The sequence below is a fragment of the Pongo abelii genome, chromosome Y, assembly GCF_028885655.2.
Source record: "Pongo abelii isolate AG06213 chromosome Y, NHGRI_mPonAbe1-v2.0_pri, whole genome shotgun sequence".
NCBI lineage: Eukaryota > Metazoa > Chordata > Mammalia > Primates > Hominidae > Pongo > Pongo abelii.
In genome coordinates this window covers 49,321,779-49,393,867 of record NC_072009.2, presented here as the reverse complement: position 1 = coordinate 49,393,867, position 72,089 = coordinate 49,321,779, and the positions used below count along the sequence as shown (strand labels likewise).

At 37.6% G+C, this 72,089-nt stretch overlaps 1 protein-coding gene and 1 pseudogene across 1 annotated transcript; both read left to right on the top strand.

Annotated features, from left to right (window-relative positions):
- Positions 1-1,098: 1,098 nt before the first annotated feature.
- On the top strand, positions 1,099-2,223 carry LOC129053490 (actin, cytoplasmic 2-like; annotated as a pseudogene).
- A 14,998-nt stretch (positions 2,224-17,221) lies between these two features.
- Positions 17,222-57,416, top strand: LOC129053299 (glutamate dehydrogenase 1, mitochondrial-like). The gene is given in 3 exon segments (XM_054545370.1): positions 17,222-17,267; positions 29,392-29,755; positions 55,763-57,416. Coding segments are annotated over 3 exon segments (2,064 nt in total).
- Positions 57,417-72,089: the final 14,673 nt, after the last annotated feature.

Below are 72,089 nucleotides of genomic sequence, written 5' to 3'. Positions count from 1 at the left end.
GCTTAAGGCACCATCTACTGCCAAAACAGAGGCACTGACCTAGCCAAAATCAAGCAAACAATACCCCACAATACTTATGTCTTAAAGAAAACTCAAAATGCAAAATAAGACAGAGAAAACAATAAAGTAAATAACTACTCCTTCAATAAAGAGATATAGATGTACAACTACAAGAAATAATACCAAACAGGAAATTGTAACCTCCCTAAATGGACAAAACATAAACCATTGACCAATGCTAATTAATGAGATGGCTATCAGTGTTTATTGGATCAAGAATTCAAGATATCAGTTTTCAGGAAACTCAGATATCTAAAACAACACAGAAAAGGAACTGATACACTTCTGAAAGAAATTTTTAGAAATGGACTGAAATTATTTAAAAATAAAAAGAGTCCCAGAACTGAGAAATATACGGGTTGAAGTTTAAAATTCAGAAAGCTTTCAACAGCAGAATAGATCAAACAGAATAAAGAAACAGTGAGCTGTAAAATGAGTTATTAGGGCCAGGTGTGCCGGCTCAGGCCTGTAATCACAGCACTTTGGGAGGCTGAAATGGGTTGATCACTTGAGGTTAGCAGTTCAAGACCAGTGTGGACATCATGGTGAAACCCTGATTTTTCAGGGAGTCAATGTGGTGTCATTGAACTCCAGCCTGGGCAACACAGAGAGGCTTTGTCTAAAAAAAAAAAAAAGAAAAAAAAGCAAAAGAAAAAAGAAAAGAAAAGTAAATTAACAGAGGTTATTAAGAAATTCACAAAGAACAAAACAGAAAAACAATCAAAAAGAATGAAGAACATTTACCAGATATACAGAATTACCTTAAATAAGAAAATCTAAGATTTAGCAATATTCATGAAAGAGTTCAGCAAAAGGAAGTTATATACAGCATATTCAAATGAATAGTAACAACTTTCAAAAATTTGAGAGAAATATAAATATATAGGTTCAGAAAGATCGGAAACTACAAAAAAGATTAACACTGCATAAAACTATCCCACAACAAACAAGAATCAAACTCTCACTCCCAGTCACCACTGCCAGCTCGCTCACCTTGTTCTTCTGCGGCTCCACTATCCCACTCCTCCGCCCATTGCAATAGAAGAAGTGATCGCCATGCTGGTCATTGACAATGGCTCTGGCATGTGCAAAACTGGCTTTGCTAGGGACAGCATTCCCCGAGCCATGTTTCGCTCCATTGTGGGTTGCCCCTGACACCAGAGCGTGATGGTGGACATGGGCCAGAAGGAGTCCTAAGTGGGCAACGAAGCCCAGAGCAAGCGCAGCATCCTGACCCTGAAGTGCTCCATCAAGCATGACATCCTCACCAACTGGGACAACATGGAGAAGATCTGGCACCACTTCTACAATGAGCTGCATGGGGCCCCAGAGGAGCAGCCAATGCTGCTAACCAAGGAACCCCTGAATCCCAAGGCGAACAGAGAGAAGATGACTCAGATTATGTTTCAGGCCTTCAACACCCCAGCCATGTATGCGGCCATCCGAGATGTGCTGTCCCTCTATGACTTTGGATGTATCACTGGCATTTTCATGGACTCTGGACACAGGGTCACCAACACAGTGCCCTTCTGGGAGATCTAATCCCTTCCCCATGCCATCCTGCATCTGGATCTAGTTGGCTGGGACTTGACTGAGAACTTCATGAAGATCCTCAACAAGCTAGGCTACAGCTTCACCACCACACCCAAATGGGAAATCATGCACGACATCAAGGAGAAGCTATGCTAGATCTCCCTGAACTTCAAGCAGGAGATGGCCACTGCCACATTCTCCTCTTCTCTGGAGAAAAGCTATGAACTGCTCAATGGTCAGTTCATCACCATTGACAACGAGTGTTTCCAGTGTCCAGAGGTGCCGTTCCAGCCTTCCTTTCTGGGCATGGAATCTTGCAACATCTGCGAGACCACCTTCAACTCCATCATGAAGTGTGACGTGGACCTCTGCAAAGACCTGTATGCCAACATGGTACTATCTGGCAGCACCACCGTGTACCCAGGCATTGCTGACAGAATGCAGAAGGAGATCACTGCCCTGGTGTCCAGCAATATGAGGATTAAGATCATTGCACCACCAGAGCACAAGTACTCAGTTTGGATTGGTGGCTCCATCCTGGCCTCACTGTACACCTTCCAGCAGATGTGGATTAGCAAGCAGGAGTATGATGAGTTGGGACCCTCCATCGTCCACCAAAAATGCTTCTAAATGGACTGAGCAGATGTGTAGCATTTGCTGCATAGGTTAATACAGAAGAAGTATAAATTTGCCCTTGGCAAATGCATACACCTCATGCTAGCCTCATGAAACTGGAATAAGCCTTTGAGAAGAAATTGTCTTTGAAGCTTGTATCTGATATCATCAGCACTGGATCATAGAACTTGTTGCTGATTTTGACCTTGTATTCAAGTTAGTTGTTCCCCTTGGTATTTGTTTAATACTGTGTACATATCTTTGAGCTCAAACTTTAGTGCATGTGGCTTGGTCACTTCATGACTGAGGTAAGAACGTGCTTGTGGAAGACAAGCCTGTGGCTTGGTGAGTCTGCATGGCCAGCAATCTCTGATCTGTGCAGGGTATTAATGTATCAGGGCTGAGTGTTCTGGGATTTCTCTAGAGGCTGGCAAGGACTCCTGACTTAGTTGCTTCTGTCCTGCCTCTCTGTCACGGTTGAAAAGTCCAAGCCATAGGACCCAGTTTCCTTTCTTAGCTGATGTTTTTTTGCCAGAACACCATGGGCTGTCACTTGCCTTGAGTTGAAAGCAGTTTGCATTTACACCTGTAAATGTATTCATCCTTTTAATTTATGTAAGTTTTTTTGTATGATATTCTAGATTCTTTAAAGACATGATAACAAATTTTTGTTTCTACTGTTATATGAGAACGTTAGGACTCAGCAACACATCACTGTGTAAGAAAAAATAAAAGTGCTGCCAAAAAAAGAATCAAACTCTCAAAGGTTGAGAAATAAAGAAAATTCTAAAAGCACTAAGGGAAAATAAACAAAAAAAGGAGGAGCTTGAAATCATTCAGCAAAAGACTTGTCACCAATAGGATTTTAAGGAAGACACTGTATTAAAAGACATAAATTGTGACATCAAAAACATAATTGGAACAGAGGGTAAATGTCTACAGTTTTTATATGACAAAAGTTGTCAGCTTAAGCTAGTTGATAATTAAGTATAAGATGTTTTCTCTGAGCCTTTGAAGACCATCAAAAACTACAGCAGCAACACTAATGATAAAAACAAAGCAATCAAAGCTTATCACTACTGAAATTATTTAAATGCTAAACATTTAAAAGCAGACATGGGAGGAAGAAAGGAAAAAATGATGTATGACTCAATCAGAAACAACTAACAAGATAACAGTAGTAAGAACTTACTTATCAATAATTATCTTGAATGCAAATGAATTAAATTATGCAATTAAAAGTTGTGGAGTGACCAAATGGATTTTAAAAATGGAATTCAACAACATGTTACCTATGAGACCCACTTAATCTTTAAGGACAAACATGGGCTGAAAGTGAAGGAATTGAAGAAGATACTGCTATGCAAATGGTAATAAAAAATTTGGAGTGGCTATACTCCTATCTATAAAAGAGATTTCAATTCAAAACCTGTCATAAGACCAAGAAGGTCATCATTTAATAATAAAGCAACCAATTCATCAAAAGGTTATAACAGTTATATATATAAATCTGCACTCAACATTGGAGCACCTAAATATTTAAAGCAAATAGAAATAGAAATGAAGAGAAAAATGGCAATAAAATAGTTGTAGGAAATTTCAGTACCTCAATTAAAACAAGGAACAGACAAACTCGGCAGAAAATTAATAAGAAAATGCCAGACTTGAATTGTAGTTTTAGCTAAATGAACCCACAGACATATACAGAACTTTTCATCGTGTAGAAGCCGAATATATATTTTGCTGTAACACGCCTGGAGGATTCTGTAAGATAGACCATATGCAAGGCCATAAAACAAGTCTTAACAAAGTAAGATGGCTAAAAATATAGTGAGTATTTTTTCAGACCGTCATGGTAGCAAACCAAAAATCAGTAAGAAGAGAAATCTTAAAAAAAAAAGTCTCAAATAATGAACATTTTTTTTTTTTTGAGACAGAGTCTCGCTTTGTTGCCCAGGATGCAGTGCAGTGGCACAATCTAGGCTCATCGCAAGCTCTGCCTCCCAGGTTCACGCCATAGTCCTTCTCCAGTCTCCCAAGTAGCTAGCACAAAAGGCACCTGCCACCACACCCAGCTAATTTTTCATATTTTTAGTAGAGATTGAATTTCACCATGTTAGTCAGGGTGGTCTCGATCTCCTGACCTCATGATCTGCCCAACTCGGCCTCCCAAAGTGCTGAGATTACAGGCATGACCCACCACCCCCCAGCCTACATGGCATTTTTAAAACATTGTCCTGAATAATGAATTGATGAAATGAAAAATGAAAAGAAAAATTCATAAATATCTTGAGGCAAATAATAGTGGAAACTCAACATACCTATACCTATGGTGTGCAGTGAAGCAGAATTATGATGGAAAATTACAACAATAAATGCATACATTAAAAAAAAAACATACCAAATAAGCAACATCTCATTGTATCTAAGAAACTAGAAGGAAAAACATCTAAATTCAAAATTAGCACAATTAATAAAATAATAATTAAAACAGAAACAAATCAAATAGGGAACATAAACATCTGATGAGAAAAAAATAAAGGCAGCCAAATTATAAAGAAATAAGTAAAGTTGTCTCTCTTTGCAGATGACAAGCTCCTATATGTAAAGACGGTTCAAATATTCTATTTAAGAATCTGTTAGAACCAATGAACGAATTTGGTAACATCATTGTATAAATAATTACCTAACTGAAAAAGAATTCAAGACACTCATCTGACTTATAAGCATATCAAAGAAATTAAATACTTAAAAAAAGGTAACCAGAAAGTAAAAGATCTCTCCATTGAAAACTATGAGACATTGTTAAAAGCAATTTAAGAAGACAAAAATAAATGGAAAGATTGTCTATGCTTATGGATTGGGAGAGTTAATATTGTTAAAATATTTATAGCATCAAAAGCAATATACAGATTCAATGCGATCCAACAAAATTTCAATGGCATTCTTCACAGAAATAGAAAACAAAATATAAAACTTGTATAGCTATATAGAGAGCCATAAATTGTGAAAACAATTCTTGAGAAACAAAAAAGAAGTAGGAAGAATCACATGAACTTATTTGAAATTGGCATGAACACAGAATCATGACCAAAGGAACAGAACAGAACATCCAAGCATATTTAGTCAATTAGTTTTTGAAATCTACAGCAAAATCATAAAATGAGAAGAGGGATCATGTTTTCTATGAGTAGTGCTGGGAAAACTAGATTTCCACATGCAAAAGAAAAAAATTGGATCCACATTTTACATCATACACAAAAATCAAATGAAGATGAGTTGAAAAATCCTAAATGTAAGACTGCAACCTCTAAAACACCTAGAAGAGAACACAGAAAAAAGCTCATGAATGATGGCCTTGATAATAATTATTTTGAATACCATATTAAAAACTCAGTCCACATAAACAAAAACAAATAAGCAAGACTACATCAAATGAAAAAGGAATCAATCGACCAAATACAATAGCCTAAATATTGGGGAAAATATTTTCAAGCTATATATCTGATGATGGGTTAAGATCTAAAGTTTATGAAAAAATTGTATGTGGGAAAGAAAGTTTCTGGGGTGCCAGTTGATTTGATCTCCCCTATGTGAGACACCCATGGGGAGCCATGGGTGGCTTCTGAGGAGAAAAATCTCCTTACTGCCTTCATGTCTTTTTCCCTGAGAGCACAACCGCACAGCACATTCCACTGGTTGCTCAGGGAGATAACACTCCCTTGAAGCAGTGGAGTATAATCAAACGTCTTGGCTCTTCCTGAAACCTGTTCCCACCCATTTCAGTTCTGATAAGTTAAAGATCTTAAGTAGTTTAGCCACCCGCCTTTGCTCAAGGGAATTCACAGAAATCACCAGTGCTATACATCTTACTCAATGACTGAGGAGTTCTCCTTCACTGATTAATCATTTTCCTCATTCCTTCCTCCCCCTCCCATCTACCCTAAGAACAAAGAACTTGTAAACCACTAAATTAGGTGGAGCCTGACAACTTTGGGCCGTGAGCAAGCCTCCAATGCTCAGGCCCCCTGGACCAGCATTTTAAATGCTTATTCTCTCTCTTTCTATCTCCTTTGTCTCCCCCAGACTCAAGGTACCTGTGGGGTGTTGTGAGACTGTTTTCCCTGACATTGTACAACTCAACAGTAGCAAAACAAATAAATATATTAAAAGCTGAGCAAAAGCTCAGAATTGACATTTCTCCAAGGAACATGTAAAAATGGGCAACAGGTATTTAAAAACTTTTCAACATCATTAATCATCAGAAAAAAATTAAATCAAAGATACTTTGAGACGTTACATAACTCACATCAGGATAGCTATTATTAAAAACTCAAAAGATCACAAAGATTGGCTAGGATGTATTGAAAATGAAACTCATGTACAGTGTTGTTGGTAATGTGTAGCAATTATAAAAATCGGTATGGAGGTTTCCAGAAAATTAAAAATAAAGCTACTTATGCCTCAACAACTCTTCCTTTAGACATATAACCAAAGGAAATCCCTACCTCATAGAGATATTTGCACTCTCATGTTCATTGCAGCATTATTAACAATAGCTAAATATGGAAACAACCTTATTGTCCAGTACAAAGAAATATTATTTAGCCCTAAGCAAGAATGAGATCTTGCCATTTGCCCCACCATGGAGGAGCTTGGGGGTAACTATGCTAAGTGAAATAAACCAGACACAGAAAGAGAAATATTTATAGTCACATATATGCAACAGAAGGGAGGGCGGTGCCAGGCTTTTTTTTCTTAATGAGTTCTCAAAGGCTAATAAAAAAAGATCTCGCTCCTTATCACAAGAATGACACTAAACTCTTCAAAAAGTATCCACCCCCAAGACCTGAGCATCTCCCACTCAACCTTTCCTCCAACACTGGGGATCAAATTTCAGCATAAAGTTTGTAAAAGCAAATATCCAAACTATAGGAGTAACTATGTGAGATTAGAAATATGTTAATTTGCTCTAGTATGGTAGCCTTTGAAATAGCAATATGTATCCCATAGTATATGTCGTACACATGAAATGAACATAATAGGATGCATTTTTATTTATTTATTTATTTTTAAATTTTTATTATACTTTAATTTCTAGGGTACATGTCTACAGTGTGAAGGTTTGATACATAGGTATTCGTGTGCCATGTTGGTTTGCTGCAACCATCAACACATCATTTACATTAGGTATTTCTCCTAATGCTATCCCTCCCCCAAATCGCTACCCCCCCCATTTCTTGACAGGCCCTGGTGTGTGATTTTCCTTGCCCTGTGTCCAGCTGATCTCATTATTCCATTCCCACCTATGAGTGAGAACATGTGGTGTTTGGTTTTATGTCCTTGTGAAAGTTTACTGAGAATGATGGTTTCTAGCTTATCCATGTCCCTGCAAAGGACAAAAACTCATCTTTTTTAATGGCTGCTTAGTATTCAGTGGTGTATATGTGCCACATTTTCTTAATCCAGTCTATCATTGATGGACATTTGTGTTGTTTCCAAGCCTTTGCTATTGTAAATAGTGCCACAATAAACAAATGTATGCATGTTTCTTTATAGCAGCATGATTTATAATCCTTTGGTTGTATATCCAGTAATAGGATTGTGGGGTCAAATGGTAATTCTAGTTTTAGATCCTTGAGGAATCACCACACTGTCTTCCACAGTGGTTGAACTAATTTACTCCCAGCAACAGTGTAAAAGTATTCCAATTTCTCCACATCTACTCCAGCATCTGACTTTTTAATGATCGCCATTCTAAGAGGCATGAGATGGTATCTCATTTTGGTTTTCATTTGCATTTCCCTGATGACCAATGACGATGAGCATTTTTCCCTGCACGTGTTGGCTGCATAGATGTCCTCTTTTGAGAAGTGTCAGTTCTTATCCTTTGCCCACCTTTTGATGACTTTTTTTCATATAAATTTGTTTGTGTTCTTTGTTGATTCTGGATATTAGTTCTTTGTTGGATGGGTAGATTGCCAAATTTTCTCTCATTCTGTAGGTTTCCTGTTTACTCTGATGGTAGTTTCTTTCACTGTGCAGAAGCTCTCTAGTTTCATTAGATCCTATTTGTCTATTTTCACTTTTATTGCCATTGCTTTTGGTGTTTCAGTCATGAAGTGCTTGCCCATGCCTATGTTCTGAATGGTATTGCCTAAGTTTTCTTCTAGGGTTTGTATGGTTTTAGGTTTAACATTTAAGTATTTAATCCATTTTGAATTAATTTTTATGTAAGGTGTAAGGAAGGGATCCAGTTTCAGCTTTCTAAAAATGGCTAGCCACTTTTCCCAGCACCATTTGCTAAATAAGGAATCCTTTCCCCATTTCTTCTTTTTGTCAGATGTGTCAAAAATGAGATCATTGCAGATGTGTGGTGTTATTTCTGAGGCCTGTCTTCTGTTCCATTGGTCAATATATCTGTTTTGGTACCAGTACCATGCTGTATGGTACCAGTATCATAGGCTTGTAGTATAGTTTCCAGTCAGGTAGCATGATGCCTCCAGCTTTGTTGTTTTTGCTTAGGATTGTGTTGGCAATGTGGCTTCTTTTTCGGTTCCATATAAACTTTAAAGTAGTTTTTTTTTCCAGTTCTCTGAAGAAAGTCTTCGGTAGCTTGATCAGAATGGCTTTGCATGTATAAATTACTTTGGGCACTACAGCCATTTTCAAGCTATTGATTCTTCCTATCTATGATCATAGAATATTCTCCCATTTGTTTGTGCCCTTTTTTATTTTGTTAAGCAGTGTTTTGTAGTTCTCCCTGAAGACGTCCCTCACATCCCTTGTCAGTTGGATTCCTAGGTATATTACTCTCTTTGAAGCAATTTCGAATGGGAATTCACTCATGATTTGGCTCTGTGTTATTGGTGTATAGGAATGCTTGTGATTTTTGCACACTGATTTCATATCCTGAGACTTTGCTGAAGTTGCTTATCAGCTTAAGTAGATTTTGGGCTGAGACAATGGAGTTTTCTCAATATACAATCATGTCATCAGAAAACAGGGACAATTTGATTTCCTCATTTCCTAATTGAATACTCTTTATTTCTTTCTTTTACCTGATTGCCCTGAGCAGAACTTCCAACACTATGTTGAATAGGAGTGGTGAGAGAGGACATCTTTGTTTTGTGCTGGTTTTCAAAGGGAATTCTTCCAGTATTTGCCCACTCAGTATGATATTGGCTGTGGGTTTTTGATAAGTAGCTTTCATTATTTTGAGATACGTTCCATGAATACCTAGTTTATTGAGAGTTTTCTAGCATGAAGGACTACTGAATTTTGTCAGAGGCCTTTTTTGTATCTGTTGAGATAATCATGTGGCTTTTGTCGTTGGTTCTGTTTATGTGATAGATTACATTTATTGAATTGCATAAGTTCAACCATATTTACATTTCAGGGATGAAGATGACATGATAGTTGTGGATAAGCTTTTTGATGTGCTGCTGGATTCAGTTTACTGGTATTGCACTCAGGATTTTCACATCAATGCTCATCATGGCTATTGGTCTAAAATTAACTTTTATTGTTGTGTCTCTGCCGGGCCTTAGTATCAGGATGACGGTGACCTTATAAAATGAGTTAGGGAGGATTACTTCTTTTTTTATTGATTGGAATATTTTCAGAAGGAATGCTACCAGCTCCTCTTTGTACCTCCAGTAGAATTCAGCTGTGAATCCATCTGGTCCTGGACTTTTTTTGTTTGAAAGGCTATTAATTATTGCCTCAATTTCAGAGTCTGTTTTTGGTCTATTCAGAGATTCAACTCCTTCCTGGTTTAGTTTTTGTAGGGTGTATGTGTCCAGGAATTTATCCATTTAGTCTAGATTTGCTAATTTATTTGCATAGAGGTGTTTATGGTTTTCTCTGATAGTAGTTTGTGTGTCTGAGGGACTGTTTGTGATATCCCCTTTATCATTTTTATTGCTTCTGTTTGATTCTTCTATCTTTTCTTCCTTATTAGTCTTGCTAGGGATCTATCAATTTTGTTTATCTTTAAAAAAAGCAGTTCCTAGATTCATTGATTTTTTGAAAGGTTTTTTGTATTTCTATCTCTCTCAATTCTGCTCTGATCTTCCTTATCTTTTGCCTTCTGCTAGCTTTTGAATTTGTTTACTCTTGCTTCTCTATTTCTTTTGATTGTGATGTTAGAGTGTCAATTTTAGATCTTTTCTGCTTTCTCTTGTGGGCTTTTAGTGCCATAAATTTCTCTCTACACACTGTTTTAAATGTGTCCAGAGATTATGGTACGTTGTGTCTTTGTTCGCGTTGGCTTCAAAGAACATCTGTTTTTCTGCCTTCATTTCGTTATTTACCCAGCAGTCATTCGGGAACAAGTTGTTCAGTTTACATGTAGTTCTGTAGTTTTGAGTGAATTTCTTAATGCTGGGTTGTAATTTGATTGCAGTGTGGTCTGGCAGACAGTTTGTTGTGATTTCTATTGTTTTACATTTGCTTAGTAGTGCTTTATTTCCTATTATGTGGTCAATTTTAGAATAAGTGTGATGTGGTGCTGAGAAGAATGCATATGATTTCGGGTGGAGAGTTCCATAGATGTCTATTAGGCCTGTTTGTTGCAGAGCTGAGTTCAGGTCCTGGATATCCTTGTTAACTTTCTGCTTCGTTGATCTGTCTAATATTGACAGTGTGGTGTTAAAGTCTCCCACTATTATTCTGTGGTAGTGTAAGTCCCTTTGTAGGTCTATAAGGACTTGCTTTATGAATCTGGGTGCTCCTGTATTGGGTGCATATATATTTAGGATGCCTAGCTCTTCTTCATGAATTGATCCCTTTACCATATGTAATGGCCTTCTTTGTCTCCTTTGATCTTTGTTAGTTTAAAATCTGTTTTATCAGAGACTAGGATTGCAAACCCTGCTTTTTTTTTTTTTTCTTTCCATTTGCATGGTAAGTCTTCTTCTATCCCTTTATTTTGAGCCTATGTGAGTCTTTGAATGAGACATGGGTCTCCTGAATACAAAACACTGATAGGTCTCAACTCTTTATCAAATTTGCCAGTCTGTGTCCTTTAATTGGGGCATTTAGCCCATTTACATTTAAGGTTAATATTGTTATGTGTGAATGTGATCCTGTCATTATGATGTTTGCTGGATAGTTTGCCCGTTAATTGATACAGTCTCTTCATAGCATTGAAGGTCTTTACAATTTGTCATGTTTTTGCAGTGGTTGGTACTGGTTGTTTCTTTCCATGTATAGTGCTTCCTTCCGGAGCCCTTTTAAGGCAGGCCTGGTGGTGACAAAATCTCTCAGCATTTGCTTGGCTGTAAAGGATTTTACTTCTCCTTCACTTACAAAGCTTTGTTTGGCAAGATATGAAATTCTGCATTGAAATTCTTTAAGAATCTTGAATATTGGCCTCACTCTCTTCTGGCTTGTATGGTTTCTGTTAAGAGATCCACTGTTGGTCTGTCAGGCTTCCCTTTGTGAGTAATTCAACCTTTTTCACTGGCTGCCCTTAACACTTTTTCTGCATTTCAACCTTGGTGAACCTGACAGCTATGTGTCTTTGGGTTGTACCTCTCAAGGAGTATCTTTGCGATGTTATCAATATTTCCTGAATTTGAATGTTGGCCTGCCTTGCTAAGTTGGGGAAGTTATCCTGGTTATTATATTGAAGAATATTTTCCAACTTAGTTCCATTCTTTCCCTCACTTTCAGGTACACTAGTCAAATGAAGATTTGGTCTTTTCACTTAGTCCCATATTTCTTAGAAGATTTGATTGTATCTTTTTACTCTTTTTTTTTTTCTAACCCTGTCTTCTCATTTTATTTTATTGATATGATCTTCAGTCACAGACACCCTTTGTTCCACTTGATCATACTGGCTATTGAAGCTTGTGCATGTGTCACGAAGTTCTCGTGCCATGGTTTTCAGATCCATCAGGTCATTTAAGGTCTTCTCTACACTGTTTCTTCTAGTTAGCCATTCATTTAATCACTTTTTGAGGTTTTTAGCTTCCATGTGATGGGTTCAAACATGTAACTTTAGGTCAAGGAGATTTGTTATCACCAACCTTCTGAAGCCTACCTCTGGAAACTCATCAAAGTCATTCTCCATCCAGTTTTGTTCCACTGCTTGTGAGGAGCTCTGCTCCTTTGAAGGAGAAGATGTGCTCTAATTTTTAGAATTTTCATCTTTTCTACTCAGGTTTCTCCCCACCTTTGTGCATTTATCAACCTTGGGTCTTTGAGCTTCTTGACCTATATGTAGGGTTTTGTTGTAAATGAACTTTTTTTTTTTGATGTTGAAGCTATTTCTTTCCATTTGTCAGTTTTCCTTCCAACTACAAGGTCCCTCAGCTGCAGGTCTTTTGTAATTTGGAGAAGTTCCACTCCAGATTCTGTCTGCCTGGTTTTCATGAGCAGAGGATGCAGAAGAGCAAATATTACAGAATGGCAAATATTGCTGTCTCATTCTCCCTCTGGAAGCTTTGTCCCAGAGGGTCAACTGCCTATATGAGGTCAGCTCCTACTGGAAGGTTCCTCCCAGATAGGCTACAGAAGGGTCAGGGACCCATGTGAGGAGGCAGTCTGTCTATTCTCAGAGCTCAAATGGCATTCTAGTATAACCACTGCTCTCTTCAGAGCTGTCAGACAGGGATGTTTCAGTCTCCCAAAGTTGTCTGCTGCCTTTTTTTAGCTATGCCTGGCCCACAGTTGCAAAGTCTAGAGGCAATAGGCCTTGTTGAGCTGTGGTGGGCTCTGCCCAGTTCAAGTTTTCTGCATGCTTTGTTTACCTACTCAAGCCTTAGCAATGGTGGATGCCCATCTACCAGTCAGGCTGCCACCTTCGGGGTTGATCTCAAACTGCTGCATTAGCAGTGAGCAAGGCTCTGTGGGCATGGGACCCACCAAGCCAGGCATCGAGAGAATCACTTGTTCTTCCAGATGTGGTGACCTTGGAAATGTGCAGTATTTGCACAGGAGTACCCTTTTTTTTCCAGGTAGTCTGTCATGTCTTCCCTTGGCTAGGAAAGGGAAATCACCCAACCCCTTGCACTTCCCAGTAGAGGTGTCACCCCGCCTTACTTCAGCTCACTCTCTGTGGGCTGCACCCACCTCCATGGGCTGCACCACTGTCCAACCATTCCCAGTGAGATGAACCAAGTACCTCTGTGGGAAATGCCGAAATCACTGATCTGCATTGATCATTCTGGGAGCTGCAGATGGGAGCTGTTCCTATTTGGTGATCTCGGAAAACCCCCAGGAAAAAATAGGATGCATTTTTAAAGGTAATTTTTTTTTAAGATGGAATCTCATTCTGTCACCCAGGCTGGAGTTCAGTGGTGTGGAGAGTGCTTCCTCCACACATTCCCTGTCCCTGTCAATCAGCTGGCTGTGAGATCATTGAAACCAGTGATCTGAGGCTCAGGACAGGCCCAGGCAGTGTTGTGGCTGCCTGCCTGCATTTCAAGGTCACTGTATGATAGGGTCAGTTCTTTGGCTACAGAAAAGGCTATCGTGTCACCAGAGGAGGGCTTTTTGAGTTGATTTGAGAGACAATACAATCAACAAGATTTGGAATGTACCAGCTTAGTGTTGGGGAAACCAACCCCACAACATTCAGTTGGTACCCTGACTCTGGAGAAGACAAAGGAATTAGAAAGAGATAGAATAAACATTTAAAAAGTAGGTCCAGGGGACCAGAGCATTGAAGGCTTGCTCATGGCCCATTGCTCTTGGGCTTCACCCTATTTATTGGTTTACAAGCTCTTTGTTCTCAGGGCATCTGGGAGGGGGAGTAAGGGATGAGGAAAATGATTAATCAGCGAAGGAGAACTCGTGAGTCATTCAATAAGATGTTTGGCACTGGCAGTTTCCATGAATTTCCTTGAGCAAAGGTGTGTGTCTAACCTACTTAAGTTCTGTAACTTATTGGGCCTGAAACAGGTGGGAGTTGGTTTCAGGAGGAGCAAAAATGTTTGATTATACTCCACTGCTTCAAGGGAGTGTTATCTACCTGAACAACCTGTGGAGTGCTGCTGAGCAGTTATGCACTTGGTGCATAAATAAGGGAAGGCAATAAGGAGACTTTTCTCCTCAGAGGCTCCCCATTGCTCCCCATGAATTTCTCACACAGGGGAGACCAACACAACTGGCACCCCAGAAACACGCTTTTCCACAGTTAGTAATTATGGGTTTTTCGTTTGGACCAAAGAGAGGACAAGAGATAAACAAAAATATTGGGGTGGCCCTGTGGTGACAGCATTTTCCAGCCAGCAGGCCTTCTTTACCTTCTGGGAAGAAGGCTGGGCCTCAGAGTCCCACAAACTTCTTCTTCCATCTGATCCCTTCTAGAGGGACATGAATAAAATGGGCCTCCACAGTCCCAAGAAAGCACTCAAGGACTTGGGCTTGGACTTTCCTGGAGACAAGACAATTTGAATGCCACTGACTACCAGGTACAGTCGTCCCATGGGCCACAAGACCATTTCACCTGTTCAGTTCCTCTCTACATTTTATTGGGGACTAAGGCATGGAATGGGTGTAGGGATGACAGATGACAGGGCCCTGTCTGTGGGATAAGGACAGACCCCAGGGAAGGGGAAGCCTCCAGCCAGGAGTCCAGGTCGGGGGCCAGGTGTGGGCAGCAGTTTCCTCTGACCTCACGCTTACTCCTGCAGCCTGACTCATCACCTGAATTTATGTCTATTTTGGAGAATGGAGAAAACAGACTTAGAAAAAGACACTTGCAGTCCTGTCATCTAAAGACAAACCCAGTTGTAATTCTGGAGTGTTTATTGTTAGTATTTTGTCTGTTTCTCTTTTCTCATGTTTCTGCTACATGTCAGTGCTTTTTTGAGCAAACTACCTGCACTCCGTGATCTTCCTTTGATGAGGAGGATCCTTTAAGATAAGAAAAGTACCGGCTGGACAGCTGTGGATCTGGTCTACATTTCGGGCTGGCCTACATCTTGTCTGGCCTTCACATCATGTGCACTTTTTCTCCCCCTTTCCACATACCATAAGGATATTATCATGTTTCCTGGCACCTCTTTTGCCAGCTTATATTTAGATCCCGCACTGCCCAGATGTGTGACCCTAGGCAGGTTAATGTGACTTCTCATCTCTAAAATGGGGATGGTGCCAGGACCTGCCATGGGGATTGTTGCAAAGTTAAGTGGCAGTGGTTATCAAAAGCCTAAGAGTACCATTGAGGTACAGTGTGCATTCATGAAATACAAATTCTTTATTATCAAGTGCTGCCTAATTGTTCTTTAGGATCAATCATCATTTATTCAAATAACTATCAAGCTCTTGTTAATCGTTTTCCTATTTTCAATACTGGAGAACAATACTTCATTGAAAGTCATTGTAAATAAAGTGCTAACATATTATCAATTTCAAGTAATAGGCATTATTAAGTGCCTCAAGGGTGCCAGGTCAATCAGAGCCTGAGCCAAGTGTTTGCAGCCACAGAGAAAATGGGAAAGGCATTGCAATTTGTGATATCCTGGGACTCACAGCCACGAGTGGCCAAATTGAAACAGGAAACCACATTCCTCAGCTTGTCTTCAGTTTCTTTCCAAGTCGTACTACTCTGACCCGAGAGAGCCTCTGCCCACCAAAATAAGGTGTGCTTTGTGTCCCCCAGGCCACTGCAGGGTAATGAGATGTACCAGTAGGGGCCCAACCATGTTGTCACCGCCCTTCCTCTCATCTTTCTTGCTCCTTTCATCTGCCTTCTGGCTGCTTACAGTAACATTCTGGACCACTCTATGGCTGCACCTGAGTCGTGGTTGATGGCACTAGAACTGGCATCCTCTAAGGAAATTTCCTTCCAGACTGGGAAGTTGGTCTACAGTTAGGGGCTGGACTTCATGATGCACACTGCAGACACCTCTGTGGTTGTGTCTATTGATACCATTGGTGATGCCTACATGTGGATCTGCTTTGGAAAGATCTTGAGTTTTTGAGTTGGATCTGGTGATTATTTGGGTCTTGTTTGAGGGAGTGGAAGTGTGGGTAGAGCCAGGATTTTCTGCTGGAATCTGTGACATTTAATTAGACTTGGAACAAGTACACCTGGAACAGAGACTGTTCCTTGAGTCTCTGATACCATATATTATTTCTCATATATTTTATTTTGAAAATAAAAATATATACACATGACTGAAAAATACAGACGTGAGCCAAGAGTAACATAGAAGGAGCTGCCACCATGTACACCTCACTCTAGTCACCTGAACTACCTGTTAACAACCAGGTACCACAGAGGACAACCGAGTTTCTTACATTCCCACCTTTCCTCCACCCTCAGCCAATTATAGGAATGCCATGATTTTAGTTTCTTTCTTAGTTATCATTGAAATTGTAAGTAACTATAGAATATAAATATTTATATATATATATATATATTTTGTTGATCCAATACAATAGAATCTTGTGACTTTCCTCTTGTAGGAAGTATATTATCACTGTGAATTCACACACACATTTTGTTGTTCTATGGGTATATACACATTTGTTCTTTAGCTCTCTATTTTCTTGAAGTTTCTATTCCTTTTCTTCTCTCTTTCTATTTAAAATTAAATTGTCTCCTTTTATCACATCCTTAACATCTTCCCTCATTTCTAACCTCCCATCTGAAAAGTCACTGCTGGATGCCTTCCTTTTTCCTGTTCCCACCTAACCAACATCTCTCTAGGCCTGGGATGGAGCTGTCATTTCAAGGGCTTTCATAACTGCCTCCCTGGGTTTTTACATGTCAAATGCTCTTTCACTACTGCAACTCGGTGACTCATCTCCCAGAGAGCTAACCACTTTTCTTATGGTTCATTTTTTTAGTTGTATGTGCTTTTGAAATATTTTGTAGATTCTGTCTTCCATTTTTTGATAGTTACACATTTTAAGAGAATTTCAAGCTGTCTTTCCTAATCTCAGAATTTTCTTATTATCTTCCTAAATTTTGTTACTTTCTATGGATGCAATATTTTATACTTCTTTGAGACTACAGGGAGCATGCATTCTGAAATTTCCTTGAACGGAGGGCATGGGGTCAGAAGGAAAAAGGAACTTAAAGACTCGTTTCTCTGGAGGTGAGTTGTGTGTTTGATCATATATGTCTTTTATTTTTTGCAGTTTTAAAAACTGTTGAACACTCATGTTTGCCTGTGCAATTAGTACTTAGGCTGAAATAGGGATGTTTACAAGCTCATTTCACATTGGGACAAGAGGAGCTGGCCATCAATCCAGGGGTCTACACATGGGAAGGATGATTTCCTCTGGGAATCCCTAAGCTTCCTTGTTTCCTCTGCAGTAACCTTCACCTTCAGTTGTCCTGCTGCTGCCTTGGCATGGCGATGCTCTTCCTCCACTTGCAATCTGACTTGCACAACCATGGACATTGTGCTCATGGCTTTTCCCTTCTCTTTGTCTTAAAGAGAGACAATGCAACCCATTTCTCTACTGTGATGGAACCAGAATGTTCATATTAGAACTTGAACATCATTTCCTCTACATCAGAGGGCACGTAAGATTCTGCATGTAAGAGGAAATATCAGAAAATAGACACAAGGACAGGAAAGTCACTTTGACCTATAAAGGTCCTCAGGGGTAGCCGGGTACTATGTTAGATGGTCACTCTTCTGTGCAGAAGGAAGGACTGTGTGAGCCTTCCTCTCATGCCTGTTCTGTTTATGAGCTCAGTGCCAACTTAATTCTCATTGTACAGCCTCATAAATTAGGAAAAGAAAAAAATCTGCCTTCTCAGACCTCCTGCTCATCCATATTCTAAGCTTCAGACGGTGATTCCTTATTTAAAAACAGCTTCGTTGAAGTGTGATTGGCATACGGTAAACTGCACATGTGCAGATAGAAGAACTGGTGGTTTTCTCCATGTGAGTATTTCATTCACCGAAAGACCAGAAGTGCAATGAAGGTCATGAAAACATACCTTCCTCCCCGCAATAACAATCTCTCTCTGGCCAATCTCAGATCACAGATTTGCTTCTTTGACTAAAATTTAGCAGGTATTTTATAGAATTACATGTAAATAGAGTATGTACTTGGGTCTATGTGCATCATTCTGATCTGGCTTCTTTTACTTAGCAGAACCACTTTCAGAGTCACTCTGTTCTGAGTGCATAAACAGTCCATTCCTTTTCATGCTGAACCACATGCCATGGTGTGGATGTGCCACAGCTTGTTCACCCTTCTTCTGTGTATGGGCATTTGGGAGCTCCTGGTTTGGGAACATTGTGTATAAGGATGTCTTGAAAATGTATTTATGTATGTAGCCTGTAAATTTGCCTTCATTTCTCATCGTTCATTCCTAGGAGTGCAGTGGCCACATCATGTCATGGTAGGTCTGCTTCGACCTTGCTAAGGAACCACTGACCCTTGTGCTAAGTGTTTGGTCCATTCCCTGATTTCTGTCTTGCTCCATCTGATTTAGTCATACTAACATCTTGTCTCCTTCACCCTCAAGGGCAATAACTTCTTAGCATACCACCCTTCCTTTACACTTGGAATCACCAGCTCCTTCTCCATGTCATGGCTTTGATTCCCTCACTAAAGTTGCCTTCTGTGACCCATGTGTAACACATTGCCCTTGAAACATCCTATGTATGAGAGGGTTTTGGGATAAGAGAGTGTTCCTGATGAGTATCAAATACCCACAATAGCTCTGAATGGAAGAAAGATGACTGGGTGTGTCTTGTCACCCCTTGTCCCTGGAGCTCATCTTCATTGATAGAAAGAAGACTGGGTGTGGCCTGGACATGTGTTGAAGTGACTCACCAACTTTTTCTAAATGACAACTGGAGACCTGGCAAGGGGTTGGAACCTGAAGTTACTTGGAAGCTGTGTGATTGAAAGTGAGTCACTCAATCACCCTATCCTGGCCTTTTTCTCTACATGTTGGACTACCCATACCTGGCAGAGTTACTGTGAGTTCACCTGAGCAAGTCATCTGCACATAGTGGTGCTCAGAAAATGTTAATTTCCCTTTATTTAAGTGGAACAATGCATGGATATTATATGTGAGGTCTGGATTACAAAAGAGCAAGATGCAGAAGACCTTGTAAACCCTGAGTAGACATCACTGATCACTGGGTGTCTGGATAGGCAGAATAGAAAAAGTGACCTGTAGCTTGAAATGGCCAGTCGGTGTGTTATAGATATTTAAACAGGCATCAGTGGGGCAGGAGAGGGATTATTTTATACCCACTAGAATGTCCTTTTTTTTTTTTTTTTTGGTAAAAGGGAGAGTTGGAGTGTTTGTGGAGAAAACAGAACCCTTGTGTGTTGCTGGTGAGAATGTGAAATGATGCTGATGGTTGCAAAATAACATAAACATACTTAATGCCACTTACCTATACATGTAAAAATGTTAGATTAGTAAAATTTATGTTATGTTTCTTTTAACACATACAATAAAGGCTTCCTGAGAACTGGTCCTGAAATAGTTCCATGTGGAACAAAACAAGACTCTTCTTTCCTAGAGTGAGTAGGAACCTTTTATTTTTTTCAAACGGAGTCTTGCTCTGTGGCCCAGGCTGGAGTGCAGTGGTGTGGCCTCTGCTCACTGCAGAGCTTTGACTATGGCCCCAACCAGCTAGTGAGACTCGCATTAATTTAGTAAAGATTAATTGACCAAGGCTGAAGTCAACACCACTAAAGGGTAATTGACAGTTTGGACTTCCCAATTAGAAAGCAATCTAGCACTGTACTAAGTCAAAGATTAAACTTAGGACCACATGAGTAAGCAAGCTAGTTAGATAAACACCCCATATTCATTTGTTTCTATTCTAACTTACTTAACTAAAGGGAAAAGGCCATTTTCAGGCAAGTTTATTACTGGGGCTTGTGCCAACCCGCTAGGCCTTGCAAGAAGGCTTGCATCTGCTAATTTTGCCCACCATCTTGACTGAAACCCCACAGATATCAAAGCAACAACAGGAATTTCTAGAGTACAAATTCGTTTCTGTGAAAATTGAAGAAATCATTGATTTCAATTTTAGTGCATACTTCACAATGCTTAATACTTGATAGAGATTAGAAATCTTGAGGTTTACCTTCTTAAATCTGCTTTTTCAAAAGTAAATGAAAATGTGAAATCACATGTTTTTGGTCTATTCATTTTTCTTCACCTTTCGCAACGTGGCACTGCTTTCCATTGACATTTGAAGACAGAGATTAATATATTAAAACATTTCTCACTGTTCTTTTCCCTTTGGCTTTGAGACATTACAAGTGAAATTTCTCATAATTTCAGCAGTGCACACTTTAAATAAGAAGAAAAGGTGATGAGCATCTGGCAATATGGTTGAAAAGTAACAACTCTGGTCTACAGCTCCCAGCAAGATGAAGACAAATGACAGGTGATTTCTGCATTTCCACCTGAGTTACCCAGATCAGGTCACTGGAAGTGGTTAGACATTGAATGCAGCCCACAAAAGGCAAGCAGAAGTAGGGTGAGTGTTGCTTTACTCAGGAAGTGCAAGGAGCTGAAAACTTCCTCCCTTAACCAAGGAAAGCAATTGGGGGCTGTGCTATCAAGCCCATAACCTGCAGTTTTCCATGGTTTTTACAATGCAAAGACCAGGAGATTCCCTAGTGCGCTTTCATAACCACAGACCTGGGTTTCAAGCACAAAACTGGGTGACTGCTTTCACAGATACTGAGCTAGCTGCAAAATAATTTTTGTACCCCAGTGGCATGTGGAACACCAGTGACACAGAACCACTAACCCCTCTGGAAAGGGGCTGAAGCCAGGGAGCTAAGTGGTCTCACTGAGCAGGCCCCAATCCCATGGACAACAGCCAGCTGATATCCAATGTCTTCAAGTTCTCACTACCCACAAAGAAGCCTGAAGTCAACCTAGACTGATCATGGTTGGTTGGGAGAGGGTTGACCACCATTACTGAGACTTGAGCATAAGGATTTCCCCTCAGAGTGTTAAGAAAACTGCCAGGAACTTTGGACTGCATGGAACTCACAGAAGCATGCAAAGCAGCTGTGGCCACATTGGCTTTCTAGATTCCTCCTCACTGGGTAGGGCATCTCTGAAAGAAAGGCAGCAGCCTGAGTCAGGGGCTTATATGTAAAACTCCCATCTCCCTGGGACAGAACACCTGGAAAAAGGGATGGCTGTAAGTGCAACTTCAGCAGACTTAAACATTCCTGCCTGCTTGCTCTGAAGGGAGCAGTGTATCTCCCAGGACAGTGCTCAATCTCTGCACAGGGACAGACTGGCTTTTCAAGTGTGCACCTGATGAATGTGCTTCCTGACTAGAAGACCCCTTCCAGCAGGGGTCAAAAGACACTTCGTACAGAAGAGCTGTGGCTGGCATCAGCCAGGTATCGCACTGGGAGAAATATTCCAATCATTGCTGTTGTGCAACTTCATATGGTGATACCCAGGCAAACAGCATCTGAGGTAGAGAAGCAAACTGTAGCAGATCTGTAGAAGAGAGACCTGACTGTTAGAAGAAAAACTAACAAACAGGAAACAGTAACATCAACATCAACAAAAAGACACTCACACAAAATCCCAATCCAAAGACATTCAGGATCAAAAATCACAGGTAGATAAATCCACGAAAAATAAGGAATAGCCAGCCAAAAGAGCTGAAAATTGAAAAAACTAGAATGCCTCTTCTCCTCCAAATCATTGCAACTCCTCTCCAGCAAGGGCACAAATGTGAATGCAGAATGAGGAAGATGAGTTGGCAGAAGTAGGCTTCAGAAGGTCAGTAATAACAAAATTCTCTGAGCTAAAGGAGTATGTTCTAAATCAATGCAAGGAAGGTAAGAACCTTGATAAAATGTTACATAAGCTGCTAAGTAAAATAACCAGTTTAGAGAAGAACATATGTTAACTCATAGAGCTAAAAAACACAGTGCAAGAAACATTGTGAAGCAAAAACAAGTATTAATAGCTGAATCAATGAAGAGGAAAAAAGAGTATCAGAGATTCAAGATCAACTTAATGAAATAAAGCATGAAGACAAGATTAGAGAAAAATGAAAGAAAAGCAAAAAACAAAGCCTTCAAGTGATGTGAGACCATGTCAAAAGACCAAATCTATAATTGATTGGTGTACCTGAAAGTGATGGGGAAAAATGGAACCAAGTTTGAAAACACACTTCAAGTCATTACCCAGGAGAACTTCACAAATGGAACAAGACAGGCCAACATTCAATTTCAGGAAATACAGATAACACCCTAATATACTCCTTGAGAGGAGTAACAGACATATAACTGTCAGATTCTCCAAGGTTGAACAAAAAGAAAAAATCTTAAGGACAGCCAGAGAGACAGGTCAGGTTACCTACACAGGGAAACCCATCAGACTAACAGAGGATCTCTCTGCAGAAACTCTGCAAGCCAAAACAGAGTGGAGTCCAATATAAAACAATCCTAAAGAAAAACCATTTCAACCTAGAATTTTATATTGAGCCCAAGAAAGCTTTATAAGCAAAAGAAAAATAAAATTATTACAGACAACAAAATGTAGATGGTTTTGTCACCACCATGCCTGCCTTAGAAGAGTTCCTGAAGAAAGCACTAAATATGGAAATAAAATACCAGTACTCACCTGGTGCAGAAGCTCAGACCTGTAATCCCAGCACTTTGGGAGGCATAGCCAGGAGGATCATGAGGTCAGGAGCTGGAGACCATCCTGGCTAACACAGCGAAACCACGTCACTACTAAAAATACAAAAAAATCAGCCGGCTGTGTTTGTGGGTGCCGATAGTCCCAGCTACTCAGACTCAGGGGGCTGAGTCAGAATGGCGGGACTTTTCAGTGAGCCGAGTTCACACCACTGCACTCCAGCCTGGATGACAGAGTGAGAGTCTGTCTCAAAAAACAAAACAAAAGAAAACCGGTACTCACCATTGAAAAAAATAGCAAATTATAAAGAACAACAACACTATGAAGAAAGCGGATCAACTAATATGCAAAACAACCAGCTAGCATTGCCATGCCAGGATCAAATTGACACTTAAGAATATTAACCTTAAATGTAAATGAAATAAATTTGCCAATTAAAGTACAGAGACAGGCAAATTGTATAAAGAGTCAAGACTCTTCAGTGTGCTATATTCAGGAGACCCATCTCATGGGTGAAGACACACATTGGCTCAAAATAAAGGGATGGAGGAATATTTACCAAGCAAATGGAAAGTTAAAAAAAAAAATGCAGGGGTTGAAGTTGTAGTCTATCCTAAGACAAAATTTAAGCCAACACAGATCATAAAAGACAAAGAACAGAATTGCATAATGGTAAAGGAATCAATTCAACAAGCAGAGCTAACAATCCTAAATATCTATGAACCTAATACAGGAGCACTCAGATTAAAAAGCAAGTTCTTGGAGACTTACAGAGACTTAGACTCACACACAATTGTAACAGGAGACTTTAACACCCCACTATCAATATTACACAGATAAATGAGACAGAATTTTAACAAGAATACTCAGGAAGGGAATTCAGCCTTGACCAAGTAGAGCTAATAGACATCTGTAGATGTCTCCATGCCAAATCAACAGAATATACATTCTTCTCATCACCACGTAGCACTTATTGTAAAATTGACCACATAATTGGAGGTAAAACACTCCTCAGCAAATGCAAAAGAACGGATATGCAAACAAACAGTGTCTCACACCGGAGTGGAATAAAATTAGAACTCAGATTAAGAAAGTTACTCAAAACAGCACAATTGCATGGGAACTGTAAAACCTGCTTCTGTTTGACCACTGGGTAAATAACAAAATTAAGAAAGAAAGAAAAAAGTTGTTTGAAATCAATAAGAACAAAGACACAACCTACCACAATCTCTAGAACACAGCTAAAACAGTTTTAAGAGAGAAATTTATAGCACTAAATGCCCACATCAAAAGTGGGAAAGATCTAAAATCAACACCATAAAATCACAATGAAAAAAACTAGAGGGACAGACATAGTGGCTCATGCCTGATATTTCAGCACATTGGGATGTTGTGCCAGGCAGGTCACCTGAGTTCAAGTGTTCAAGACCAGCTTAGCCAACCAACATGGTGAAACTCCATCTCCGCAGAAAATAAAAAGAAAAGAAAAGGAGCCTGGCATGGGGGCACACAGCTGTAATACAGGATACTTGGGAAGCTGAGTTGAGATAATCTCTTGAACCCAAAAGATAAAAGCCACAGTGAGCTGAGGTAGCACCACTCCACTCCAGTGTGCATGGCAGAGCAAGACAGCTTCTCAAAAAGAAAAAAAAAATGAAGAAGAAAGAAAGAAAAAGATCTGGAGAAGCAAGGACAAACAAATCCAAAAGCTGAGACAAAAAAAGAAATAACTGAGTTCAGAACATAACTGAAGGTGATAGAGACAGGAAAACCCTTCAAAAAATTCATGACTCCAGGAGTGTTTTTTTTTTTTTTTTTGTAAAAATTAACAAAATAGATACACTGCTAGCCAGACTAATAAAGAAAAAAAGAGAAGAATCAATTAGACATAGTAAAAAAAGATAATGGGGATGTAACCACTGATCCCACATAAATATAAACTACCATCAGAGAATACTCTAAACCCCTCTATGTAAATAAAGCAAAAAATCTAGAAGAAATAAATAAACTCCTTGACAAACACACTTCTAAAAGACTAAACCAGGAAAAATTAGAATCCCTGAAGAGACCAACAGATTCTAAAGTTGAGGCAGTAATTAATAGCCTACCAACCATAAAATGCCCAGACCAGACAGATTCACAGCTGACTTCTAGCAGACGTACAAAGAAAAGCTGGTGCTATTTCCTTCTGAAACTATTCCAACAATAGAAAAAGAGGGACTCCCCCTGAAATTATTTTAAGAGGCCAGCATCATCTTAATACCAAAACCTGTCAGAGACATAAAAAAAAAAAGGCCAATATCCCCAATGAACATCAACGTGAATATTCACAATAAAATACTCACAAACTGAATCCAGCAACACATCAAAAAGCTTATCCATCATGATCAGATCAGCTCCAACCAGCAAGGCTGGTTTCAACATACACAAATCAACAAACGTAATTCATCACGTGAAGAGAACCAATGACAAAAACCACATAATTTTCTCTATCGATGCAGAAAAGGCCTTAGATAAAATTCAATATCCCTTCCTACTGAAAACACTCAATTTACCAGGTATTGATGGAATGTATCAAAAACTAAAGAGAACTGTTTGTGAGAAACACATAGGCAATATTATACTGCATGGGCAACAGCTGGAAACATTTCCTTTGAAAACACAAAACACAAGGCACAAGACAAGGATGGCTTCTCTCACCACTCCTATTCAACACTGAATTGAAAGTTCTGCCCAGGGCAATCGGGCAAGAGAAACAAATAAAGGATATTCAGATAAAAATAAAGGAAATCAAGTTTTCCCTGTTTTTAGAGGACATAGTCGTATATTTAGAATACCCCATTATCTCACCTCTAAAACTCCTCAACAATAGACAAGAAACTTGTCTTTTGTATGAGTTTGCTTAAGCTTATAAGCAACTCCAGCAATCTCAGACTACCAAATCAATGTGCAAAAATCACAAGAATTTCTATACACCAATAATAGACAAACAGAGAGTCAAATCATGAATGAACTCAAATTCACAATTGCTCCAAAGAAAATAAAATAACTAAGAGTAAAAATTACAAGGAACACGAAGGACTCCTTTATGGAGAACTACAAACCACCATTCAAAGAAATGAGAGGACACCAAAAAAAAAAAAAAAAAAAAAAAAAAAAAAAAAATCGTGTTCACGGGTAAGAAGAATAAATATCATGAAAATGACCATACTGCTTAAAGTAATTCACACATCTACAGTGATCTGATCTTTGACAAGCCTGACAAAAACAAGCAACTGGGGAAGAATTCCCTGATATGGGAAAACTGGCTCACCATACACACAAACCTGAAACTAGATCCCTTTCTCACACCACATAATTAACTCAAGATGAATTAACAGACTTAAACATAAAACCTAAAACCCTAAATGCCCTAGAAGAAAATCAAGAAATTACCATTCAGGATATAGGCATGGGCAAAGCCTTCATGACAAAAAAACCAAAAAACAATTGCAACACAATGCAAAATTGACAAATAGGACCTAACTAATCTAAAGAGCTTCTCCACAGCAAAAGAAAATATCATCAGAGTGAACAGGTGACATACAAAATGTGAGAACATTTTTTCAACCTATCTATCTGAAAAAGGTCTACAATTCAAAAGCCACAAGAATTTTTTAAAAATATACAACAATATAAAAAAACCCATCAAAAAGTGGGCAAAGGAGATGAACAGACAATTCTCAAAAGAAGACATTTAATCAGCCAACAAACGTGTATAAAAAAAGCTCTGCATCACTGGTCATTAGAGAAATGCACATCAAAAGGACAATGAGATACCATCTCACACCGGTCAGAATGGTGACCATTAAAAAGTCAGGAAACAACAGATGCTGGTGAAGATGTGGAGAAAAAGGAATGCTCTATACTGCTGGTGGGAGTGTAAATTAGTTCAATCATTCGGGAAGACAGTGTGGTGATTCTTCAATGATCTATAACCAGAAATACCATTTGACCCAGCAATCCCATTATGTTGTATACCATAAGAGGATTATAAATCATTCTACATAAGGAAACATGCACACATATGTTTATTGCAGCACGATTCAGACGCAAAAAAGACATGGAACAAACCCAAATGCCCATCAATTATGGACTGGATAAAGAAAATATGGAACATATATACCATGGGATACTATGCAGCCATGAAAAAGAATAAGTTCATGTCCTTTTCAGGGACATGAATGAAGCTGGAAGCAATCATTCTCAGCAAGCTAACATAGGAACAGAAAAGCAAACACTACCTGTTCTAACTCATAAGTGGGAATGGAACAATGAAGACACAATGGAGCCTGTCAGGGAGTAGGGGGTAAGTGGAAGGAGATCATTAGGACAAATACCTAATGCATGCAGGACTTAAAACTTAGATGAGGGGTTGATGGGTGCAGCAAACCACTGTGTCACATGTACACCAATGTAACAAATCTGCCTGTTCTGCACATGTATCCTAGAAGTTAAATTATAATTTTAAAAAGTCAGGTTAAATGACAGACTAAATAGTATCCATGAATTCATGATTACTCCCTATTTGGTTTTTACTTTATAATTTGTCTGTGCTTTGTGTCTCCAGGGAAACAAAATAAAAATATATTGTACCGAACATTTTAAAAGAATTTACTAAAAAGCAGTTGGAGCCAATTCTTTTATCTCTTTATGAAGACAAGTGTGGATTAAAAACCAACTCTCCTAATGCTTGTCAGTGCTGCAAGGTTCTTATGATAAAAATAAAACTTCCAACCTAATGATACTTGGCAGCCTCCAGAACTTTAAGGAAAGCAGAGAAACAAAATATCCAACTTCAGGCTCTTTCTGGGAAAGGATGCCCAGTGCCTTGAGGATTCTTGGACCCTGGAGGAAGGATGGAAGTGGGGTAGGTGGGGGCGGCCTTTGGAGTCACTGCCGCTCTGGCAGCCACTGCTGTTCCCCATGAATAGCTAGGAGTCTCAGCCCTCAGCAGAAACAGCAGGCTTTCAGCAAGCAGTGTTTGGCGTGCCTGCCTGATTTCCATCTCTATATCTTCCTTAGTGATGTATCTACTCAGGTTTTTACCTTGGAATTGGGTTGCTTATCTTTTTGAGTTTGAGAGTTTCCTCGTATATTGTCCATACAAGTCACTTTTCAGATGAGTTTGCTAAATTTTTCTACCTGTGGCTGGCTTTTTGTTTCCCTTTATCGGATTTTTATTTTTTTTGACGTGGAGTCTCATTTTGTCACCAAGGCTGGAGTTCAATGACCAGATCTAGCCTCACTGCAATCCCCACATCCCAAGTTCAAAGGATTCTCCTTGCTCAGACTCCTGAGCAGCTAGGATTACCGGCGCACACCAGAAATCCCAGTTAAATTTTTGTATTTTTAGTACAGACGTGATTTCACCATGTATACGATGCTGATCTGGACCTCCTGTCCTCAGGTGATCTGTCCACTTTGACTTTCGAAAGTGCTAAGATTACGGGCTTGAACTGCCATGTCCAATGGCAACAGGGTGTTTTACAGAGTAGACAATTCAGCTTCCAATAAAGTTCATATTATCCATTCTTTTTCTTTCATGGACTTGCTAATAACTCATTACCAAACCCAGACCCATGAAGATATTTTCTAATTACAACTTTGCATTGAATAAAGTTAATGTATGGGTATTTTTGACTAATTTTTTAACTGTAAAATTTTTGTCTATATTCATTGGTTTCCATTTAGTTTCCAGCAGTTTTCTTGACACTTGTGAAATAGCTTTGCCTCTTCCAAAGAATATGCTTTGCATTTTTGACAAAATCAGTTGACTTGGGACGGTTTTGGGGCTATCTATTCTCTTCCACTTATCTGCTTGTCTATTAAATTATGAATGCCACACTCTTCTTTATTACGTTAGCTTTAGTGTAAGTATTCATATCCAGATGTGCAAGTCCCTTAGCTTTGTTCTTCTTCAGTCTTATTTCATCTATTCTAGGTTTAGGAAGAGTTTGTTGATATATTTACCTGGAATTTGATTGGGATAAGGCTGCCATAATCATAAATGTACTTCTCCAGAACGAGAAACATCTGTTTATTGATTGATTGATTGAAAAAGAGTTGTGTCACCCATGTTGGAGTGCAGTGCTGCTATCTCAACTCACTGAGATTCTCCCACTTCAATGACTCAAGTAGCTGGGACTACAGGCGTTGTATTTTTGGTAGAGATGGATTTCACCCTGTTCCCCAGGCTGGTCTCCAACTCTTAGGCTCAAGTGATCTGCCTGTGGCAGCCTCCCAAAGTGCTGGGATTACAGGCATCTGCCAACATGCCAGGCCTCTCTGCATTTACTAACATTTCTTTTGATTTCTCTCAAAGGTGACTTGTTGTTTACTGAATGAATCTTGCATATTTTGTTACATTTATACTTAATGGATTCAATTTTGTGGGTAGTATTGTAAGTGATGTTTTAATATTCAAATTCCAATGATTTCTATTCATTATTACTGATATACAAAAACTCAATTGAGTTTTATCTATTGCCCGTCTTCTTTGCTTCTTTTTATCTCCATTCAGGTATAGGAATGTTGGCTCTATTTCACTTCCACTTCCTGAGATTACCTCCTGTATGAACCCACCCCGAATTTCAGAGATTTTCCCGGGGTACCACCAGAGGGCGCACGGAGCCTAGGCACTGAGCCCGCAGAGCCCGCAAACCAACTCTCTGTCTTCACAGTGCCTCCAACAGTGCTTCCTTCTCCTCAGGACACACCGGAGAAAGGCCGTTGTTTCAGGGTACCTGGGGATACCTGTGGCACGTTCATGGTGAAGACTAAGCCTCCTTCATCTCAGGACCCGCCCAAGTGTGGTCGCGGCTTTGGCACACCTGGGGTCGCGTCCACCATGAAGATGAAGCCTCTTTCTCTTCCGTACATGTCCAGGAGTGGCCGTTGCTACAAGAGATCTGGTGCTATGACCAGGTGAGAATAAAAACGTCTCCTCGGCACCCTCCAGGAGAGGACATGGCATTCAGACATCTAGTGGCCAGGAGAGGAAAAGACACCGTGTCTGCCGCACCCAGAACTGAGGAGGGGCACTGCCCTGAGCCTTAATTCCCAGCCTTAGCCTACAATTCTGACTATACGAAAGTGTCCCTTGAGTGAGTCAGTGACCACGCATTGTCACAGCTACCAATGTATGGTTTGCAGATGATCTGAACTTGTTTCTGTGGGAGATTCTGGTACAGAGAAAGGAGAGGCGCTGAGTGGAACCACCATGACTGGCTGAGGCCAGGGGAGAAATCACAACCTCCAACAACACTTTTTTTCTTGCTTTAATGACTCATTTTTCTTAGAGAACTAAAGTAGTTCAAACAATATAGAAAAATTTTTAAGTAGGTATATGAGAACTTGAATTATTATTTAAGTTTAAATATATGATATATGACTGGTTAGCAACAATTTTCTTTTCCTGAGACAGTCACAGTTTAATTGAGAGTGGATTTCTAATGGCGATGAAAATGTCCATTTTATGAAGATTGACATCCCACATTAGGTGAGATGTACTAACAGTATCAAATTTTAATATTATACCATAAAATTAATTGAAGAATTCTGAGCCAAATATGATTGACAAATTGTCCATGACACAGCCCTACTCAGGAGATCCTGAGAACATGTGCCACAGGTGGTGTGTAAACAGCCTATATTTATGCATTTTAGGGAGACAGGAGACATCAATCAAACATATGTAAGATGTACATTAGTTTGGTGGAGAAAGGATGGACAACTTGGAAACAGCGATGGTGCGGGGATGGACTTTCAAGTTACGGGTAGATTTTAATATGTTTTCATTGGCAGTTGTCTGAAAGAGTTAAGTTATTACCTAAAAACCTAAAATCAGAAGATAGGAATGACTGGGTTACAATAAATAGTAAGGGCTGTAGAGACCAAAGTTTTATCATGATGATGAATACTCCATGTAGCAGGCTTGAGAGAATAGAAGGTAAATATTGCTTATCAGACTTAAGGTATGTGTTGCTGTTAATGATGATCAACTTTTTCTAAAGTTCAAAAGGGAGGAGCATGTAATGAATCATGTGTGTCCCTCTTTCCTGTCGGGAACTGGACCACTTTTGGAATGCCCTTGGTCAAAAGGTGGGGTCCATTCAGATGACTGTGGTGGGTGGGGGGACTGGAGAGTTAATTTTTTTTTACAATGTCTCACTTCTATTTACAAAATTATAACCAATAAATTGTTATACATTATAATTAGTCTAAGAGAAAAAGGGATTTCTTAAATTAAAAAAAAAAAAACACTAAAAAATCTAAGCCACCACACCTTGCCAGATTTTTTATTCTTTCTGTTTTTAAAGTTCTTAGAGATGATTTGCTTGTAAGTCATATAGCTGACTTGTTGACCATCTGTGTATAGTTCTGTTGCTTCTTCAAATATTGTACCTAGTAACTTTCCAAAATTGTTTCTAAGTAAATTTCTTAAATTGTAGTAGTAAACAAAATGAAGACAATATTAAAAAATACTGAAGTTTATCACAGGACATAAAATTTTCCGCAATTATTCCTATTCTTCTTTTTTTTTTTTTTTTTTTTTTTGAGACAGGATCTCATTCTTTTTCCCAGCCTGGAGTGCAGAATTTCCATCATGGCTCACTGCAGCCTCTAGCTGTGAAGATCAACTGATCCTTCACCTTAGACTCAGCTATCAACTCTGCCTATCTTTTTGTATTTTTTGGTAGAGACAAAGCTTTGCCATGTTGCCTGGACATGTCTCAAATGCCTGTACTCAGGTGATCTGCCTGCCTTGGCCTCAAAAAGTGCTGAGATTATAGGCATTAATAAAATGTTTATGTTAGGGTTAGATAAAAATTAGTCTTGAAAACTGGCTAGCCATATGTAGAAAGTTGAAACTGGATGCCTTCCTTACACCTTATACAAAAATTAATTCAAGATGGATTAAAGACTTAAATGTTAGACCTAGAACCATAAAAACCCAAGAAGAAAACCTAGGTATTACCATTCAGGACATAGCCATGGCCAAGGACTTCATGTCTAAAACACCAAAAGCAATGGCAGTAAAAGCCAAAATTACAAAATGGGATCTAATTGAACTAAAGAGCTTCTGCACAGCAAAAGAAACTACCATCAGATTGAGCAGGCAACCCACAGACTGGGAGAAAATTTTTGCAACCTGCTCATCTGACAAAGGGCTAATATCAAGAATCTACAATGAACTCCAATAAATGTACAAGAAAAAAACAAACAAACCCCATCAAAAAGTGAGTGGAGGATATGAACAGACACTTCTCAAAAGAAGACATTTATGCAGCCAAAACACAGATGAAAAAATGCTCATCATCACTGGCCATCATAGAAATGCAAATCAAAACCACAATGAGATACCATCTCACACCAGTTAGAATGGCAATCATTAAAAAGTCGGGAAACAACAGGTGCTGGAGAGGATGTGGAGAAATAGGAAAACTTTTACACTGTTGGTAGGACCGTAAACCAGTTCAACCATTGTGGAAGTCAGTGTGGCAATCCCTCAGGGATCTAAAACTAGAAATACCCTTTGACCCAGCCATCCCATTACTGGGTATATACCCAAAGGACTATAAATCATGCTGGTATAAAGACACATGCACACGTATGTTTATAGTGACACTATTCACAATAGCAAAGACTTGGAACCAATCTAAATGTCCAACAAAGATAGACTGGATTAAGAAAATGTGGCACATATTCACCATGGAATACTATGCAGCCATAAAAAATGATGAGTTGATATTCTTTGTAGGGACATGGATGTAACTGGAAACCATCATTCACAGCAAACTATCTCAAGGACAAAAAACCAAACACCGTATGTTTTCACTCAATTGTGGGAATTGAACAATGTGAACAAATGGACACAGGAAGGGGAACATCACACTCTCAGGACTGTTGTTGGGTGGGGGGAAGGGGGAGGGATAGCATTAGGAGATATACCTAATGCTAAATGACGAGTTAACGGGTGCAGCACACCAGCATGGCACATATATACATATGTAAGTAACCTGTACATTGTGCACATGTACCCTAAAACTTAAAGTATAATAATAGTAAAAAAAAAAAAAAGAAAAATGAAAGAAAAAAATAAAAAAACAAGTGTCATTTCTGTGTGTTGGGAAAAAAAAAGAAAGTCAGGAAGCAACAGATCCTGGAGAAGATGTGGAGAAATAGGAACATTTTTACACTGTTGGTGGGGCTGTAAACTAGTTCAACCATTGTGGAAGTCAGCGTGATGATTCCTCAGGGATCTAGAACTAGAAATATCATTTGACCCAGCCATCCCATTACTGGGTATATACCCAAAGGACTATAAATCCTGCTGCTATAAACACACATACACATGTATGTTTATTGCGGCACTACTTATAATAGCGAAGACTTGGAACCAACCCAAATGGCCAACAATGATAGACTGGATTAAGAAAATGTGACACATATACGCCACGGAATACTATGCAGCCACAAAAAATGATGAGTTCATGTCCTTTGTAGGGACATTGGTGGAATTGGAAATCATCGTTCTCAGTAAAGTATTGCAAGGATAAAAAACCAAACATCGCATGTTCTCACTCATAGATGGGAATTGAACAATGAGAACACATGGACACAGGAAGGGGAACATTACACTCTGGGGACTGTTGTGGGTGGGGAGAGGAGGGAGGGATAGCATTAGGAGATATTCCTAAGGCTATATGGTGAGGTAATGGGTGCAGCACACCAGCATGGCAAATGTATACATATGTAACTAATCTGCACATTGTGCACATGTGCCCTAAAACTTAAAGTATAATAATAATAATAATAACAAAAATCAATCTTTAGGATAAGCTATGAACATGTAATTAATGTAATTTTTTATTTATACCTAATTTTCATCATTTTATGTGTCAACATTAGTCATTTTAAAGTCACATTCTAAGGATAAGGCAAAATCACCTATGAATTGGCATATTTGTTTATTTCTCTGTGAAAATGTCATTAGTTTTTTCACAATGCAAAAAAATTCAATTGTGTTATGCAAAAAACACAAGAGAATCTTCTTTTCAATTAATTTTATAGTTATCTTGCATACATACCTTGCATTTAATTTTACAGTTACCTTGTATACACACCTTGTGCTATCTATAAAAAATACTAACTGAACTACAGATCTTAAACACTGAAAAAAATTAACAGTTTATTATAATTTATTTTATCCTATCAATCAATTGTATTTATGTACAATCTTGAAAGTTTACTGCCATCAACAGTTCTACTACAGTTTCAGGTGAAATGGAATTTAGAAATTTCTGTGGAGCTGTAGGTGTAGTGAAATATTTAGGTAAAATATGTCCATGATTTGGCAGCACTTGTGAAGGGGTTCCTCCAAATTAACCTCAATGCTTTTCTTCTCAGAAAAATGACCTGGGCCACTCAACATGACTTTCATTTTTGCTGATGTTCACGCATGTTCTCTTTTACCACAAATTTATGACTCTGAAAATATCCATTTGACATTGTGGCTTTAGGGCTTTCAAAACCACTGTAGATGTTCTACTCTTCATGCATTATGTACTTAAGTGATGCTACTTTGACTCCTTCGGAGTTTGAGTGGTTTCTTCTTGGCCCCACGGACAGTGCAGCATGGGTCCCAATATAGCAGTACAGACTCCACTCCAAGGCCACCCTTCACCCCTAGGTGCATGATCCTGTACGTTCCAAGGAAGTTGGATGACACACAGCTTGTTGCTTTTACAAATAAAATTATTGTGTTAATTTCATTTTCATATGGTTTATTGCTAGTGTATAGAAATAGATTTTAGTGTATTGTATTTTATACTGTATTTTGTTTAATTTGTTTACTAGATTTTATTATTTCTTGTTGTTTTCTTAAGATTTTCTGTACATGAGGCCATGAGATCCATGAGTAGATAGTTTTACTTTTATTTTTCCACATATGAATAGCTTCATATATATTTTTCTTTTCCAATTATTTTGGATGGAACATCTAGTACTGTATCAAATACAATGATGAAAGTGAGCATCAGTGCTGTGCTCCTTGTCTTAAAGCTTTTGTTCCCAAAAATTCAGACGCTGATTGTTATGGGTATTGCATAAAGACATTTCATCATGTGAAAGAAATTTGAAGCACGGTTTATTGGATGTTTTACCATTAATATGTTAACTAACTTTAAGTATTTTCTGTAACAGTTGAGATAAACATGTACTGTTTTCCCATCATTTAGTTTACATGGTATATTGAAAAGGGTTGGCTTCAGAATGTTAAAAACAAACAAACCTTAAATTTTCTAAAAAATGAATGTAATTATTGAGGTGCATAATGTCTTCCCCATGTAGCAAATTTCATGTACTATTATTTGGTTAAACATGTCTCTAATTATCATATTTATTAACATTTAGAGTTTTGTCCCAGTTATATCATCTGTTTAATTCAATTTTCAATTGGAGTTAATAATAGGTAAGGTTTAGTGTACTCTTATGGGAATTAGGGGTTAGAGATTAGAGTCACAGATGATATATTTAAAATTCTTTTGAAGGGTTATAGGATAATATTAAGAATGGGATAAAAGTTTGGGATTAGGGATAGGGGTTTACAATTGCAGAAATAAGTTTAGATTGAGGGTTAGTTCTGGCATTGGATTAGAGGTTAGTGTTGTGGTGGGAGTAGGGTTATGGTTAGGATTAGGATTAAAGACAGGGTAAAAGTTAGTGTTATGTTTAAGACTAGAGTTAGAATAAGGATTAGATGTTAGTTTTAAGGTCAGGTTATGTTTAGGTTTAGGGTAAGAAATAGGCTTACAGTTAGAGGTTGGGGTTAGTGTAGGGTTAGGCTCTGGGTTAACATCATAGTGAGGATTAGGGTTAGTACCAAAGGTGAAAGATGAGGTAACAGTGAGTGTTAAGGTAAGAGGGTTAGTGCATTAGTGTTAGGGTTTGGGTTTAGGGTTAGTGTTACGAGAGGAATAAAGATTTGGTTTAGGGTTTAGGGTTTAGGTTTCATGTCCTGGTTAGGGTTTCAGTTTAGCTTTATGGTTAGTGTTTTAAGGTTCAGTTTTATTTTTAGAGTTATTGTTTAGCAATTAGGTTTAGGATTAGAGTCAGTTTAGGGTTAGGAGAAGGGGTTAGGGTTTGGTCTAATGTCAGGGTTTAGGTTTAGTGTTATGGTGGGGTTAGGTTTAGGGTTAAATTTGGGATAGAGTTTATTGTATAGGATCATAGTTAGAGTTTAGGTTTTAGTGTTAAGAGCTATCATTGCAGTTGCATTTGAGCTGTGGGTTAGAGTTAGGAGTAGTGTTAGTGTCAGGGTTTTAAGGTTGGGGTATGTTCAATGTATGGTTAGAATTAGAGTTAGAAGTAGATTTGATTAGGGATATTGGTTAGGTGTTAGGTTACATTTTTAAGGTTTGAGTTTTAGTATTATGGTTAGAGTTAAGGTTGTATTTAGGATGAGGTATGAAGTTAGCTTTAGGGGTTAGAGTTAGGGGTTAGAGTTCATTGTTTAAAGTTAGTGTTAGAGTTAGGGATTGGTTTAGTATTTAGGTTAGGGTTTTGGTGAGTGTTATGGTTTAGGGTAGATTTAGGGTCAGGGGTAGGTTTAGGGTTGGTGTAGGTGTAGGGGTATGTATAGTGTTATGGTTTCAGGTAGGGTTACATTTATGTTTAGGCATATGTTTTGTTAATGGTTTGTGTTGAGTTTATGTGAGGATTAGGGTTAGGGTTTCAGGTTTATTGTTAGTGTTTCAGCATTAGTATTGTGGTATATTTTTGGGTTAGACGTCTTTTTCACCCATCTCAACCCATGGCACAATCAGCACACTCTTTCTGCCTTGTGAAGCTCATATGTACTCCACACTTATTTTGATTATTTATTTATTTGTTTATTCATTTTATGTATGTATGTATTTATTTATTTATTTATTTTTGGAGATGGCATTTCACTCTTGTTGCCACGACTGGAGTACTATGATGTGAACTGGGCTTACTGCAACCTCTACCTCCCAGTTTCAAGTGATTGTCTTGCCTCAGCTCCTGAGTAGCTGAGGTTAAAGGCATCTACTATCACACTTAACTAATTTTGTATTTTTATTAAAGATGGGGTTTCTCCATGTTTGTCAGGCTGGACTTGAACCTCAATCTCAAGTGATCCACCTGCCTTGGCCTCCCGAAGTGCTGGGATTACACACATGAGTCACCATGCCCAGCATCAGATTGTGAAATAACCTGACTTAAAATGGATCTACCAATTATATGCTACCTCTCCTTTGTGGGTTGTACCATTCTTGGGATTGCACGGCTGCAAATAGATAAGTCTCCTCCAAACTTAAAGCTGCAGATACATCTCAACAAACTTCCTGCAGATAGAAGCTACCCTCTCTGAAACTTCTCTCCACTGAGGCCTTCAGAGATGTTTTAACAACGTGCTTTTCCACTGAAACTGTTCACTCTTGGTCCAGTCTTCACTGAGTGTTGCACAGATGCAGTTATGTCCTGTTTTTGAAATGGAGTTACCCACTTTCTCTCTCCTGAGAGCTGTACCTTCACTCAATAAAGGATCTTGAGTATTCTGCTGTTGTCCAAATACCTCATTCTCTCTGGATATGCAGCAAGAACTCAGGACCCACTTAATGGTGCACAAGACTGAAACACAGAAACCCAGAAACCCACACTTACAAAATTGTTGGTTACAGGAAAAAAAAAGATAGAAGAGGTTCAGCCCTTAAAGAACCCAGGCTGAAACCTTTTCCAAGCCAGGGCTGTAACTCTATCTTTGGAGATTTGCAGTTTCTGGAATTTCTAAGCTTCTGGATGCCACTGCATTCCTCAGTCCCTCTGGAGGAAACAGCTTGTGTTATGCCTGATTCAGCCAAATATATGTAGGGACCTGGCTCCTGAGCTGGCACCTGGAACTTCTCATCTTATCATTGCTGACATGCCTAGAGGTGGGAAGTGGCTGGACTCAACAGTTGCTCACTCAGGCATCTCTCTCTACTCTGTGCCTGGCTCACCCATAGCAGTAATGGGTGATACTGTTTAGGGCTATTAAAACAAATTAGTTCATCTTGCAGCTAATGATTTATTTTGCTCAGCACAGTTTTTGTGTCCTGAGCAGACAGACTGACTATTAAAACTTACCAATTTTCCTTTGCATATCCTTGAACATAGATTCTATTCCTTGTGCTGAGATTCAGATTCTTTTGACACATCACACTCTCTCATTGGCCTGTTTCAACTCCATCTTAATGTTATAATAAATAAGGGTGTTACTTTTCTGTAGCACAACTGAATTATATGAAGCAAATCCCTTAATTTGAATCATAACCACTTGGAGAAAAAGTTGCAGTTCAAGACACCTTAGAGACCAGTTCTTTGCACATGCCTCCCATGTTTTAAGCTTTCTCCCACCAATTAACATTATCTTGGCCGATGCTTCACCCATCATCTTGTGAAATTTAATGGCAAACAAGCTACCTGGGCTCTGTCCAAAAGTCATATAAGGGGTTTAAAACCAAGCATTTTAACCAAATCACAAAGAGGCAGTATGGATGCAGCTAGTCAAATGGCTGGGCTATTGGCTGATACAATGGGCTTCTTAAACTGAATGAAACTATTCACAATGTTCTTTATGGTATCCAATCTTTCAATACTTGAAAGATTTCTTAAATGTTTCTGTCATTTCTTAAATGCACACAAAATCAAGATCTCAGAAAAGGACACAGCCAGCTGCACTGGGCAGCATAAGCTTCCTGTCATCTGCAGCAGTCCTATGCAGAACATTCTCTTTTTTTTTTTCATTACTTCTATATTTAGTGAGTTATCCTCAGTCAATCCTATTGATAGCACTTTCTGGGTAAAGCCGTCATTTTTCCTCATTGAAATGTCTCCAAGTCTACTGGCATTTTCTGTTAGCCTTATGGTAAAATACATGCTTTTGATAAAAGGCTGGTCTTTTTCATCATCAATAATCTTTCTTTGACCCCCTCTCACACCTGGAACAAATATATGCAAGCTTTTTGTTCTGTTGGCTGTTCCTGGAATTGCTTATACCAATGTACTATCCTTGCTAGCTAGGCCTGTAACCATGGAAGCAGTAACTGAGCCAGACCCCTGAGACATAAGTGGGTATATCTTGCACCTGTTCTCTCCTCCAGTCTTTTCTGCATCAGGATATAATACAGCTCTGAAGGGCTTCTCAGCTGCCAACTTGAGCACCGTGGTGTCCTGCTGATCCAGCAAAATAGGATCCAGTTTCCCGAGTTATTGAAATCCACTGTGTTCTTGCTGTTAAATTGGCTCTGAGGTGCAAGAGTCTTGATAGTTTAATTTCCTAGCTCCATATTCCTTGGGTCAAAGAGAGGTGAAATTGTGTTTCTCCTAGCATTGTGGTTGGTAGCAAACAACTGGCAGTTTCAGATGTGTGGTGTTTGCAAGTCACTAGCGTTTTAGGAAGGTTCTTTAAAAAGTTGGAGTTGGTAGATTCGGAAGTTCCTTTTCTGGCCTTGCTTGAAAATGTTCAAAATGTTCTACTTATTTGCCAATGATGTCCTTCTTTTTCTGTTTTTTAATTTGTCATCTCTTAGAGTCATAAATACATTTTTCACAGTTTACAAATTGCTGCTCTGCTTCCCAAGTGTCATTCTGTTTGTCATAGCCTTTCCACTGAAAGAAATACTCTGTCTTCCCATTTTTGTCTTGTCTTTTGTCAACAACAGTTTCAACCTCAAACTCCTGGGATGCCATGAAGGAAGAGATAGGATTGGAGCAATTACTGTGTCATTTTTCTTTCTGTCGAGTCTCCATATTGTCACTGCTTTCTGCCTCCGTTGCTGCACCAGCCCTGGGTATGGATGAGCCTGTTCCACTTTGTGGCCACTGGTGTAGTAAAAGTTGTCTGAAGAAGCAGCTATGCTATGTACCTTACTATCTCCTAACTTATTCCATGGTGTGACAGCTGAGGCTTCTGTTTATCATGCCAAGGTGTCTGGCTAGGTAGCCTCAGGTACTCCTACTTTCTGGTATGGTGCAGAGATCTTTCTTCCTGCTTTGTAGTTGCTCCAGTGATTATATTAAACATTCTAAAAGTAAAACACTTCTAAAATCACATTAGTTTATTCTCACTTAACATAGAAAACCCTTAATCCTTTATAGCATGCCCTACTTTATTTCAGTTATTGAGTTCTCAAAATTATAACAATATGCATTCTATCTCAAAAACAGAAGCTAGTGAGTTTTTTTGATATAATAGTGTGTTAAATTATGCGGAGAACATATTGTGAAGCTGCATATTGTTAATCTTTTTATCTTATAATTGTTCTTATATTTATCTTTACTTTATTCTTTGTTTGTTAATAGTGCTGTTCAGTGTCCTTTCATTTTATCCTGGAATAATCCATAAGGCATTTCTTAAATGGTTGTCTACTGGCAAAAGAATGTGACTTTTATTTGGGAATTTCATAACTTCACCCTCACTTTTGATGGACACTTTGTTTAAACATTACTTTTCTCTTTCAAACTTTTTCTTACTGCACTTGGAATATATGAGTCTTCTCTGAATTTTCAGATAAGAGATTCCCCTATTATTTGTGAGGGTTTTTTGTACATTACTAGTCAAGATTTCTCTTTCTGCTTTCAAGATTCTCTTTGTCTTTGTTTTAGACAGTTTAACTATCATGTATGTTTGAATGTGTTTCTTTGAGTTTATTTTACTTGGAGTTTGTTGAGTTTCTTAGTTATTTATTACCTTAAATTTGTGACATGTTTGACTACTTTTTTAGTCTCCCTATTTGTTGGTCTCTTCTTGAATTTCCAAAATGCATAAGTAGATCTGCTTGATGGTGTCACAATGGTTTCTAGACTGTTTTCACATTTTCTTATTTTTTTTCTCTTCTTGACTTAATAATTTCATTTGCCTCTTTTATTCAATTTGCTAACATTTTGTTCTATAGGCTCAATTCTCCTTTTAAATGTCTGTAGTAATTATTTATTTATTTATTTATTTGAGATGGAGTCTTTCTCTGTCACTGGGCTGGAGTGCAGTGGCAAAATCTTGGCTCACTCCAACCTCTGCATACTGGGTTCAAATGATTCTCCTGCCTCAGCCTCTTGAGTAGCTGGGACTACAGGTATTTGTCACCACACTCAGCTAATTTGTGTATTTTTAGTACAGATGGAGTTTCATCATGTTTCCCAGAATAGTCATGACTTCTTGACCTTATGATCTGCCACCTAGGCCTCCTGAAATGCTGGGATTGCATGCCTCTAGTAATTTTTTTTTTTTTTTTGTGGTTTTAGTAGAGATGGAGTTTCACCATGTTAGTCCGGATGGTTTCAATCTCCTGACCTCTTGATTCACCCAACTCTGTCTCCCAATGTGCTGGGATTACAGGTGTGAGCCACCACGCCCAGCTGTGAATTTTTATGTCAGTTGTTTTATTTTCATCTCCAGAATTTTTTTTTTCCTGAGAGCCACTGAACCTGGCCCAGAATTTTTTTCTAAGTTTGAAAATAAGTTGTCATGCTTTCCTAAGAACCTGTATTATTTTAGTTTCAATCTCTGTTTCTTTGAACATAAAGTAAGACATGCATAGACATCACATTTGTGAATTTTCCTTCCAAAGATGCATTTGTGCCAGTCTGTTTGTTTTTATGCAAGAGCTCACATTTACTGTTATTACAACTAAAAAAATTACTTACTGTGACATTTACTTACCTTTTTTATATGTTCTTTTTCTTATTTGATCCTCAATTACTCCTTTGTCCATTAAAAAAAGTTAAAGTTTTAAAAATTTTTTCTGTATTTTCATGTGATAATTAATTATATTTGGACTTTAATTATATTCTTAACATAATATAGACTTTGAATAACATTAAATTGTTTGAATAATCAAAATTTTAATTTCAACAATATAAGTATATTCTGCTCTTATACTTTTCTTTCTCAATATAACTTGTCTCAGATTGTATCTGTACACCCTGAGTGTCCATTAAAGTAAATTTGTAACTTTTTATGTGATAGCTGCCTATGAGGTCTGTAATAGCAATAGCTAAATTTGCCAGGATTGCAATAGCATTTTTTTTTTAAGGGAAAGTTTCATCACACATTATTTTAGCTTTTCTATATCTAGACATTTTTTGTTTGAGTATCATTTTTACAAGATATAGATTTTCTTCATTTCTCCAAAGTGTTTTTTTTTAGTTATTGATATTTTAGAATGCATTCCATTAACACATTAACATTATCAATAAGAGCAATATAAAAACTATTATTTAAAAAAACTGTATCTGTATTAACAAATCTGTTGTATTGTCTATTGTATGAAATAACTGTATTCTTGCTTTCAACAACTAAAAATTTTGTTTGTGACCAATTCCAGGCATTTTTCAACCAAGAGTGACTTCTGAGTTTGGCAAAACAGAAATAAATATGTTTCATCAATTCTTTACTTACCTTCTAGAGAGACTACAACAAAAACAATAAATTAGCAAACAAGTGCTTCTTCACTCCTCCCTGAATTAGGAACGAAGGCCTGAAACGGAAAATGAAAATTTCAATTTTGAAGCCTTCCTCTGTGCCTGGGAGGCAGTATGGCAATCCAAAAAAATATTTACTACTTTAAAATTGTCTCTTTTGATGGTTTGCTTGGTTGATACAAACTACTTATTTATAGTGTACAGACAGTTTTTGATTAGTTTGATGTTTCCTTGAATGGTTTGAAGCTGCCAACCCTGCAGTTTTGCCTTTATTTTTATTTGAGAAACACTGATTATTTTATAATCTCAGAGGTTATTTTTATTTAGGAGATCTATGATTTGTCCTATGAAAATATTGTTTAAAATATTTAAATTGAATTTTACACTTTTAATTTGTGTTTCTAATTGTTAGGTTTTTGTTTTAGTGGTTACGGTATGAAGTTTTTTGTTTGCTTTTAATTAATTGATGTTATCAATTTCATATAAAAGGCAAGGGCAATATTCTCTATTATGAATTACATCTTGGTTTTATGTAAAACATGTATACAATTATTTGTTTCCAAAGCGACTTTCAAGTACATATCTAAATAAAACAATAACGGAATAATTATGTAGGCATGCAGCAAGATCTACAAGTGTGATGATCTCTGACAGAAGCCTGAATAAATTGTTTGAAAAACAACCAGGTCACTATGGATGGAGCAGAATGTCGAAGGAAAATGATTGTAGACAATGAGTTATATGGGTAACTCACAGTCATTGTGATTGTCTAGGGTTTCCATAGGTCAGTAGATTTTACTTTAGTTTCACTTTAAGCCAAGTTCATGACTGGAAGTGGAAGTGGTAAGATTGTTACTAGCATCTAGTGCCAAGAGGCTAGAAATGCAGTTGAATACCTTAAAATCTAGTCTCAGGCACCTTTGAGCAATTAACGGTATTCAACTATGTCTCCAGAAAATTGTGAAAAAAAAAAGAAGAAGCACACTTTTAGAAAACATTGATTTTATATTTTCAAGGTTACTTAACTCAATCTTTGGTTTCTGTAAATCTGAAGGATTTTAAGAAGCTCCTGTAAAGTTCAGTTGATTCAAGTTAGGGTAAGTGTTAATAAAGTGAAGTCAGTTCAGTTAATCAATGATTAGAAAGTAAAGTATAGGCTAGGTGCAGTGGCTATAATCCCAGTATTTTGGGAGGCCAAAGTGGGCCGATCACAAGGTCAGGACATCAAGATCATCCTGGCTAACATGGTGAAACTTTGTCTCTACTAATAATTAAAAAAAAAAAAAAATCAGCTGTACATGGTGACAGGTGCCTGTAGTCCCAGGTACTCAGGAGACTGAGGCAGGAGAATGGCGTGGACCCAGGAGGTGGAGTTTGCAGTAAGCCGAGGTGGTGCCTCTGCACTCCAGCCTGGGTGACAGAGCAAGACTCCATCTCTGAAAAAAAAAAAAAAAAAAGAAAGTAAACTATTTCATTTTTTCTCCCCCTTTCTTTTCCATTACTTTAAAATATTTCTGTAAAACACTAATATAGCATAATAAAACCCTAGGCACACTTTTTTTTTGGGGATGCCATGGAGAACAGTCCATGGCTTTTGGGATAGAACTAATCTTGAATACAACTGGAAGTCATACAGAATACAGATGTATATAAGTGCATTAGTGCACTTCATTATGCATACAGACTGGGCATAATGATTGTCATAAGACAAATATTAAATGTTTCTTATGACATAAAAGTTGCTAAGATTTTACAATAACCAAGCCAAATGGAAACTGAGATTTCAAGGATTATAGCCAGGGTTAGAGAATTCTAGCTGTTGAGTAGAATGAAAGCTCAAGCATCTTCTAGGAGAGGCCATCACTGTTGCCGTAACCAGCATGGGGATTATCTCTGCAGAAACAGGTGAAAAGGCTGATGGCAGCATGAATCTCATTCTTCCTGGATGCAGAAACATAATTTGAGATTATCTGAATGGCAGGGATGAATGACCTGGAACTCAAACAGGGATAAAAGATTCCCCTGGCTTATCACATTGTGGTAAGACAAAAATAAAACAAGAGCTGTGGCCCTTCAGTGTGCACAGACCTAGGAGCTCTCAAAGCCAGGGAGGGCTGTCACACCCTTTGCGGCTTTGGGTTTTCCAGCATCTCCAAGTTTCTGAGTTTCACTACCTTCCCCAGTAGCAGCTGTGGAAGCTGCTTGCAGTAGGACTGGTCCAGCTGCAGCTTTTCAATTATCTACAGTTCTGTTGGCAACTAAAACTTCCTGGCCTGATATAGCTGGCATGACTGACCTTGTTTAGCAGCTGGAGCACACACTTGCTCATACACCCCTCACCACTCATCCATGTTTCTCCTTGGCAGGTGATAAATCCTAGCTGTTAATGCCAGATGAGTGCAGCATGTCAGATAGTGTGTGTAGAACAACTTAGCAGGCCTGATTAAAGCTCAGGGAAAGGCACCACAGGCCACAGAGGTTTTCATCTGGCAAATTGATGCCCCTAAAATCCCATAGCAATAAAAGCAATAGCTGGTTATTTTTAAATGACTTACTTCTTTTGGTTCTTGAAATAATGACTATTCAGTGTCCTACATTTTGGTATCTTTTAACCTCTTTTGCAAATGATTATATTTGAAAATTCTTACAAAATCAAATTTGAAAGATTATTATTTGCATTGAATCACCTGATCCATCTTATGTACACTGTATTTTTTTTTAAGACAGAGTTTCAGTTTTGTCATCCAAGCTGGACTGCAATGGCATTTTCTCAGCTCACTGTACCTCCTGCCTCTGCCTCCTGTGGGGCTGAAATTACAAGCACCCACCACGGTGCCCAGCATGGCATTGGAGATCAGATTAGCATTCTCCTAGTAGGTTATGAAGCTTACTTATGAAAGAGCATTTCTAATTCCTGGACTTTGATGTTTTGTACTTATATAATTTCTTATTGAGAGTCACTTTTGCTCAGTATTATAATATGATGAGCAGCATTTCTGGCATTTTCTGCTAAATGCAATAGTAACATCCATTTTCTGTGGTTGAAATACCCTAATAAGTTTGTGTCTCATGGAATCTAAATTGTTGACATTTACTATTCTAGAGAGTTCTGAAGAAGAAATTAAAAACCACATTTTAAAATTTTGCAGAGGCCAGGAGGGGTGGCTCACACCTGTAATCCAAGTACCTTTGAAGACTGAGGCAGGAGGATCATCTGAGTTTAGGAGTTGTAGACCAGCCTGGTCAATAGGGTGAAACCTCATCTTCACTAAAATTACACACATACACACATAGAAAAATCAGCTGGGCATGGTGGTGGACAGATGTAATCCCATCTACTTGGGAGGCTGAGGCAGGAAAATTGCTTAAATCTGGGAGGTGGAGGTTGCAGTGAGCTGAGATCACACCATTGCACTCCAGCCTGTATGACAAGAGCAAACCTCTGTCTTAAAAAACATGTGCAGAAATTTTATATGAGATCTCATTTTTCTCTAATTTTTGGCTATTCCAACATCCTGAAATTTTCTCTAACTTGCTGCTATTCTAACATTCTGTAATTTGTGAAAAATACCAGGGTGTCCTGCATGTACCATGGAACTTAATATAAAACAATACTAAATTAATTAAATGAAAATAATTTTTTTTTCTGGATGTGAGGTTATAGTAGCTTTGAAATGTGTGCCACACTTTATTTAAAACATTTTGTAATTACAAATCAGCGTTGTCACGAACTTCATTGAAATGCAAATGAGTAGCATATATCAATTTTTAATTGATTGAATTTCTTTTCTTTTCTTTTTAGAATGAAATCTCACGCTGTCTCTTTGGCTGGAGTGCAGTGCTGCAATCTTAGCACACTGCAACCCCCTGCCTCCCAGCTTCATGTGTTTATTCTTCCTCAGCTTCTTGAATAGCTGAGAATATAGATGCACACCACCACACCTGATTGATTTTTACCATATTGGCCATGCTTGTCTCAAGCTCCAGAACTCAAGTACTCTGCCTCCCTTGGCCTCCAAAAGTATAGGAATTACATGTGTGAATCGCCATGCCTGGCCCCTGACTGAATTTCTAATTCAAAAAAAATCTGTCTTGCAAAACCTTATTTTCCATGTTATATTTTTGATGTGTTTCTTTATATGTCTCATTATTAAAGAAAATGGTATAATTTTAATGTATTTTCTTGTAAGTGAAAATGAATTTATTTTTATTAATATGTAATTAAAATAGTAAGTATATTTAGCGTGTTTTTTATTTTTTTTGCTGTGTGTAAAGTTATGAGGTTGTAGAAATTTCTTTAAAAAACAAATTTGGATAATTAATTACATTACTTGATTGTACTCAGGTTATTTTCCTCAGGATTTTCTTTTGTAAGAAAATTCAAAATTTCTTCAAGATACATTGAGATGTTCAATTACGTGAAATAAACTTAAAGGTATTTTCTTTGAAAAGAAAGTTTTTGTAACCTATATTTTCTACCAATAACATGTGATTATTTTTTCTAACATACTAGAAATTATTTTTTTTCATTTTCCCTGCACCTAAAGTTCAACTGCAGTATATGACAAGCAAAGAACTGTTAACAGAGAAGGCTGTTCCAGTCTGTAAGTCACCCATTACCATCAACCCTGGTTTTGAGCTACCTGCAGCACCAGCTATTGGCTGTGTAAAAAATCTCACAGTGATGCTAGACTATTTGACTGAAACATATTACATAGACAAAGTAAAAACTGTATTTTAAATTATAAAGCAGTTTTGTTCATTAATCATACTTTTGTTTAAAATTCTGTTGTTTCATTTAGAAAAATTAACTCATGGTTTCCTTTGTTTTGGGTCAACTAGTTTACCATTTTGTAGTCACCAGGTATATAATTAAAACCATTTAAGTAAGAGAACATTAATTTTTTAATAAGCATGTATTTCTTAACTTCTCTCCTATAGTTGGTTTTGGTACTTTACCACAGTGGGTTTTATTTACTCGTATGCGAAAAAAAAAACATTAATCCTTTAGGGTAACAAGAAACCTAATTTAATGCTACAAAATTTTATATTAAAAATATATTCATGAAAAAGATTTTCATAACCCAAATGTTAATGTTGCTTAATGTATTTTAATTATATTCTGAGAGGTATTTTTTAAAAAATCATAATGTGAGAACAGAACATTTGAGTGCATTTTGTTACTTTTAAATGTCCATATTAGTTAAGCAAAATGGGTGGCAATGTTGAAATCTTACACAAAACTGAAACTCAGAGTAAGTAAGTTAACAAGTAATAAGAGGAAGTTTAGTTGATTTCAAGAGAAACCTGAGGGTTAAGAATATAATTAACAACAGCATTCTGTACAGATACTTAATTGGAAATATGAAATTATATTTGTTTATGTTTTTTTCTGTATGGGTATATTTTTTAGTACATTGTAGGAGTTTGTAGCTAAACTGACTTCTTGAAAGTTCAGATCTTTATGTGTTCTGTAGGATCTATGTAGATAGAAAAATTTTTTTTGAAAACACTTTTTTTGTTATTTTCTTTAACTATTGTATTGGAATAGTAAATATATGTTTAACCAAACATTATTTTTGTTAAACTATTTAGCCATTGTTTTCTTGTGATTAGTATATATTTTCAAATATATAAGAGGACATGCGGTAAAAACTATGAACTTGTCACCAATAATATATTTCTGGTCCAGAGATTTTCTTTTAGGTATATGCACATCTCCAAACACTTACCTTTTTTTTTTTTTACAGAAATGAGCATATGCAATATGCAATATGGTTAACTTTGTTTTGCACTTAGTCACACACCTGTCAATACATGAAGATCTGTTTAATTCTCTTTCGTAGCTACATAACTTGCAGTTCAATGTGCTCTAATTTATGCAATCCACTTCTAAGATGGAGTGATGTGTAAGTTGTATTCAGTTTTACAAAAAGTAGCATTTACAATTTTCATAGGTATTTTAAAGATACCATCTAATTGTCTTCTTCTCACAATAAAACTGTGAACATATATAAAGCAATTATCACTATTAGCTGAGGAAGAAAGTGATAATTATGTGAATGTTATAGTTTTTATGAGTTGGAACAATAATTTAAATGAAGTGCTCAATTAAAACTGAGAAAAACCTAATGTTCTACTTATATAATGTTCTGATGAAAGTGTATTGGATAGATTTATTTTAAGTGCAAAAGTTTTTTAATATATAAAGTCATAACGATTAATGCTAAGTCTCTTTTTAACACATGAGAATTTAATATTACATCATTGTGTATGACTCTTTCTAAGAAAATTGTTACAAAAGCAATGCCATTAAAAAGTGTGGACTTAAAAATTCTGTATTTAATAGTCTTTATAGTGGCTCACATTGCTGATGTAAAAGTTTAAAGTACTCTTTCAAAATGGCTATGTTAACCTTATAGAATAAATTTCACAGTCCAATTAAGAGAACAATGGAAAAAATCATTATTTTTGTTGCAAAAGCATTCATTTTTCACAGCTTGTGAAGCACTCAGTGAGTAGGACTATCAGCCCCCTGTTGGACCCTGCCCACCAAAAAGATTGCTGGGACTCAGAGAAGCTGCTGCTACTTTTCACATAAATTCTGTGATCCAGCAACTATACTTGATCCTAGTCATCAGAAACAGTTTTTCTGCAATTGAAAAAACAGTGATAAAGATGATGATTGTTCAAAGATGAGAAACAAAATTGTAAGGTAAGTTTTAATTATTTTTTTTAATATTCTGATAGTAGATACTGTTGTTCTTCCTGAGATTAGTGTACTTTAATGAGACTTTTATCAGGACTGCATTTTGATGATACGGCTAGAATATGTATGATACTATGACTGGCATATTTATTGTGCTCACTATCTAGTAACTTGAAATTTTAGTGAATAATAATTATCACTTTTTGTTTGTTTGTTTTCAAACCATGGTAGATGTAATCACATTTGTATGACCTGGTAAATGAAATTCAGCTTTCGAATAATGAGATTTTTTTTTTTTTAAGACGAAGTCTCATTCTGACACCCAGGCTGGAGTGCAGTGATGCAATCTCAGCTCACTGCAAGCTCTGCCTCCTGGCTTCATGCCATTCTCCTGCCTAAGCTTCCCAAGTAGCTGGGACTACAGGCGCCCACTATCAAACCTGGCTATATTGTTTTTCAATTTTTAGTAGGGATGGGGTTTCACTGTGAGCCAGGGTGGTCTCCTGACTTCTTGATCCACCTGTCTCAGCCTCCCAAAGCACTGGGATTACAGGCATGAGCCACCATGACAGGCCTTTTATTTTTAATAATTATATTCACATTTTTTTTTAAAGTAGGCATTTTTTTTTGTTTTTTTTTTTTACTGTTGTTCTGTCTGTGTCATATAAGCTGTGCTTATTTTTTGGATTCTCTGAATATTTTTCTCAAATTAAGGTTTTTTCTGCAAAGGAAAAAAATTGTTTTTGAGATAATGCTACATGGACCTGTTGGCAACATGATATAACTATTAAAATCAGGCTGCTAAGAGTATAAAAGCATCTGGTTGAAAATAAAAAGTATCTGATTGAAAATAAAGCAGAAAAAAAGTTAGGTTTTAGTGGCAGTTTGCATATTTAAGATATAGCTATTAAGTAAGTGAACCCAGAAAACTTTAATTTTGGAAACATTTGTAGTCAAGTAATTTATCATTCCGTTACTTTTTTGCATAGATATTGACAGAAACTAAATAAAGAAATTAGAATACTTTAACTGTAGTAAATAATTCTTAAATTTCTGTTTATCTTCCTCAGTGATCAGAAATAGTTTGGTTTTCAAATAGCATCTCAGCACTTATCATCAATGGAGATTAAAACACAAACTTTCCTCTGCCTTTCTAGATCTGATACATCACACCATGCAGTCATTGCAACCTTGGCAGTGTTTCTTTTATTAGAATCTCCATATGGGATGTTCACTAACACTTGATTAACAGCCACTAACAAACAGCAACAACAAAAAAGTAAAATTCAAGTCCTGGTATTGTAGTTGGTTTTACCCATAGGGTTTTGAATTTAAAACAGATAGTGATGGTTAATTATACTGACAAAAAGTGAATGAGGCACACAGAATATAAAATTCTAATAAAGTCTCCATCTTTGCTCTTGGTTGCTTATGCTTTATGTTTTCTTAGCACTTCACTGTGGCGTGCATGTCTGCCTAGCTAATTTTTCTACGCGATGAACTTCATCAGGGCATATACTGGATATTGTTTATTTTTGTATCAATAACCTCAGGTGTAGAGAAAAACATATAGAAACATGATAGATATGTGTAAAATAACATTATTTTTCTCTGTAGCTACAAGGAAATTATGACCTTTGGAGCTCCTGTGTATGTTCTCATTCCTTCCACAACTAGTTTAACAGCCATATTTGTTGTGTGGTAATAATTCCAAATACATCACATAAATTATATCATGAAATCTGTAAAAATACATTATACTCACAAGAGGACACTGAATTCTAGGGGAACAAACTATCTTATTCCTCATAAGTTATTTATCTCAGAGCACATAGCCATCAGTGTCTGTGTCAGTAATGTTTTCTGATTTGCAACAAATAAGAGACTTTAACATACACAGATTCTGCAAATAGATTTCTGCAAATGTGTATTAAGATGTTTGAAAACAAAAACAAATCAATACGACCGTAAAATATAACAAATTTAAAGCCGTTGGAGTATATTATCTGCTTACAGAGCATTTACATTTTATTAAATATTTATGTAGGGGAAAAGTAAACTACACAGGAGGAGAGGTATGAATTATATTTACATACTCCATCATTGTAAATCAGAGCTTGAGCAGACACAAATTATAGTATTTAAGAGGCTCCTGGAGCCAATCCTCTATAAATCAAAGGATTGCTATATGTAAATATTTTAAGCTTTGGTAAGAAAATATTGCTTAAGTTTGTGATGGCATAATCACCCTAATGAGGTTAATTATTATTTATCTTTTTATAAATAAATTTAAAAGGTTATAAACCTTAAAATTATTATTAAATTGTTTTAATGTTTGCTCAGGGAATGTGAACATTTTACATGTTCTCTGTTTATGGTATGTTAACATAATTAAGCACTTGCTATTTAAATAATTTTTTTTCTTTTTTTTTGGCCAACAGAAATGATTTGAGTATGAATAAAAAGGTGCATTTACATTCAGTGATTATTTTGAATTTCCTTGGGAGTTGGATATGGGACCTTACACAGAAGCAGACATTGCAAAGCTGGAAGAGAATACTGTCAAATCAGAAAATCAGTTGATTTAACAGAAAGAGTAACCTGAAAATAAAACTACAAAGATCACAAAATGCAGACTTTTAAGTGTGCCTGTATACTGTGGTCAAGCAAGCAGTAGGCATTATTGTTCTTATATTATTCAAAAAATGGTAGGATGATAACTGAGATTCCTGGTATAAATTTGATGATGAAGATTTAACAGGATTTAAAATGGATGATGATAGAGAAATTTTATCGAAGGCCTTTTCTGCATCTATTGAGATAATCATGTGGTTTTTGTCTTTGGTTCTGTTTATATGATGGTTTGCATTTATTGATTTGTGCATATTGAACCAGCTTTGCATCCCAGGGATGAAGCCCACTTGATCATGATGGGTAGGTTTTTGATACGCTGCTGGATTCAGTTTGCCAGTATTTTATTCAGGATTTTTGCATCGCTATTCATCAGGGATATTGGTCTGAAATTCTCTTTTTTGTACATATGTCTCTGCTAGGATTTGGTATCAGGATGATGCTGGCTTCATAAAATGAGTTGGGGAGGATTCTCTCTTTTTCTATTGATTGGAATAGTTTCAGAAGGAATGGTACCAACTCTTCTTTGTGCCTCTGGTAGAATTCGGCTAAGAATCCATCTGGTCCTGGACTTTTTTTGGTTGATAGGCTATTAACTGGTACTTCAATTTCAGAGCCTTTTATTGGTCTATTCAGGAATTCAACTTCTTCCTGCTTTAGTTTTGGGAGTGTGTATGTGTCCAGGAATTTATCCATTTCTTCTAGATTTTCTAGTTCTTTGGTGTAGAGGTGTTTAAAGTATTCTCTGAAAATACTTAAATGTTAGACCTAAAACCATAAAAACCCTAGAAGAAAACCTAGGCAATACAAGACATAAGCATGGACAAGGACTTCATGTCTAAAACACCAAAAGCAGTGGAAATAAATGCCAAAATTGACAAATGGGTTCTGATTAAACTAAGGAGCTTCTGCACAGACAAAGAAATTACCATCAGAGTGAACAGGCAACCTATAGAATGGAAGAAAATTTTTGCAATCTCCTCATCTGACAAAGGGCTAATATACAGAATATACAAAGAAATTAAACAAATTTACAAGAAAAAATCAAACAACCCCATCGAAAAGTGGGCAAAGGATATAAACAGATGCTTCTCAAAAGAAAACATTTATGCAGCAAAAAGACACATGGAAAAATGCTCATTATCACTGGCCATTAGACAAATGCAAATCAAAACCACAATGACAGACCATCTCACACCAGTTAGAATGGTGATTATTAAAAGTCAGGGAACAACAGTTGTTGGAGTGGATGTGGAGAAATAGAAAAACTATTACACTGTTGGTGGGACTGTAAACTAGTTCAACCATTGTGGAAGACAGTGTGGTGACTCCTCAAGGGTCTAGAACTGGAAATATCATTTGACCCAGCCATCCCATTACTGGGTATATACACAAAGGATTATAAATCATGCTGCTATAAAGACATATGCACACGTATGTTTATTGTGGCACTATTCACAGTAGTGAAGTCTTGGAACCAACCCAAATGTCCATCAATGATAGACTGGATTAAGAACATGTGGCACATATATACCATGGAATACTTATGCAGCCATAAAAAATGATGAGTTCATGTCCTTTGTAGGGACAGGGATGAAGCTGGAAACCATCATTATGAGCAAACTATAGCCAAGGACAGAAAATCAAACACCACATGTTCTCACTCATAGGTGGGAATTGAACAATGAGAACACTTGGACACAGGATGGGGAACATCACAAAATGAGGCCTGTCATGGGATGGGGGGAGTGGGGAGTAGGGAGGGATAACATTAAGAGATATACCTAATATAAATGAGGAGTTAATGGGTGCAGCACACCAACATGGCACATATATACACATGTAACAAACCTGCACATTGTGCACATGTAATCTAGAACTTTAAGTGTAATGATAAAAAAAAGAAATTTTAAAAATTAGTGTTTTGATGGAGAGTACATGAATGTATTTGATCACACGCTGAAGTGCATGTCATATAGACAGCAGAAGAGGTGATAAAATGCTTACATAGTTTTGAAATAATAAACAAATGGACATGATTGATGAAGAAGATGAGATGATAAGACATATATTATGGCTAATTTTTGCAAGACCATATCATATCATCATGTCACCTGCCTTTGAGAAAAGTGTATGGTAAAAAAAAAAAAAAAAAAAAAAAAAAAAAAAAGACATTTATTCCTAAGTGAAAGCAATAAAGTTGAGTATTTGCAGTTTGTGAAAGAACTGCTTACTTGTAATGGTGTTTATTTAAACCCTGCTCATGCTAAGCTTTTAGATTAGCTTCTTAGTAATAAAAATAATGTGTGCTTGGCTTCTACGATTCTTTACAAGGCATCAACATGTTTTTAATACTTTTCTTCAGTCTTCTTTTAGCTTTTTTCTTAGAATCATTAGCCTTAATTTATGTGACTGTGTTGCGTTTCTGGTTTAGTTATTTTAAATTAAAAAATTTAAGATATCTGTACCTCAGAATAGTGGACATTAATGCATGGATATATGAAAAGCATTTATTTATTATACCAGTTATTATTTTTTACTCAAGCATTAGTTTAAAATGTGGGTTAGTGAAGTGGTAAGATCATCAGTAAAATCTAGTGTTAACTAACAAGAATTATGTTAAGAAAGAGCTTGAAAATACAACTGTTTTTGACTGTATAGGTACTTTTTATTCAAAGAGCAGAATTATTTTTCTGCCTGAATCAAAATAAATTACTATGATTAGTACACAGATTGCTGCTATATTCCTCATTATCACTGTATTTTACATTTTAAAAAACTAATTTGTGTTCCTCCCAGTGACTGGTATATGTCTTTGGATTTTATTTATAGGGAATTGTAATTGGTTTGGTTGTCTATTATACTGCTTTACATTTTCCTAACCATAAAAATATTATTTCAAATTTTAAATACATTAAACATTTTTGCAGTAATTGTGAGAGAATTCTTCATAAACTTAAAATTGTCTAATCTAAGTGTGTGTTTATTATTTCAAAATTGGTTCTTACTCCAATAACTTTGTATTGCACCTTTTTCCAGTGTATCATTAAGTATGAAGCTTTACCTTTACTAAATAAAATATTAAGTAATAATTAAAAAGATAATAACATATTTTAGCTGAAGTTTTCTTGCTCATATTAATAATTCCAATAATTTGGAAGGCCAAGGCATAAAGATCGCTTGAGGCTAAGAATTTTGAACCTGGTTTGGCAAAATAGCGAAACACAATCTCTACGAAAGTTTTTACAAATCAGGAAGATATGGTAGCTCACACCAGTAACCTTAGCAATCTATAAGTCCATGGTGGGTGGATCACTTCAGGCCAATAAATTGAGGCTGGCCTGAACAATATAGCAGGATTCTGTCTATAAAAATTATTAAAATAATTAAAGAAATTGAATAATTATCTGAGCATGCTGGCCTTTTCCTGGAGAACCAGCAACCTGGGAGACTGAAGCTACAAGAACATGCGTATCACAGGCTGCCCCTAAGGAGATCAGACAGATACCTGATTCTTTTACGTAGCTAAGTGGATACAGCCTACTTTACGTTTATCTTTTTCATGTAAAAATGCTTATTTTCTTGCCTTTTTATGACTATAGGTAGGCTTGTTGTTTGGAGTCAGAAGACAGCTTTAGCTGAGCCATCTCCCCCTGAAAACACAAGGCATTCTTCCTCCCTACACAGTCACCCATCTTAGCAACCCAAAATGCTCAGCCAGAATTTGACTTAGATTTTCCTACATTTAATGTCATTTTGTCTTCTTATTCTCCCATTAACGATCTCTTTTCTCCACACTCATGTCCCATCTTTTGCTACTGTCAGTAATCATTCAACCCCTCCCATCACAAAAGAAGCGTATACTCCCTTCAGATAGAGCAACATGAAAATTCTCCAGAAAAGTAAAAAATTAAAAAAAATATATATTTTAATTTTGCACTTTTTTTAATTTAAAAAAACGGTCAAAATTCAGGAACCATATGCATCTGGTAGGAGACGGGTTTTATCTTCACAAAGAATTTACTGATGTGAACATTTTTGTTACATAATATTAGTAGAAAAATATCTGAATTAAACAAGAACAAAAAACCGCAAAACCTGGGGTGAAGCCCTGCTGCTGTCCCGGGCCGGGCCCGCTGCCCTGGACTCAGCGGCTGCCCACTCTGCTGCGTTGCTGGGCCAGACCTGGGGACAGTCCACCCCCACCCCGCAGTCGGGGCTCGCATTGGCCGCCTGGAGCCACTAAAGCGAGGCGGTGGCCGACCTCTAGGACGACCACAACTTCTTCAAGATGCTGGAGTGCTTCTTCAATTGCGGCGCCAGCATCGTGGAGGACAAGCTGGTGGAGGACCTGAGGACCTGGGAGAGCGAGAAGCAGAAGGAGAACAGGCTGTGCGGCATCCTGTGGATAATCAAGCCCTGCAACCATGTGCTGAGTCTCTCCTTCCGCATCGGGCAAGACACGGCTCCTGGGAGGTCATCTAAGGTTACCCGGCCCAGCACAGCCAGCACCGCATGCCCTGCAAGGGAAGTGTCCATTACAGCACTGATGTGAGTGTAGATGAAGTAAAAGCTTTGGCTTCTCTGATGACACACAAGTGTGCGGTGGTTGATGTGTCATTTGGGGGTGCTAAAGTTGGTGTTAAGATCAATCCCAAGAACTATACTAGTAATGAATTGGAAAAGATCACAGGGAGCTTCACCATGGAGCTGGCAAAGAAGGACTTTATTGGTCGTGGCATTGATGTGCCTGCTCCAGACCTGAGCACAGGTGAGAGGGAGATGTCCTGGATCACTGATGCCTATGCCAGTACCATAGAACACTATGACATTAATACACAAGCTCATGTTACTGGTAAACTCATCAGCCAAGGGGTAATCCATGGACGCATCTCTGCTACTGGCCATGGTGTCTTCCATGGGATTGAAAACATCATCAATGAAGCTTCTTACATGAGCATTTTAGGAATGACACCAGGGTTTGGAGATAAAACATTTGTCGTTCAGGGATTTGGTAATCTGGTCCTACACTCTATGAGATATTTACATCGGTTTGGTGCTAAATGTATTGCTGTTGGTGAGTCTGAAGGGAGTATATGGAATCCAGGTGGTATTTACCCAAAGGAAGTGGAAGACTTCAAATTGCAACGTGGGTCCATTCTGGGCTTCCCCCAGGCAAAGCCCTATGAAGGAAGCATCTTGGCAGCCAACTGTGACATACTGATCCCAGCTGCCAGTGAGAAGCAGTTGACTAAATCCAATGAACCCAGAGTCAAAGGCAAGATCATTGCTGAAGGTGCCAAGGGGCCAACAACTCCAGAAGCTGACAAGATCTTCCTGGAGGGAAACATAATTGTTATTCCAGATCTCTACTTGAATGCTGGAGGAGTGACAGTATCTTACTTTGAGTGGCTGAAGAATCTAAATCATGTCAGCTGTAGCCGTTTGACCTTCAAATATGAAAGGGATTCTAACTACCACTTGCTTAAGTCTGTTCAAGAGAGTTTAGAAAGACAATTTGGAAAGCATGGTGGAACTATTCCCATTGTACCCACGGCAGAGTTCCAAGACAGGACACCGCGTGCATCTGAGAAAGACATCAAGCACTCTGGCTTGGTGTACACAATGGAGCGTTTTGCGAGGCAAATCATGTGCACAGCCAGGAAGTATAACCTTGGATTGGACCTGAGAACAGCTGCTTATGTCAGTACCATTGAGCAAGTCTTCAAAGTGTACAGTGAAGTTGGTGTGACCTTCATATAGATGGATCATGGCTGACTTCCTCACTATCCTCTTCACGTGTAACTTCTGCAGACCTATCACAAGTTTACATGCAACTACAGAAATCCCTTTCTCTCCTGACTCATTAATAATGGATACCATTCTCAACAATCAATCCAAATCAGCCCGTTAAGGAGAAATAAGTTAAGGTTAGAGGATCATGTACAAGCTGAGTGTGAAAGTAGAAGTCACCTACACCAGAGAGCCATTTTGGTATTTTGCCTTCAAATAAAAAGCCTCCTCCATCTGGCTGTGCAGTCTTGCTCCGTGGCTTTTCCCAACACAATCAGTGCTAGTGCTGGGGAAGGGACAGTCAAGAGCAGTCAGTTGCTTACTTATTTTGCTCTGGATGAGTCTGGGACATGCTGTAACTTTAACACATTTAAGAAGTAGGTTTGTGGCCTTTTCAAAAGGTGGCATGGTCCTCAAGTGAGTTCTTAGTATTTTATATCAGCAAAATAACTCAATTCTGCAGGTTGCAAACAAATACAAAAGCTGTTTCTGTTTACGAATTTTATTATTTTAGAATAGAATAAGTACATGCTGCTGTAATAAAATTGTCTTTAATCACTTAACAAGCCTAACCTTGACTCAAATAGTGAATGCCTATAAAAATAATAAATGAAAAAAACTAGTATTTTTATATCATAAAACAATATTATTTATAACTTATCATTCATGTATTGTTGTCCAGCAAACATTAAAAGCCCTGTAGATAATTAAGTTTTCTTCATACATGCAAAATGTTGGAGGCTATTTTCTTTAAAACAGTCAGAATTTGCTTACTATAATTAAGACACATAGTCCAAAGAATGCAGGAAACTTTTTATCATGTTAACTAATTGTTCTCTTTTGAAGATCTATGGTGACTAAACTATAATTCAAGTAGAGTGTCCCAGAAAAAAAAACCACTTTGGCTCCCTGTTTGGAGTCTGGCAGGCTCTGAGCATTGCCAATGACCCCTACTCACCTGACTTTGTATCCTCTCCTTTTAGAGGCTTTCCGTTCTGCACCCAGCTTCCCTAACAGAGAGCTGAAAACAACCTTGGGTTGAGTGTTTCATTTGGGAGTTATTTCGCCATGGCCTTTTGAACAGTAGTGTTCCCATGAAGTGCTAGATAATACATGTGCAAGAATCAGCTTTTTTTTTTTTTTAAACTATAACACCTTTCAGAAATTTCTAACTACTTTGTAACTGCATGGCTTAAAGTGTTGATAAAAGCAGTTATTTAAAGTCTATGTTTTCCAAAAAAAAAAAAAAAAAAAACTCAAAACCTAAAGGATATTAAACCAAGACAATCTTCTTACAATGACACCTCTTTCCAGTATGAGAGAACTACCTCCTACGATATGAGAAATATCTATATTTTATTTCTTTCTTCTACACGCATTCAACACTTATCAATGCCAAAGAGTTGAAATTTTAATATGTCAAATTTCAACCATAAAGATATAAAAAGTCTTACTGCTAATGCAGCATTGTTATTTTATTCAATATTAACATTACATTATAAATTCAAATCCTGCTTAATAATGATAACAATTATTTGCAGGACACAAAGATTATTCCTTACAAAATCTTTTTTATAGAGATTATGTTCTTGGAGCCAAATAAAAATTTTACTGCTTAGACAAACGTACATACTTACTTTTCTTACATTTTCTTGTTGTTATTATTTTTATTGTTATTATTATTTATTTACATCTCCTATTCTTTGGGATCTCCTTACAAGTAAATCACCTTCATTTAAAATCTCTTTTGTCGTTAAGGTTTGTCAGCTATTTACAGACATACCAAATAAAATCATTATTTATTTTTCTGATATGACTGAAAAAGGTTTTGAAGAGATATGCATGTAAATAACTTTTTATTCTGAAACATAATTAGTTAGTTTTATTCGCAATTGTTCTCCCCTTGATTAATCAAGGTAAGTTTCACATAATGAAAAATTACATTTGAGTATACAATTCAATGGAATTTAATATGTTTATGATGTTGTACAATCATCATCTATCTTTAGTTCCTAAATGTTTCTATTGCCCAGCAGGAAACTCCATACCTACTAAACAGTTCTTTTTATTTCCCAGCCTCTGATAACCAGTAACCTACTTTTTTCTCTATGGCTGTCTTTTTACCACATTGGTTTTGCATTGCAACAGTTTTCAATCCGACATGCCAAAGTCATAGAGGTTTTAAAATCGTTCATTGTTGTTTTCCTTTTCTTTTTTCTTTTTTTTTTTTTCATTTTGCAATTACCAGGACCTATTCTCCTCTCACCAATCTAATAAGAATGTCCATGTCAGGGAGAGAATTACATTTATTTCAGGGATTGAGGACATTATTTTCTTATTTATTTAAATGCTGCTACAGGGCTATGATTTTGCAGCCTACAATGTGTAAGTGAGCAGTCTATATTTTATTTTCACTGGATACGTTTCTCAGACTGGGAAGGAAACACTTTTGGCCAGATTTTTGTTGATTGCTAGTAGACTAAAGTCCTCTTGTGATGTCTTTGCTATTCAGCTTGACATATACTAGAGTGATGCTTTAGATTGCCTTACCTGCATAGACCTTCTGAAGCTGCGTTTGAAGCTTCAGTCTTGAAAACTATACAGGCTGGAAGAGTATCTAAAGAAATATTTATTTGAGATGGCACATGTTTCTTCAGAAACTCAAGTTGTTTCTCCCAGAGATGAATTAGTTGATTCAGAAGCCTCTGCTAGATCTCCACTGTGTAAATACACATTCCTTGGGGACTCAGACTTAAGGTCAATGATTGAAGAAATGCTGTTCAGGTTTTTTCACAAGAATCCTTGTTAAAATGGCCGTGTGACACAGTGTGTGTTTCTGAGCCAGATAAAGGTAATGATTTTTTTTTCTCTGATCTTCCCCAGGAAATATCAGAAAATATTTGAGAGTGACCAATTCAAGTCTATTCTATGGGATGAGAATGGAGCTTGCAGAGTGATTAATGAAGAACTCGTCAAGAAAGAAATTTTGGATAGAAAGACTCCTTACAGAATATTTCAAGATGACAGAATCAAAAGATTTGTTTGACAGGTCAGCCTTTATGGATTTAGTAAAATTTGACAGAATTTTCAAAGATCTGCCTTTGTAGCCACTTTTCTTGCAGAAGAGAATGAATCCGTTGTCTTAAGCAAGATATTTAACGTATTTCAGTTACCACTTTACATAGAGTATATATGTAATTTTACTTTGTACATCAGTAAATATGTTAATACATGCAGTAAGGCCAGATTTTGAAAATTATATAAAATACTAAGGTAAAATTTTTTTAATTTTTTGAAATTATTGAGTTCAGCTTGAGCTTTAACCTTCCAGCATTTTAAGAAATTTTGCTAACAACTTTGAATCTTACCAGTGAAATCAAAATAAATCTACCAAAGCCACTTAATGCAATGTTACTATTAATATATAACATGTTTTCACTTGAGGCCTTAACAACTTTAGTGCTTTTTTCCCAAAAGCACTTTCTTAAAAATAGTAAACCAAGTTCATGAATTATTTGATGATATTAAGTTTGTGTGATGAAACAGAAATCTGATATTTGAAGTGTTTGTTATTGTCACTTGTCTCAACAAATTGCAACAGATCAGCATGCTATTTTAAATCAGTTGACCACTATTCATATGTGCTCTCATAGCACCTGCATCCAAGCAAGTGGCCACATTGTGAATTTCATTACAACCACAACTTCTCAATACCACAACCTATCTCCCTTGCAAAACGGTTTTCTGGAGCTGATAGTGGAACCATCTGCTCTTCCAACAAGATATCCTATGGTATTAGTCAACGAGGCTCCACATCCTAACCTGCTACCAGTAGGCAAACCATGGTTGCAAATGCCTACGATACCTGATACATCAGCTGTCCCTCATTCCAGGCCAGATCTTCAACCATCAGAACTGGACAAATATCACCCTAATTACAAATGATCTTCCATTAAAACAGTATCAGATTATGCATGACAACAGAGAATAACATTTACATAGACCAAAAAAACCCTAAAAATATCTGCAATTATCTTACTGAAAAATAAAACTGCATGTCAACTTATATGTTTGCTTTTTCTTTATTTCTCAAAGTATAGTTAAAAGTAAAATGGTGTTTTCTTTCAGTGTCAGGCTATTGTACTACTTCCTATAAAAATATATGTGGGCTTTTTGATTATTTGTAAGGAAATTTGATGTGCTCCTTTGTAAGTTAAGTAATTTAGTTCTTTAAAGAGGAAAAAATAATAAAGTCTTTGGGTCCACTTGCTGCTGAAACAACATGATACCACTGCCTGGGTAATTTGTAGAAAGGCTTATTTTGCTCATGGTTCTGGAGGTGGGGAAGTCCAAGGGGCTGCATCTCATTAGATCTTCTTTCTATGTTACAATATGCAGGTGGACCTTACCTGGTGAAGGGCATGAGATGAACAGAAAATCGGGACCAAACTCATCCTTCATCAAAGCTCACTCACAAAATAACTAATTTGTTCTCCAGATAACACCATCAATTCAGTCATGAGGTTAAACACATGGCTAATCAACTCCCAAAAGTCCTACCTCCCAACATTATCACAATGAACACAGAATTTCAATGTGAAATTTGGAGAGGACATACAAAACCATGAGAGCAGGCAAGGGAAAGGAAACAACTGCAGTTAGGAAAAAGTAGTAAGTGACTTCTCAGGTAGTCTGGCATAAATCAAATAGGGCATAAATTTGGATGGCACGAAGGGAATAGATGCTCACATAAACACACACAGACACACATACAGAGAACATCTAGAGAAAGGTTAACACACACTATATACTTCAGTATTTTCTCAGTTACATTTCCTCAGTTGTTTTAACTTTAGATTTTAGTTGGCAAAGATTTTCTTCATTGCAATTCATACGTAGTGAGCTCAGTGTCCATGATCACAATTATTTGTGTCATCACTTGAATAATAAGATTTACATCATATTACGCTCTTGGATTTCATCACTGTCAGCACATAGTGGAATTTTATAGCTGGAATTAACAGAACAACATTTGATCTTATATCAAAGCATTCCAACATGCTTGTGACTTTCATTACCTCCTGCTAGAGTCCACCTTTCATGTTTTCTAATGCACATTTCTTTACCTTTTTTTTTTTTCTCTGAGAACTTCTCCCTGTGTTACCCCAGATGGAGAGCAGTGGCATTATTTCAGCTCACTGCAACCTCAACCTCTGGGTTCAAGCAATTCTTGTGCCTCAACCTTTTGAGCAGGTAAAATTATATATGCCCACCACGCTGGGCTAATTTTTATATTTTTAGTAGAAATGGGGTTTCAACATTGTGGCCAGGATGGTCTTGAACTCCTGGCTGCGTGTGATCCACCCACCATGGCCCCCAAAAGTGCTGAGATTACAAGCTTGAACCACCAAACCCCACCTCTAATGCAGATTTTCATCACATTGGTTTCATTCTCCATACAAAGTCAGATTTAATTGCTTTTGTCAGGATTTAATACCTTTTAGATTCTGAGTCCAGATCCTCAGCATGGCTAAATAAATCCCTTCCAGACCTGATATTTGTTTTCGTTTCAGCTTCATGTCCTTCTGTTTCACCACAGTGAGAGATTCAGACAGCTCCACTTTCAGACATGCCGTTTTCCATCTGGTAACTTGAGTCCCATTTTTTTTTTTCTTGGAGATAAAATTCTCTCCCCCATTTGCCTACTTAAGACTCCTACAACACAGACATCACTCCTTCCAGGAGTTGCTTCTTATCTATCAAATTAGTTTTCTTGTCTGTCTGTCTTGGACACCCAGAAATGATGTAACACAGTACCAAATACATATATGTGTGTGTGTATATATATACACATATGTATGTGAATTAGTCAAAGTTGACTGGGACATACAAATATAACATCTATTTTCATTGTCAAAATGAACATTCTTGGTGTTGTGGCATTACTTTTTATCCTTTTTTCCTCACCACAAATTTTTCTAAAAGGGTAGGTCACAGTATCGTTCATTAGAGATGCAATAATTTTGACTTACGGAGACTAGCATCACTGGTTATCACTTCAACTATCACGCTTTCTTTTTATGTCTAGTTGTGATTTTTCCATGCTTTTTCTAAAACTTCTTTTTCATCTTCTGCTTTGACTGTCAGATCCTTGCCTGAAAGAACTAGCTGTCTCCTTACTACTCTTTCCTTTATTTGCAGTAGCAATTCCCAGTGGCAAAGGGACATTTGGGAGCCCCTTGTGGCCTACGGAAAAAATTCAAATATCCCAAAATAAAAACTTAAAGAAGCTATTTTTGAAACTGACTTTGGATGCATGGATTCATTTGATAGAGTTCAACCTTTCTTTTGATTCAGCAGGTTGGAAACACTCTAATTGTAGAATCTGCAAAGGGACATTTGGGAGCCCATAGAGGCCTATAGGGAAAAACCTAATATCCCCACATAAAAACTAGAAAGAAACTATCTGTGAAACTGCTTTGTGATGTGTGGGTTCATCTCACAGAGTGAAACCATTTCTTTGATCCAACAGTTTGGAAAACTTTTGGAGAATCTGCGAAGAGATATTTGGGAGTCCTCTGAGGCCTATAATGAACTACAGAATATCCACAAACAAAAACTAGAAAGAAGCTATCTGTGAAATGTCTTTGTGATGTGTGGATTCATCTCACAGAGTTAAAACTTTCTTTTCATTCAGCAGTTGGGAAACACTTGTTTAACAGAATCTGTGAAGGAACATTTTGTAGCTCATGAGGTCTATGGTGAAAAACAAAATATCCCTGGATGAAAACTGGAAAGAAGCTATCTGTGAAACTGATTTGGGATGTGTAAATTCATCTCAAGGAATTAAACCTCCCTGTTGATTCAGCAGGTTGTAAACACTCTTTTTGGAGAATCTGCAAAGGGACATTTGGGAGCCCATTGAGGTCTTTTGAAAAGAAAAGAATATCCCCAGATGAAAACTAGAAAGAAGCTATCTGTGAAACTACTTGGTGATGTGTGGATTAATCTCATAGAGTTAAACAGTTCTTTCAATCTAGCAGGCTGAAAACACTCTTTTTGTAGAATCTGTGAAGCGACATTTGGGAGTCCTTTGAGGCCTATGAAGAAAAACTGAATATTCCCAGATAAAAGTTAGAAAGACGGTATCTTTGAAACTATTTTGTGATGTTTGGATTCATCTCACAGAGTTAAACCTTTCTTTGATTCATCAGGTTGAAAACATTCTTTTTGAAGAATCTGTGAAGGTACATTTTGGTGTCCTTTGAAACCTATGGAGGAAAATGGGGTATCCCAAGATAAAAACTAGAAAGAAACTATCTATGAAACTACTTTGTGATGTATGGATTCATCTCACAGAGTTAAACCTTTCTTTTGATTCAGCAGTTAAAAAACACTGTATTTGGAGAATCTGTGATGGGACATTTGGGAGCCCATTGAGGCCTAGAGTAAAAACAGAATATCCCCGTATGAAAATTGAAAAGAAGCTGTGTATCAAACTGTGTTTTGATGTGTGGATTCATCTCACAGAGGTAAACCTTCCTTTTAATTCAGCAGGTTGAAAACACTCCTTCAGGAGATCTGTGATGGGATATTTGGGAACCCTTTGAGGCTTAAGGGAATTAATCAAATATCTGCAGATATAAGCTAGAAAGAGTCTACCTATGAAATTGCATTATGATGTGTGGATTCATCTCACAGTGTTAAATTTTGCTTTGATTCAGTAGGTGGGAAACATTCTTTTTGAAGAATCTGCAAACGAACATTTTGGAGCCTTTTGAGTCCAATGGGGAAAAACAGAATATCCCCAGGAAAAAACTAGAAAGAAGCTATCTGTGAAACTGCTTTGTGATGTCTGGATTCATCTCACAGAGTTAAACAATTCTTTTGATTCAGCAGGTTGGACACACTCTTTTTGGAAAATTTTCAAAGAGAGATTTGGAAGCCTATTGAGGCCAATGGGGAAGACCTGAATATCTGCAGGTAAAAACTAGAAAGAAGTTATCTGTGAAACAGCTTTATGATGTGTGGATTCATCTCACAGAGTGAAACGTTTCTTTTGATTCAGCAGATTGGACACCCTCTTTGTGAAGAATATGCAAAGGGACATTTCACAGGCCATTGAGACCTATGGGGAAAAAGAGAATATCCCCAGGTAAAAACTAGAAAGAAGCTCCCTGTGGAACTGCCTTGTTCCACAGATGAGGAATGGATTCATCTCTCAGAGTGAAACATTTCTTTTGATACAGTAGTTTGGAAACACTCTTTTTGGAGAATCTGCAAAGGGGCATTTGGGACACTTTTGAGGCCTAAGGGAAAAAATTGAATACCCTCAGGTAGAAACTAGAAAGAGGCTATCTGTAAAACTGCTTTGTGCTGTGTGGATACATCTCACAGAGTTTAAACCTTTCTTTTGATGCAGCAGGATGGAGGCACTTTTTTTGGAGATTCTGATAAGGGACATTTAAGAGACATTTGAGGCCCATGCAGAAAAAAACCATATATCCTTAGGTAAAAACTAGCAAGAAAGTATCTGTGAAACTGCTTTGTTTTGTGTGGATTCATTTCACAGAGTTAAACATTTCTTTGGATTCAGCAGGTTGGAAACCCTCTTTCTGGAGAACCTGCAAAAAGATATTTGGGAGCCCATTGAGACCTATAACGAAAATGCCAATTTTTCCCCAAACCTAGAAATAATATATCTATGAAACTGCTTTGTGATGTGTGGAGTCATCTCACAGAGTTAGACGTTTCTTTTGATTCAGCATGCTGGAAACACTTTTTTTTTGGAGAATGTATAAAGGAAAATTTTGTAATCCCAGTGAGGCCCATGGGGGAAAAACAAATATACTGAGGTAAAAACTAGAAAGAAGCTATTGGTATAACTGATTTGTGATGTATGCTTCATTTCACAGTTTTAAACGTTTCTTTTGATTCAGCAAGTTGGAAATACTCTTTTTGAGGATCTGAGAAGAGACATTTGGGAACCTATTGAAGATTATGGGGAAAAGCTCAATCTCCCCAGGTAAAAACTAGAAAAAAGCTATCAAGAACCTGCTTTGTGATGTGTGGATTCATCTCACAGAGATAAACCTTTCTATTGATTCAACAGGTAAAAAACACTCTTTCTGGAGAATCTACAATGGAACATTTTGGAGATCATTGAATCATATGGGGAAAAACTGAATATCCCCAGGGAAATACTAGGAAGAAGTTATGTGTAAAACTACTCTGTGATGTGTGGATTCATCTAACAGAAGTAAAATGTCCTTTCTATTCAGCAGGTTGGAAACACTCTTTTTGGAATATCTGCTTAGGGACATTTGGGACCCCATTGAGGTCTGGAGGAAAAAGAGAATATCACAGATAAAAATTGGAAAGAAGATGTATGAGAAATGACTTCATGATGTGTGGATTCATGTCACAGAGTTAAACCTTTCTTTTGATTCAGCAGGTTGGAAACACTCTTTTTGGAGAATCTAGGAAGGGATATTTAGAAGCTCATTGAGGCCAATGGGGAAAAATTAAATATCACCAGGAAAAACTCGAAGGAATGTATCTGTGAAACTGCTTTGTGATGTGCGGAGTCATCTAACAGAGTTAAAACTTTCTTTTGATTCAGCAGGCTGGAAACACTCTTTTTGGGGAATCTGTAAATTTAAATTTAGGAGACTAGGGGACCATGTGGAAAATGGAATGTACCCAGGTAGAAACTAAAAACAAGCTGTCTATCAAACAGCCCAGGGTTAAAACTTTCTTTTGATTCAGCAGGTTGGAAACACTATTTTTGGAGGATCTGTGAAGGGACATTTGGAAGTTCATTGAGGCCAATGGGGTAAAATGGAATATCCCATGATTCAAAACTAGAAAGAAACTATCTGTGAAACTGCTTTGTGGCTTGCAGATTCTTCTCACAGAGTTAATACTTTCTTTTGATTCAACAGGTTGAAAACACTTTTTTTTTTTTTTTTGGAAAGTCTATGAAGGGACATTTTAGATCCCTTAAAAGATCATGGGGAAAGTCAGAATATTCTCAGGTAAAAACTTGAAAGAATCTATGTGTGAAACTGCTTTGTGATTTGTGGATTCATCTCAGAATTAATCCTTTCTTTTGATTCATCAAGTTAGAAAATCTCAGCCAGGTGGGGTGGCTCATGCCTCTAATCTCAGGACTTTGGGAGGCTGAGGTGGGTGCATCACAAGGTCAGGAGTTTGAGACGGTCCTGGCTAACATGGTGAAACCCCATATCTACTAAAAATACAAAAAAATGTTATCCAGGCATGGTGGTGGGTGCCTTAGTCCCAGCTACTTGGGAGGCTGAGGCAGGAGAACAGCATGTACCTGCGTGGTGGAGCTTGCAGTGATTGGGAAATTGCACACTTCACTCTCGCCTGGGTGACAGAAGAAGACTCCACCTCCAAAAAAAAAACAGAAGAAAAGAAAAAGAAAATCTCTTTTTGGAGTATATGCAAAGGGATATTTGGGAGACGACTGAGGCCCATATGGAAAAACTTAATATCTCCAGGTAAAGACAAGAAAAAAGCTGTCTGTGAAACTCCTTTGTGATGGGTAGATCCATCTCAAGGAGTTAAATGTTTCTTTTGATTCAGCAGGATGGAAACACTCTTTTTTAGAGATTCTGCTAAGGGATATTTGTGAACCCATTGAAGCCTATGGGGAAACTAAATATTCCCAGGTAAAAACTAGAAAGAAGGTATCTGTGAAACTGCTTTGTGGTGTGTGGATACATCTCTTAGAGATAAACCTCTTTTTTGATACAGCAGTTTAAAACACTCTTTGTGGAGGATCTCCAAACGGACGTTTGGAAGCCCATTGAGGACAATGTGAAAAACCAAATATTGCCAGGTAAAAACTAGAAAGAAGTTATCTGTAAAACTACTTTGTGGTTTGTTGATTCTTCTCAGAGTTAGAAGTTTTCTTTGATTCAACATGTTGGAAACAATCTTTTTGGAAAATTTGCAAAGGCACATTTGGGAGCCGATTGAGGCATATGGGGAAAATCCCAATATCCCCAGGTAAAAACTAGAAGAAACTTTCTATGAAACTGGTTTATGATGTGTGGATTCATCTTTCTGAATTAAACCTTTCTTTTGATTCAGCAGGTTGGGAACACTCCTTTTGGAGAAACTGTGAAGGGATTTTTGGGAACCCATTGAGGTCCATTTGGAGAAACTGAATTTTCACAGGTAAAAACTAGAAAGAATCTGTGTAACAGCTTTGTGATGTGTGGATTCATCTCACAGAGTTAAATCTTTCTTTGGATTCAGCAGATTAAAAACAATCTTTTTGGAGAATCTATGAAGGGATTTTTGACAGCCCATTAAGGCCTATTGGGTAAAAAACTAGTATCCTCAGGTAAAAACTAGAAAGAAGCTATCTGTGAAACTGCTTTTGTCACGTGTGGATTCATCTCACTGAGTTAAACCTTTCTTTGGATTCAGCAGGTTAAAAACACTCTTTTTGGAGAATTTGCATAGGGATATTTGGGAGTCCATTCAGGCCCATGTAGAAAAACCCAATATCCCCAGCAAAACATTAGAAAGAAAGTGTCTGTGAAATTGCTTTGTGATGTGGGGATTCACCTCACAAAGTTAAACCTTTCTTTTGATTTATCTGGTTGGAAATGTGGGAAAGAGAGTTTCTAGGGTGCCACTTGTTTTGGTCTCCCCTGTATGGGACATACATTGAAAGCCATAGGTGGCCTCTGAGAAGAAAAGTCTCCTTATTGCCTTCAGGATTTTATGCCCCAAGAGCATAACCACTCAGCAGCATTCCACAGTTTTCTCAGGGTGATAATACTCCATTGAAACAGTGGAGTATAGTCAAACATCTTAGCTTCCCCTAAAAACTGCTACCACCTGCTTCAGTCCCAATAAGTTAAAAGTCTTAAGTAGTTTAGACACATGCCTCTCCTCAAGGAAATTCACATAAATCACCACTGCTATAAATTTTATGGGATGACTCACAAGCTCTCCTTCACTGATTAATCCTTTTCCTCATTCCTTCCTCCCCTTCCCATCTACTGTAAGAACAAAGAGACTGTATACCAATAAATTGCGTGGAGCCTGAGAACTTTGGGCTGTGAGCAAGCCTTCAATGCTCCAGTCCCCTAGACCCACCTTTTAAACACTTATGCTGTCTCTTTCTAACTCCTTTTTTCTCCACCAGAGACGAGGTACCTGCTGGGTGGTGTGGGGTTGGATTCCCCAACATCTGGCACCCAACACGGGTCTCCCTATAATCTCTACAAATAATCCAGTGAAGATATGCCAGAGTATGGAAAGTGGAGCATGACTGACAAAGGACACCCACGTAAGTTTTCACTTCAGTCTTTATGGAGAATTCCATGGTAACCACAGGAAAATATGGGTCAGGCTGAAAGTAAGTTTGCTAATTACTTAAGGCTGGTGCTGCAGTCATTGTGCTGCAGTGGGGCAATTGTGAGTACCCAAAACCTCACATCTTTGTTCCATCTCATAGGAGAGTATTCTCCTTGGTTCCTGGAATATGGAAAAAAGAATGTAAAAGATTGGTATAAGGTCAGATCAGACTTAAAATGAGCACAACAAGAGAGCCACAATATTCCTTTCTCCTCTTGGTCTGTGTGGTTGGCAATTAAAAGAGCACGGAGGTGCTTCCTCACTGAAGTGGAAGGAGTAGGAGTTTCAGGATGACATAGAAAATTTTAATAATCAGAAGTCTGATGATCAGCAAAGTGAACCATCACAGTCTAGGCTTAAAAAGGGGGAGAAATGGGAAACTATATATGCTAACTTCCTGAAACTTATGAAAGGATCAGTTCCATCTACTGTAGAAACAGTGCCACCTACTGTGCCTTTAGGGGAAGGCCTGGAATGGTCACCCCTGCCTCAGCCTTATGAATTTCTGGAAAGGGAGACTGAGATGTGGCTTGCCACTCCTGTTTCATGTCCCACCATTAACTATGGTGAAGGAAAGCTTCAGGCTTACCCAACAGCCAATTACAGTGAGGGAATGATCTAAGCTTGTACACCTGCTAATTATGGTAAAGGAATGTTGTGAGCCACCCCAAATACTAATGATGGCTCAGGGATAATGCAGGCATCCATTCTCCCAACAGGAGAAATGGGGTATTTGGATGTTTGGCAGTTTTCATTAAATATTTTGCCAGCTGAGAAGTCCAGAGAACATGATGAAGCAGACTGGGAGCTATTTTATTTTAAAATATTAAAAGACTTAAAGCAAGCAATTGGACAATATGGACCAAATTCTCCTTATGTTCATTCCTTATTACAATCTGTGGCTTATAACCAACACTTAATACTTATAGATTAGGAGTCATTAACCTGATCCACCTTGTTCTCCTCTCAATTTCTGTAATTTAAAACCTAGTGGATGGATCAAGCAACAAATCAGACATGCAGAAATGCTCAAGCCTAACCTCCCATTAATATCACATCTGATAAGTTGCTTGGAATTGGACAGACATGAAGTACTGAAAATCAAGCAATGATAATGGGTGTTGAAAACGTTCGTCAGCTCAGAACTATATGCCTAAGAGCCAGGGAAAAAATTCATGACCCTGGTACTACTTAGCCACATTTTATCTCAGTTCAACAGGTTTCAAGGGAGCCTTATCCAGATTTTGTCACCCATTTGCAAGACACGGTTCAAAAGGCCATTTTGGATTACCATGCCAGGAAAGTGATCTGTGAAGGAACATTTTGGAGCCCATTGAAATCTATGGGGAAAAACTGTATATTCCCAGGTAAAAACTAGAAGGAAGCTATCTATGAAACTGTTTTCTGATGTGTGGATTCATCTTACAGATATAAAACTTTCTTTTGATTCAGCAGGTTGGAAACACTCTTTTTGGAGAATCTGTAATGAAACATCTGAGAGCACATTGAGGCCTATGAGGGAAAACTGAATATCTCCAGATAAAAACTAGAAAGTAGCTATCTGTGAAACTGCTTTTTGATATGGGGATTCATCTCACAGGTTAAAACTGTCTTTTGATGGAGAAGTTAGAAACACTATTTTTGGAGAATCTGCGTGAAGACATTTGAGAGGCCATTGAGGCCTATGGGAAAATAACCAAATATCTTCAGATAAAAACTAGAATCTCTCTGTGAAACTACTTTCTGATGTGTAGATTCATGTAACAGAGTTAAACCTTTTTTTCATTCAGCATGTTGTAAACACTCTGTGGAATCTGCAAAGGCATATATTGAGCTCACTGAAGTGTGTGGTGAAAAACAAAGTATCCCCAGATAGAAACCAGAAACAAGCTTTCTGTGAAACTTCTTTGTAATATTTGGATTCATCTCAAAGAGTTACACCTTTCTTTTGATTCAGTGGTTTGGGAACTCTCCTTTTAAATGATGTCCAAAGGGAATTTTTGAGCCCATTGAGTACTTGGGGAGAAACTGAATATCCCCAGGTGAAAACTATGAAGAAGCTATCTGTGAAACTGCTTTGTGATATGTGGATTCATGTCACATATTTAAAATTTTCTTTTTGTGCCGCAGGTTGGAATGACTTTTTTTGGAGAATCTGCAAAGACACATTTGGGTGCCCTTTGAGTTTTATGTGGAAAAACATAATTTCAAGAGATAAAACCTAGTAAGAAGCTAGTTGTG